The following is a 72,089-nucleotide window of genomic DNA, read 5'->3' on the forward strand; positions in this document are numbered from 1 at the left end:
AAGACCATCTTATCTTTTTCTTTCGTGGGTTTTATCAATATTTTCCCTTTCCTTTTGAAACAAATAAAGCTCGGTGACGACTCTATTATATTTCGAGCGTGCGATGCGCTCGAGTATTTTTCGCGCCGCAACATCAACAAGTGAAGATTAAGAACTAGATGCATAAATGTTTGTCGTAGTCATTAAATATACCTGAAAGGAAGTGGGAAGGTATATCTATGGACTTTATATTGAGTTTAGCTTGTATGCTTGGCGCGCATGATTCAATTTGGGTGATTGTGAATAGACTAACCAAATCATCTCACTTTCTACCCTTTAAGACCACGTACAAGGTCATCTCTCTTCATTGTAGGGATAGTTTGATTGCATGGTGTACCTACCATTATTGCATCTGACCGGCATTTGAAGTTAACTTCGAGATTTTGGAGAACTTTCACCATGAAATGGGAACTCACTTAAACCTTAGCACCTCGAACCCCCCTCATTCCAATGGTTAGACATAAATGACTATCCAAACATCGAGGATATGCTGCGAGCTTGTATTTTGGAGATGACCCCGTATGAGGCATTATACAGAGGGAAGTGTAGGACACCTTTGTGTTGGGAAGAGGTTGGAGATTGTGGGATGGAACAGAAATAATCCAAGAATCCACAGAGAAAATTTTGAAATAGTGTTGATAATTTTGAATTTAGTGAAACGTTAGAGGATATCAAGGAGATGAATCAAAACGAAGGAAATTTGTAATAGTATTATTTTAAATTAATATAACTGAATTCAAAATTACAATGCTATTATTGTATCTATTTCGTTAAATTTCGTTATAAAGTTTATATTTAAATGGTTAATATATTTTGATATTATCTTCAATTTTCCATGTATATTAAAAATATTTTACATATGATTATAAATATATTTAGTTTTATCCAATAAAAATTAATTTAATAAGATAATATAATATAATAAAATAATGAGACCACCAATTTTTTAATTAAGAATGTCCTTTTATGTCATTCTGTATTTATTAACTAGTTTAACAACTAATTTACCAAACATTCAAATTAATTTATCACCTACCAGCCATCAGCTAAAAGCTATCAAATATCAACTACCAACTATAAGCTATTAACTATCAGTCATCAGCTACTAACTATCAACTATTTTTACCAGATAGATCCTTAATTTGGGTTATTAATAATATTACTTTCCATCAATTCTATAAGACACCAATATTAATTTAGATTGATATGCTAAAAAAAAGGAAGTCGCTTGTAGAAAGTCGTTGTTTAAATTGAAGTCAAACAATTTAATTTTAAACAAATTGGCGCAAAGCCCAGACACAAATTCAAAGCCTCTTAATAATGCTTTGATGCTCCAAAAATTATTCCAAGACCCATCATCAATTAGAACAGTATCATCAGCAAACTGAAGAAGCTCAAAATTATGTTACCACATTGAGCTGAAAACCTTGGAATTCACCAACGACCATAACATTATGTATCAGTCCAACTAACCCTCTTGCCACCAATAAGAAAAGAAAAGAAGATAACGAATTACCTTGGTTCATATCTGTAAATACTTGAAAATCCTTTGTGGGATTGCCATTCATAAGAATAAACGTAGAACTAGTAAAAAAAGAGCTTTTATCCGTCCTAATTATTTTAAGCCAAACCTCATTCTCCTCATCAAATATTTGAGATAGTCCCATGACACACAGTCATAGGCCTTCTCAAAATTAAACTTCACCATCATGCAGCTCTTTCTTATATCTCTTAGCATAGTTCATAAGCTCATTGATGACCATAATGCCATCAAGCAGCTGCCTCTTAGAAAGAAAGTCGGTTTGAATTTGAATATCAATTTCTCCATCACCTTCTTCACCCTTGGTGTTATTAAGTTGGCTAAAATTCTGAAAAGACTCCCTACCAAACAAATGAGCCTATATTCTTTAAGATTATGGTGGTTGTCAAGTTTAGGAATCAAGACAGGGAAAAATGTAGTTAGAACTTTAGGTAAAATGGGCTTCACAAAGAATTTATTTATAAAACTAACCAAGTAACCCTTCACAATCTCCCAACATTCTTTGAAAAAACCAAGATTAAATCCATACGTACTAGGGCTTTTATCCCCATCACTAGACCAAATGACCTTCTTAATTTCATCATACAAGAAAAGGAGCTTCAAAGAACTGATTGAAATTCACTCCATCCAACCTAGGTTTACTATAATTAGATTCTTGAAATCTCCTCTCAAAATTATTCTTAACCTCTTTCTTGATCTCCTTCAATTGATCAACCGAATATTGTTCTGAACTAAACCTAAACAAGTTATTTTTCCCGAACCTTTGTTTAACTACTTTGTGAAAAAAATTTGGAGATGGAATCACCCCTGCACTCCATTTATGCCTTACCTTTTGACTAAGAATACTCTCCTTTAGTGTTCACGATTACCACACTTTACTTGAAGCCAAAGACCTACTCAAGGCCAAAGTCTCAATAACTTGACCCAAATCATTTGCAACCAACACATCCAAAGCATTGAGCGCCTTAACTACATAATCTACATCCAGATCAATGATGCCAAAAACGATTTTTTCCAAACATCTCAAATTTCCCTTAGGAATCTCAAGTTTTTCTTTGACGACGAAAGCAATAAAACCTGATACTTCAATAGAATTCTAAGTATTCTACACAAAGGCACAAAATAAATGTGTTGCAGTCAGTAATTAAAGAATTTGAAAGGTTTTGGCTCCCAGTTCTTATCCTTCCCTAGGATCCAAATTGGAAAGTGATCAGAGAGGTCCCTAGAGTTAACCCCTTTCTCATCGATCTTCCAAATAGCTAGCAACCTCTAAGATAGAAGAAACTTAATTAGACAACTAATAGCCTTACCATCCAACTTAAATCAAGTAAATTTACTATCCACGGTCGAAACATCTACACTTACAAACCTTCAATAAAATCATTAAATTTCATTTACTTTATTTTATAATTTTGTTTTAATAGAATAAATTTTGTTAAAATAATATGAAATGTTATTTTATATACTCCAAGTGTTTATACTTAACCATTCTAAATATATTTTTAATTAAAAAAATTAAAAGAATGTCTTTAAACTAAAACTTAACCAAATTTTACCTTAATTAGTGGCGGAGCCAGGTTTAATATTTTGTGGGGGCTGTGGATATAAATAAGATATATAGCATGATTTAAACTGCATCATGTAACTGCTATTACGGCCGCAATATGACTGATGCAGTAACTTCCACAATTACATCGAACTATGATTATGGTGTGAATTAAAATTATGCGACTCGACACCTTTAAAAATAACATCAGACGATTTCACTTAAGGTTCTTTAAATATTTTCATTGAAATACAAAATTTTAAAATATCAAAATTCAATTTATTTTCTAGTTAATCAAAAACCTTAACATCAAATATTTTTAAATAGTATATTTCAAAACATCCCAATTAAAATTTACGTCTCAACAACCGTAAAGAACACATATAATGATCGCAATCACAATATCCACAATCACATATGTGAGTGCAATAACAATATCAAACCGTGATAAATAATTTTTTTATAAAATAATATAAATTTTTCTGTATTAATACTAGAATTATATAATAATAGATAATATATATTTTTAATGTATTTCTACTAGAAAGGTTGTGGTGCTATATGTTGAACTTAAGAGCAAATTTTAATTTTTACCCTACTGCAAAAATAATAATAATAAAGTAGCCTAATTGAGAATAAAAGCATGGTCAATTAAGCTGCATAACAGTGCTTTAACCACTTGGCCATTTTAACTGACTAATTCCTAACGTGGCTCCGCCATTAACCTAACCTCGCTTCTTTTCTATTGCTTTATTGTTTTATGAAGTTTTTCTTATATTTTTATTATGTAATCCTCCAAACATTATTCATATATTATTTAAAAATAATATTATCTAAATAAATATGAAAATAATAACGCTTATTTTATGATTTATTATAATTATCTGATTGATTGACTTGCCAGATAACTTCTTTAATTATGTGTTTAATTATTTTTAAAGTTTATGTGTTTAAAATAATATGACTTTCCATTAATTCTAAACTACACTTTTATTAATTTTGAATTTTTCACGTTCTTTTGTAATATTATTGATGAATTGAAATCCAACATTTACATTAGCTATAATATCTCTACTATTATGAAAGGTTATTGATGAATTGATATGTTGAAGGACCAAACACAATTAAATGACATTTTTAAGAGGAAAACATATTCAGGAATAATAAATTCAAGAATACTTTTCTCACCACTATAAATAATTACAACTATTATAAAGTGATTAAAAATCACAGTTGATTTTATTTCTCAGTTGGAGATATGGTTGAAATTATTAAGTTTATTTATGTTGGAATTATCTTTCTTTTCCTATTTCTTTTTGTAATAAGTATTGAGGCTCAACCACGATATAATTGGCTCAAATATTGTGAAATACATTTTGATTGTTCACCTGACTTGTGCAAGCCTCCTTTTAAACCATATTGCTTTGAGAAGTTGTGTAAGTGTTATTTGTTTGAAAACCAAATCCCAGATAGAACACAAACTTTTGGCTAAAATATTGTATGTTGGCCCCTAGTAAATATTGTAGTTATGGATTTGTATTATCAGTTGATGGTAATGATTCAAATATTTAGTGTATTTTCTTAAATTTATAATATTTGTTTATGGCTTTGTGAAATAAACTTAGTTTTTATTGTGATATTGAGAAATGTGTGTTTAGTAAATTTTTCCATTTAATATCACACTTTTACAAATAAAATTGATAGTATTATGTAAACTAATAGTTTATTTTACATCTACATTTTTCATAAAAACTACATGTGTTATAAAATGAATATATATTAGTCTTTGTTGAAGATTAACTATTAAGAATTGTGGTTGGGCCTAACTCAACCCTACAAAACCGACTGGTAGGTGAGGATTGTCCCCACTTAGGGATCACAACGGGTAGGGTCGGGTGCGGGTTTCACACTACCCAAACCCACACCCGAAATTCCCACCCGAACCCGAATCCAAAGGCCATTCGGGTGGCAAAATGACACCTGCACCCGTTGGGTTCGGATTTTTTCACCCAAATCCAAACCTGCAACAAAAAAAAACACAAAAAAATCAACAACATTGAAATTTGAAACACAAGAATTCCATCAAGGTCTCTCAAAGAAATTACAATTAAAATTAAGGTTTTAACATAGCCTCCAAGAAAATTCAATCACAAACATATTAACATAGTCTTCAACATCTTAAAATTACAATTAAAAATAAAGTCAACAATCAAATTACAACATTCCAACAACAACAACAAAGTAACATAGTCTTCAAGGAAACTCAATCGCAAGCATTCCATAAGCAAACTCTCTCAAATAGACATGTCTGTTTTGTTCACATTAAGTAAATGGTTATTAATCATTGAGAATACGAATAATGTAGATATAAGAGTTAGGTAATACCAAAATCAATAACCTTCATTCCTATCTATGAATTCTACCATATCTATGATATAAAATTGTTGCTACCAAGTGCCAACAATGTTGAAGTCACATAAAGTGATAAAATTCATATAAATCTTCCATTTAAAAGAACATCCAACAATTGAAATATTATTTACAAGAACATCCAACAATTTGGAAGATAGAAACAACAACACTCACCATGTTAAAGCATAAAAACAACAACTTCTAATCTTCAAAATGGTAACCCAAAAAACTTTCCATCAATTCAGTTGTATTAAGAAGTAAATTGAAGTTAAATATAACACTAAAACTTAAAACTTTTACACCAAATTAAGTACAAAATACCTTCATTGTCAGACTCCATTTCATTCAACACAATAGCAACTTCTTCTGCGACTTTAGAAGTAATGCATGCAAAGGTATATAAGTAATGCATGAATCATTATGACACATACATGCATCAGAATCTTACAAATATTAAATCACATTGCGATACCTACAATGACAACATATTACAAATAGGTATACACTGGGAGCATAAGTAACCATGTCATTATAGCTTTGTCACAAATACTAAACAATATAGTATTATATAGTCATTTAATAATAAGCTACCATACAATGTAGGAACAAATAGGAACAAAATATAGGAAAAATAGGAACAAAATCTATAATTATATAGTCAACCTACTGCAGGAACAAATAGGAACAAAATAGGAACAAAATCTATAATTATATAGTTAACTTAGTGCAGGAACTGATGCATTCACCAGAGGCTGTAACTAAATTCACAACATATAGGAACAAATAACTTTAAGTTAATTGGAGTTATTAATCCATTACAACATGAACTTGGTGAATCATAAGATCTACAAAAGATTCAATTATTAAAGTTGCAACCAGTTATCTAGGACAAGCTCCAATTACTGAAGCTGCAACCAATCATCTAGGACAAGCTCCAACCAGTCATCTAATAAAGATGCTAGGACAAACTACAATTAATGATGCTAGGACAAGCTCCAATTACTGAAGTTGCACTAATTACTGAAGCTGCACCTCAGGAACAACAAGTCAACAACCTACATTTGTTAGGCTACCAAATATCCTAAACAACAAATCCAACAATTCTGAATCTGATTTTAGAAAAAGACAGGTTCTGCTAAGCGGACCCTTCCTATATTTTTCTTTGAAATTTATAAAAGAATTTTATACAACCAGAAAATGAAAACAAGAAAACAAGAAAACGAAAACAAGCGGACCCTTCCAACAACATTCGAAAACAAGAAAACGAAGACAACAATTTCGAAACAGAAAACGAAGCAGAAGATGAAGACAACAATTTCGACAAGGATCCGAGGAAGCTTACCGCAGTAAAGAGAGTTTCAAGGTGACTTGTTCTCAAACACAAAATCAACAAGGATCTCTCGCCGTTATGAATCTCTCGCCATTGCACACTGACTTCACGGTTTCAGAATTCAGAAAGTGGAAATTTAGAAACCCTAATTTTTACACTTATATATATTTAGGGGGCATTTATGTAATTGCATGTATAAACGAGTGTAGTTTCTGGTGCAGGTTTCACACTACCCAAACCCGCACCTGAAATTTTGGGTGACACCCGAACCCAAATCCAGTCAACTCGGGTTTTCACCCGTTGAGCCTGAAGGATAGAAAAACACTTAGAAAGGGGGGGTTTAAATAAGTGTAGTTTTAAAACTCTTAATCCAAAAACAATTTGCACAATGATTTTTATCCTGGTTCGTTGTTAACTAAACTACTCCAGTCCACCCCCTTGGAGTGATTTACCTCACCTGAGGATTTAATCCACTAATCACACAAGATTACAATGGTTTTCCACTTAGATAACCTCTAAGTCTTCTAGAGTGTTCTGATCACAACCTGATCACTTTAGGAACACAATGCTTAGATACCCTCTAAGACTTTCTAGAGAATCCGATCACAACTTGATCTCCTCTAGTTCTTTACAAATGAATGTAAACAAATTCTTACAAGAGTGTTACAATGCTTCTTAAAAGCTATAATCACAACTGTGATATTTATCTTAAAGTTTAAGCTTAATCTCACTAAGATATTACAACGGTAATGAAGTGAGGTTGAAGAAGAAGTTTGAGAGCTTTTTGAGTTTGACAACGTTTCTGTATGTTTGTGCAAAGTGCTGTATTAAGCTTCTCATCAGAACTTCTATTTATAGGCGTTTGAGAAGATGACCGTTGGGAGCATTTAATGCGTTGCGTGATCCGTACAGCATTGCATTTAATGTTTCACTCTTTTGTCAACTACCTCGAGCCTTGCTTTTCCTGCTTTAACTGACGTTGCCTTTAATAGCTTCTAACGTTCCTTTTGTCAGTCAGTGTAGCCTGCCATCTTGTACTTGCTTCTGATCTGATGTTTGTATAAACAACGTTTGAATATTATTAGAGTCAAACAGCTTGGTGCAGAGCATCTTCTTGTCTTCTGACCTTGAAGTGCTTCTAGCGTGATACCATGAGAACTTCAGTGCTTCTGATCTCAAGTTCTTCTGATGCTTCAATAGATCATGTTCAGATTCTGCTTGACCATCTTCTGATGTCTTGCGTGAGCATGTTCTGATGTTGCATACCTGAACCTTCTGAGTCAGTGCTTCTTGCGCTGATTTTGTGCATACTCTTTATATGTTTCCTGAAATGGAAATTGCATAGGATTAGAGTACCACATTATCTCAAGCAAAATTCATATACATTGTTATCATCAAAACTAAGAATATTGATCAGAACAAATCTTGTTCTAACAATCTCCCCCTTTTTGATGATGACAAAAACATATATAAATGGTATGAATTTGCAATCAGAATATCAAACTGTAGCAACCTGCCTAAAATTAAAACTTAGAGAGCCGCCACCTATTCTGAAGGGCGAATAGAAAACCCTACGCAGTTTAGAGATCGGGGTAAGTTATTATAATCAGGTTGAGGGAAGGTGTTAGGCACTGTCGCACGCTCGCGAAAATGATGAACAGAGTCGCCACCAATATATTTATCCCAAAGCGGGAAAGGAATATCAGAAAACCTGGAATAAGAAATGGATAAGAAAAGGTCTTTCGACCAGAGATAAGGTACGGGAGTCGGTTACGCGAGGGGAAGGTGCTAGCACCCCTCACGCCCATCGTACTCGATGGTATCCACCTATGTTTGTTGCTATCTAAAGGGTGTATAAATCTAAAGCTTAATTACTAAGGGAATGCATGCAAATGAATGAAAAAGAAACACGGGGAAAATAAGGTTTTTAAATAGTTGTGCTCGCTTAGGCCCCGCGACCCAATGCCTACGTATCCTTTTTCAGGAATCAGAGCGCCGTAGTTCGGCGCTTTAGTTTTTGTTTGTTTTTGTGTTTTTTAGTTGAACAGTTACATTCGCACTCCGCTGCTCGACCTCTGGAGTCTTAAGCTGGGAATGGAGCGGAAATAACATGTCCGATTAGGAGAAAGAATGCCCTGAAGGCAAGAGAAAGAATGCCTCGGAGGCAAGAGAGAAGAGAGAAGATTGGTTTGTGTCTTTTAGATGTAATTCCATGATGAACAAAACCCAATACAAGGCTTCGCACCACTTCCTTACTTTGTTTAGGTCTGAGCCTTTATTAAGTGTTTTAGATGTTTTTGGTTGAGTGTTTTTTAAGGGAATTTACTTTGCGATTCGAATCACATGAAAATGTATAATGATCGAGAAGCAGATTAGGGAATGAATCCCACTCACTTCTATCCCATTATGTAATGTTCGAGAAACAGATTAGGGAATGAATCCCACTCATTTCTATCCCATTAGTTAATGTTCGAGAAACAGATTAGGGAATGAATCCCACTCATTTCTCTCCCATTAAGTAGTGACAGAGAAACAGATTAGGGAATGAATCCCACTCATTTCTATGCCACTAAGTGATTGAGAAACAGATTAGGGAATGAATCCCACTCATTTCTCTATCACTTTCTTAATGTGATTCGCATCTCTATTTGTTAATGTTTTAATGTTGAAAGAGAAAAAGAAGAAGAAAACTAGCCTAAAATGAATAACTAGCTTAATGTTATGAAGGGAACTTCTAAGTCCTAATGTTGTCATGGTTTTTACCTAAAGTTAGGAATAAAGGAGACATGAAAATTAAAGTCACGATTATAAGCAAAGATTTAAGAGTGATACAATGGTACAAAGTTACACACAAGCATGAAGTTACAAGTCAAAATATAGTACAAAATGAAGTAAAATACTATTGTTTTTTTATATTGATTTTATGGGAGAAATTGAATTACAAGTCAAGTAAAGACTAAAACAAATAGCCTAAAACTACTATTTTTGTGATTATTCTTTTTATGTCAAAAATATTGTATTAAAGTCTAAAATGGTAGAAAAAAAATTAGTTCTTTATTGCCTAAAAAAATTGTGAGAAATTTCTAAGTAAAAACCAAATTTCACTAATTAGAACCTAGAGTCAGGGGGTGTAAAAATGTAAATGATGGGGCATATAGCAAAGGGCGCAGGGCCCAAAGAAATGGCCCCAAACAGATTTTTGTTATAGTTCTTTATAAGCAAAAAAGATGGTGACGGGCCCAGGGGTGTGCATTCAGTAATTTCGGCCCAAGAGTATTGGTTTGATCCATGCGATTATTAATATCTAATTAACCTCAATTTAATCATTATGTCAATCTCTAATTATATCTATTAATTCGATTAAGACTAATTAATACTAATTAAACCAATTAAGCACAATTAATCATAAAAATTAATTAACAAGAAAAGAAAAGAGGAATAGGGTTAAATGCGACGATTCAACTTCTCTCTTACTCAGACTCTCTCGTCTCACACTTCGCCGGAAATCGCTCCGCCGCGCCGGAGGCGGCGGAGTTTGCCCAAACCTCATAATGTATACCTCACCTTGCTCGTCTCTCTACTCTCCTTTCAACTCTCAGCCTTAAATTCATAGACCTAAATTTAATCTCTCTGAATCCATACGAAAACCCTAGGTCTAAGAAGAAGTGCAATTAAGCTTTCACGATTAACAATCAAGGAGCGAGATCATGGGGGAAGTGCTCAGGCAACTTAATACTACACCATAGCATCAAGAAACAGCAAGAGATGGATGGAGGAGTCGATTCGAAGACTTACCTGGGTGACGAAGATGGCAGAAATCGTTGAGGAAAATCGGAAGGGGAGAATCCGTGCTCTTTGTGTATGCGAAATAAACGCAGTACCGCGGTGAAGTTCTTCAGGTGAGTTCTGAGTTTTCTCTTTTCCCTGTTTGCGATCCTCTCACACTTCTTCTTCTTCTTCAGTTCTGATTTGGTTTTTTTGTACGAATCTTGAATGAGTCTTGGAGTATTGTGATGATGATGGGAGATTGATGCTTCTGCAGATGATTGAAGATATGGTTGATTGAAGATGTTGCGAGCTTGAAGAATGGTTGAATGTGAAGTGTGGATGAAGAAGGTGGAGGTCGAAGGAGGCTATGCTTCACCTCTTTCAGAGCTTGATCAATGCTCTAAAGAGGATGGTTCAAGAAGCTTTTTTGTGGATTTGGTTATGGAGGAGGTTCAGAGAGAGTGAAAGTGGTGAAGATTGAAATGAGAAGTGATGAAGAAAGTGAAGAATGGTGTGGAGAGGTTCTGAGATGATGATTGTTGATGAATGTGAAGGGAGAATGGAGGAGGGAATCGAAGAAATGGTGGAGAGAGCAAAAATGGTGGAGGACCTGAATGAAGAAGGGATTGAGGATTATATATAGAAGCTAAAGGTTTGTTCCTCTGAAAATTCTGTTAACTGTTAGTTAAATAATCAGTTAGAGGTTGTTAGGATGTGTAACTGTTTCTGTTATTGATATTAGAAGTTAGTTATTGACTGTTAGCCACTGTTGTAGGTTAGTTAGTAAGAGTATTTGACAGTTAGAGGTTAGTAACTGTTAGTTAGGTGTTAATGAAATAGGTTAGAATGTTAGTTACAGTTAGGGACCTGTTAGTTAGTTCTTTCAAACCTGGACTGTGTCGAGCTTGCCACTGATATTGCCCTGTTTGGTCTGAGTGTGTAGTCTTAATTTAACCCTTTTTCTGTTCTGAACTGAATATGGTGATTTTGGTTTGCTGCAGGTTTGATGCCTTCAAAAGTGATGGTTGCAGTAGGTCTTTGGTATGCTCTGCTCTGAATGAAACTGATTTTGCACTTGCTGAATTTGGCATGATAATGGTGGTCGCTGTATGACTCTATTTGTTTGAAATCTATGCTGGCATGATAACAATGTCTCGCTCGATAAAGCTATACATATGTAAAGATTAGAAGGACTCAAGATGATGATGAAATTTGCAGCAGCACCTGCCTTGTGGATAAGTCTTGATTCTGTGAGTGAATGAGTGAAGAAACAAAGTAAATGTGTGTTGAATGAATATGAAAACTGAAAATGTAACTGTGAGAAATTTGCTTGCTGACTGATGTAGTAAACTTGTATTGATGCAGGGCTGCAAGATGTAATTTCTGGATGCATTGAAGAATTGGTGAGTGAAGATATGGAAAGTGGCTGCAGGATTTCTAGAAGTTGTTTGCAGCATGTTCATAGAATCCGGATGCGACTTTGTTTCGGTTAGGAGGATGAGTCTGACTGCAGCTAACTCCGTGTCGGTTTTAAATTGCAGCAAGCTAGTGTACTTCTATTTTTCTGTTTGTAGAATTTCGGTTTGCAGGATGGGTCTTTATTGTAACTTGTAACATTTTTTTTTGTATGGAATGTAACATGATATATATGATACCTTGTTGGATGTGTAGTGGATCTGTATTGTAATAAACAATGTTTTGAAGTATATTTGTAAGGGACCTTCATCTAATGAATTGGATTGAAGTTGAAAATAGATTATGTGCACTTTAGATATCTTTTGCTCAAGATCTCAAAATGATGTCTTGGAATTTTATGTTGTTTTCTCATAGCGTAATGTTTCTGGATTTGGATTTTGTAAGGCTCTTGAATTCTCAAACATGTGATGGCATATGACTCTTGAGAGTCTAAATGGTCTTTTCTTTCAAATCAATTTGAATCCCTTCTCCTTTTAATGTGTATTAATTGAACTTAAAACTCCAATGATTTTCAAATCCATAACACCAATGAACATGACCAAAATTTATCTTAAGATGGACTCAAGTCTAAACGTGATTGCTCGAAACAGTGCCATATTTCTCATCCAACTCTTGCAAATAACCAAAGTAATTGACTTAAATATGAACGACTCTTGAATTGATGAAATAAAACCCAATGGGTCCACCTCTTTCTCTTGTGTAAGAACCGAAGCCAATGATCTGCAATCTACGTAATCAAATGACCCAATATCTCAAATAGTAAAACCAAACTTGAACCAAATTTCAAGAGACGATGAGGACCAACTCAATTAAGCCGCTGATGATGATAGAAACCTTATTCTGCTCCATGATCCTTGATCCCATGCCTCAATGTTATTTCATGAATGAATGTTATGCTATGTACATGACCTATTGAAGTGCATGCAGATGAATGAGAATTATAAGCCAATTAGAAATAGAATTAGATAGGCAAATTTTGGGGTGCAACAGCTGCCCCTATTTAATCGTCTTAAACTTGAAGGTGAGATTGGTGTTATCCTTTCGAACATTCAAGGTAGAAGGAGATTAAATATCAAGTAAACCTGAAAATTTGCCTTATGAGAGATAGGATCCACTGAGGAAGGAATGGTGTCAGATCCACTGAGGAAGATGCATCAATTATGGATTGATTGAATTAACTCTGAGTTAGAAATGAAATAACATCAACTCTGGGTTGAAAAAAGAAAAATGGGTCAACTCTGGGTTGAGGAAGAAAGAAAGAATATCAACTCTGGGTTGAGAGACAGTAATTGGACAATGGCTATGGGTTGAAAGTGGAAAGATGAATAATTAGGAATAAATGTCAACTCTGGGTTGAGTGGGGAGACATGAACAATTAGGAATGACCATCAACTCTAGGTTGAGTGGGAAAGACAGGAGATAACCGTCCACTCTGGGTTGAGAGGGAAATAAGAAAGGATAACCGTCAACTCTGGGTTGAGTGGGAAACAGAATCAATTCTGGATTGGATGAAAGATGATTGTCAACTCTGGGTTGAGAAGTAAAAGATCAAAAGATGACTGTCAACTCTGGATTGAGAAAGAAATAACCGTCAACTCTGGGTTGAGTGGGGAAGAAAGGAGATAACCGTCAACTCTGGGTTGAGTGGGAAAAGACAAAAGATAACCGTCAACTCTGGGTTGAAAAAAGAAATAACCGTCAACTCTGGGTTGAGTGGGAAAAAGGAAACAAGAGATACCGTCAACTCTGGGTTGAGTGGGAAAAGATGATCAATTCTGGATTGAACAAAGGAGGACCGTCAACTCTGGGTTGTGTGGGGAAAGAAGAATAAAAGATAACCGTCAACTCTGGGTTGAAAAAAGAAATAACCGTCAACTCTGGGTTGAGTGGGAAAGACAGGAAATTACCGTCAACTCTGGATTGAGTGGGGAAGGAAAATAAAAGATAACCGTCAACTCTGGGTTGAGTGGGAAAGAGAATCAATAAGAAATATCCGTCAACTCTGGGTTGAGCGGGAAAGGAAACAATAAGAAATATCCGTCAACTCTGGGTGAGAGGGATAAGATAATTAACTCGGGGTTAAAAGATGAAAGGAAAATCAACTCTGGGTTGAACACAATAACATCAACTTTGGGTTGAAGAAAGATGAACATGATTGAATTTGGGAGATGACACCACAATGGTAACTCTGAGTGATCCATTGGAATATCAACTTGAATACTTTGTAGGGACCTCATCTGATGAGTAACTTGGCTAATGCTTCACATGCAATGTTGGATTTATTTTACGCACTTCTGGAGATGCAGTGCTATGATTTCTATATGCAGTGTACTGATTGATTGGTCAGGGTTTCTGCTTTTGTGCGGGGAATAGATTAGGTGGAGTTCAGAAACTCTGTTTGAAAATCAAGGTGGGGTGGATGCCCCTGATTTGTTAATGATTGGATCATGCGGGAGAAATGATAATGAAAATGCAATGATATGTGTGATGCGTGTATGATTATGAATGGAATGATTGTTTCCAAGATACAAGGAGTGGATGGAGAATGCCTTTATGGAAAGGTCATAGCTTGAAGTACAGGACTCCTGAGGGTGAGGTGTTTGGCTTGACTCCTCGACACATATCTGACACTTGTTTGAAGATGAAGAAACGACTTGTTTCTATCTTGCCCCAGCTTGCGTGATCTTTTGAGATAGAACTTTTGATAGTGCTCGAATGATGGAGATTGCAATGGTCTGCCCCAGTGTTGATCATGGAGTGAGTGCCCCAGATTGAAAGGAACTATTCCACCAAATGGATGCTTCAGATATTTGCTTTGCAGATGACCAACCTTTGCCTTTGTAAGATTACTCGATGGAATTTCAATATTGAACTTTCCTTGGTATCAAGTACTTGCTTTTAGATTAGAGACAATTCTGTTTTGAAAAAGATAATGAGAATGCAATGCACATGTTAATCTCAAAGGGAAAGTTTTATTTGTCAAAATGTTGTACTGATACTAACACAAGTGACAAGCAACATTAGGAGTCAGTTTTGACATGATTTTATAGTTTGTATGCTTTCAGAACGAACCCTGCTTCAATTAGGACTTTTGAGGGTTGTAACGTGGCCGGGTTCACGGTTTGAGAAACAAAGGATAAAGGCTCAAGTTCTACTTAACCCACCCTTTCTTCGTGATGTTCTCCAGTTCTACGTTCAGCTAGTTTGACACGAGTGTTCACCTTTCAGGAAGGATTGTGATGGATGAGGATCCTTTATGACTTTGATGGAGGTGGCAGACACCCTTTGATGCTTTCGTTGATGGTCATAACAACTTGTCCCTCGGAGGATTTTTCTTTTACATTTGCCTTTTGCTTTCCCTAACTTTTGCCTGGACAAAAGTTTCTTTTGATTTTGGTTTTCGTTGTCCAGCGGGATATGCCCTAATTTTTGCCTAAGTCATTTGCTTCAAAGCTTTTCTTTTTGACTTAGCGGGCTATTGTTTCTTTCTCTTTTTTTTATCATAACTTTCTTTTCATTCTTTTTTGTCTCGTTCGGGAACAAGTTGTATGACTTTGGTGATTGACTTGATGAAAAGGTGGTGACTGCCTTCTTCTTAGTGAATGAGAGACTTCCATTGTGGATAGTGCTCTTCCTTTTTTTGTTGCGAGAGATAGAATATGATTGGTCCTCTGATGGAATACCTGAAAGTTGAGCGCTCGGTCGCACTAACTGAAGACTACCCTGCCCCTGGTTAAGATTGAGGTTTTTGTAATTTTTGAAAAGAAACTACTACTCCTTAGGCTCAAAGGGGTTTACGAAGGTTTCACTCCCTTATAACTCCGGTGTTTAGGAATTGAAACAATGCCTGTACATCGTCAGCAGGATTTTTGTTCTAAAAGCATACAGTTAGTAGCTCATGTGTTTTTGATTTTTCATCATTCTCCTTTTTTAGTTGCTTAAGACAAGTGAGTTGAATATCAATGAACATAATGACAAGAATGGAATGATTTGAGAAAAACATGTATATTACATTATTTTTATTTATTCAAACAGAATGAGTTTCTTACAATGAGAAGTACTTGATAACAACAAAAGTAATACAATTGAAAATACTGAAGGAATCTATACAATGGCAAGCTTGGCCTTATTCTGATGCAAATGAAATGTTCTCTGACAAACACAAAGTCTTTAGGCTCCTTTGGTGGAAGGTACCCTCATGAGGAGGCGTGGGGTCCTTAGATAGTAGCTTGATTTTTTTTTGTAATTCCCTATGATTCTTTGTCGGTGAGCTCTTGTCAGATATCGGTGTGGAGGAATTGTCTTGTCTGATCTGATGGAGAGGAAGAATGTAGGAGTCTTGGTAACCATGGATGCATATGCATGAATGCAAAAATGTTAATGATGATGCAAATGCAGTAGGAATCAGGATCAAGGATCAAGGCCTCTTGTGATAATAACTTCTCATGGTCAATAAGATATGGTCGAATCCTCTAGATTCAGAGGTTCGACGTTGCATTCTTGATAACTAGGCGGTGCATAAGTCAAAGATGGTCGAACCCTCCAGATTCAGAGGTTCGACATTGATTGATTCTGATAGATAACTGATGTAGAACTTCTGTATAAGTCAAAGATGGTCGAATCCTCCAGATTCAGAGGTTCGACGTTGATTCAGGATAGATAACCTTTGCATAAGTCAAATAAGGTCGAACCTTCCAGATTGAGAGGTTCGACGTTGATTATGATAGATAGTATGAATGGGCATAGGGTGGGATGGAGGTATGTTTTCCTGCAAAACAAAATTTCCCAACCCCTCTCACAGGTATGATCTAGTACAAGGTAGGTCAAAAGGTCTCCAGCGTTAACAGTTCTCCTGAGATACCATCATTGTTGCAAATACATGCCAACAATGGTATCCCATTTGAACCTCAACTGGTCGTGGGTCTCATGATCGCAATCAACAGAACCTGACATTCTGTTGGCGTCATGACTATCCACTCTATCCTAGGTAGCCTAAGTATCACTCTGGCCTGGGTATTGGGCCTTTTACCTCATAGAACATCCCACCCAACCTGCAAACAGTGAAAATATGTGGTCCCCACGGGGACCCATAATATAGTCCAGAATGCGAGAAAGTAAACATGATATGCAGACAGTGAATAGTCATGATATGCAAGCATAAAATAAATGAAGCGAAGCATAGACAATATATAAGCACACCCAATAAACAAACAAACGAAGGCTAGGATCGACTCGCTAAGAATGGACCAGCACAGGTCTATCACATCCCCAGCAGAGTCGCCAACTGTCGCACGCTCGCGAAAATGATGAACAGAGTCGCCACCAATATATTTATCCCAAAGCGGGAAAGGAATATCAGAAAACCTGGAATAAGAAATGGATAAGAAAAGGTCTTTCGACCAGAGATAAGGTACGGGAGTCGGTTACGCGAGGGGAAGGTGCTAGCACCCCTCACGCCCATCGTACTCGATGGTATCCACCTATGTTTGTTGCTATCTAAAGGGTGTATAAATCTAAAGCTTAATTACTAAGGGAATGCATGCAAATGAATGAAAAAGAAACATGGGGAAAATAAGGTTTTTAAATAGTTGTGCTCGCTTAGGCCCCGCGACCCAATGCCTACGTATCCTTTTTCAGGAATCAGAGCGCCGTAGTTCGGCGCTTTAGTTTTTGTTTGTTTTTGTGTTTTTTAGTTGAACAGTTACATTCGCACTCCGCTGCTCGACCTCTGGAGTCTTAAGCTGGGAATGGAGCGGAAATAACATGTCCGATTAGGAGAAAGAATGCCCTGAAGGCAAGAGAAAGAATGCCTCGGAGGCAAGAGAGAAGAGAGAAGATTGGTTTGTGTCTTTTAGATGTAATTCCATGATGAACAAAACCCAATACAAGGCTTCGCACCACTTCCTTACTTTGTTTAGGTCTGAGCCTTTATTAAGTGTTTTAGATGTTTTTGGTTGAGTGTTTTTTAAGGGAATTTACTTTGCGATTCGAATCACATGAAAATGTATAATGATCGAGAAGCAGATTAGGGAATGAATCCCACTCACTTCTATCCCATTATGTAATGTTCGAGAAACAGATTAGGGAATGAATCCCACTCATTTCTATCCCATTAGTTAATGTTCGAGAAACAGATTAGGGAATGAATCCCACTCATTTCTCTCCCATTAAGTAGTGACAGAGAAACAGATTAGGGAATGAATCCCACTCATTTCTATGCCACTAAGTGATTGAGAAACAGATTAGGGAATGAATCCCACTCATTTCTCTATCACTTTCTTAATGTGATTCGCATCTCTATTTGTTAATGTTTTAATGTTGAAAGAGAAAAAGAAGAAGAAAACTAGCCTAAAATGAATAACTAGCTTAATGTTATGAAGGGAACTTCTAAGTCCTAATGTTGTCATGGTTTTTACCTAAAGTTAGGAATAAAGGAGACATGAAAATTAAAGTCACGATTATAAGCAAAGATTTAAGAGTGATACAATGGTACAAAGTTACACACAAGCATGAAGTAACAAGCCAAAATATAGTACAAAATGAAGTAAAATACTATTGTTTTTTTATATTGATTTTATGGGAGAAATTGAATTACAAGTCAAGTAAAGACTAAAACAAATAGCCTAAAACTACTATTTTTGTGATTATTCTTTTTATGTCAAAAATATTGTATTAAAGTCTAAAATGGTAGAAAAAAAATTAGTTCTTTATTGCCTAAAAAAATTGTGAGAAATTTCTAAGTAAAAACCAAATTTCACTAATTAGAACCTAGAGTCAGGGGGTGTAAAAATGTAAATGATGGGGCATATAGCAAAGGGCGCAGGGCCCAAAGAAATGGCCCCAAACAGATTTTTGTTATAGTTCTTTATAAGCAAAAAAGATGGTGACGGGCCCAGGGGTGTGCATTCAGTAATTTCGGCCCAAGAGTATTGGTTTGATCCATACGATTATTAATATCTAATTAACCTCAATTTAATCATTATGTCAATCTCTAATTATATCTATTAATTCGATTAAGACTAATTAATACTAATTAAACCAATTAAGCACAATTAATCATAAAAATTAATTAACAAGAAAAGAAAAGAGGAATAGGGTTAAATGCGACGATTCAACTTCTCTCTTACTCAGACTCTCTCGTCTCACACTTCGCCGGAAATCGCTCCGCCGCGCCGGAGGCGGCGGAGTTTGCCCAAACCTCATAATGTATACCTCACCTTGCTCGTCTCTCTACTCTCCTTTCAACTCTCAGCCTTAAATTCATAGACCTAAATTTAATCTCTCTGAATCCATACGAAAACCCTAGGTCTAAGAAGAAGTGCAATTAAGCTTTCACGATTAACAATCAAGGAGCGAGATCATGGGGGAAGTGCTCAGGCAACTTAATACTACACCATAGCATCAAGAAACAGCAAGAGATGGATGGAGGAGTCGATTCGAAGACTTACCTGGGTGACGAAGATGGCAGAAATCGTTGAGGAAAATCGGAAGGGGAGAATCCGTGCTCTTTGTGTATGCGAAATAAACGCAGTACCGCGGTGAAGTTCTTCAGGTGAGTTCTGAGTTTTCTCTTTTCCCTGTTTGCGATCCTCTCACACTTCTTCTTCTTCTTCAGTTCTGATTTGGTTTTTTTGTACGAATCTTGAATGAGTCTTGGAGTATTGTGATGATGATGGGAGATTGATGCTTCTGCAGATGATTGAAGATATGGTTGATTGAAGATGTTGCGAGCTTGAAGAATGGTTGAATGTGAAGTGTGGATGAAGAAGGTGGAGGTCGAAGGAGGCTATGCTTCACCTCTTTCAGAGCTTGATCAATGCTCTAAAGAGGATGGTTCAAGAAGCTTTTTTGTGGATTTGGTTATGGAGGAGGTTCAGAGAGAGTGAAAGTGGTGAAGATTGAAATGAGAAGTGATGAAGAAAGTGAAGAATGGTGTGGAGAGGTTCTGAGATGATGATTGTTGATGAATGTGAAGGGAGAATGGAGGAGGGAATCGAAGAAATGGTGGAGAGAGCAAAAATGGTGGAGGACCTGAATGAAGAAGGGATTGAGGATTATATATAGAAGCTAAAGGTTTGTTCCTCTGAAAATTCTGTTAACTGTTAGTTAAATAATCAGTTAGAGGTTGTTAGGATGTGTAACTGTTTCTGTTATTGATATTAGAAGTTAGTTATTGACTGTTAGCCACTGTTGTAGGTTAGTTAGTAAGAGTATTTGACAGTTAGAGGTTAGTAAATGTTAGTTAGGTGTTAATGAAATAGGTTAGAATGTTAGTTACAGTTAGGGACCTGTTAGTTAGTTCTTTCAAACCTGGACTGTGTCGAGCTTGCCACTGATATTGCCCTGTTTGGTCTGAGTGTGTAGTCTTAATTTAACCCTTTTTCTGTTCTGAACTGAATATGGTGATTTTGGTTTGCTGCAGGTTTGATGCCTTCAAAAGTGATGGTTGCAGTAGGTCTTTGGTATGCTCTGCTCTGAATGAAACTGATTTTGCACTTGCTGAATTTGGCATGATAATGGTGGTCGCTGTATGACTCTATTTGTTTGAAATCTATGCTGGCACGATAACAATGTCTCGCTCGATAAAGCTATACATATGTAAAGATTAGAAGGACTCAAGATGATGATGAAATTTGCAGCAGCACCTGCCTTGTGGATAAGTCTTGATTCTGTGAGTGAATGAGTGAAGAAACAAAGTAAATGTGTGTTGAATGAATATGAAAACTGAAAATGTAACTGTGAGAAATTTGCTTGCTGACTGATGTAGTAAACTTGTATTGATGCAGGGCTGCAAGATGTAATTTCTGGATGCATTGAAGAATTGGTGAGTGAAGATATGGAAAGTGGCTGCAGGATTTCTAGAAGTTGTTTGCAGCATGTTCATAGAATCCGGATGCGACTTTGTTTCGGTTAGGAGGATGAGTCTGACTGCAGCTAACTCCGTGTCGGTTTTAAATTGCAGCAAGCTAGTGTACTTCTATTTTTCTGTTTGTAGAATTTCGGTTTGCAGGATGGGTCTTTATTGTAACTTGTAACATTTTTTTTTGTATGGAATGTAACATGATATATATGATATCTTGTTGGATGTGTAGTGGATCTGTATTGTAATAAACAATGTTTTGAAGTATATTTGTAAGGGACCTTCATCTAATGAATTGGATTGAAGTTGAAAATAGATTATGTGCACTTTAGATATCTTTTGCTCAAGATCTCAAAATGATGTCTTGGAATTTTATGTTGTTTTCTCATAGCGTAATGTTTCTGGATTTGGATTTTGTAAGGCTCTTGAATTCTCAAACATGTGATGGCATATGACTCTTGAGAGTCTAAATGGTCTTTTCTTTCAAATCAATTTGAATCCCTTCTCCTTTTAATGTGTATTAATTGAACTTAAAACTCCAATGATTTTCAAATCCATAACACCAATGAACATGACCAAAATTTATCTTAAGATGGACTCAAGTCTAAACGTGATTGCTCGAAACAGTGCCATATTTCTCATCCAACTCTTGCAAATAACAAAAGTAATTGACTTAAATATGAACGACTCTTGAATTGATGAAATAAAACCCAATGGGTCCACCTCTTTCTCTTGTGTAAGAACCGAAGCCAATGATCTGCAATCTACGTAATCAAATGACCCAATATCTCAAATAGTAAAACCAAACTTGAACCAAATTTCAAGAGACGATGAGGACCAACTCAATTAAGCCGCTGATGATGATAGAAACCTTATTCTGCTCCATGATCCTTGATCCCATGCCTCAATGTTATTTCATGAATGAATGTTATGCTATGTACATGACCTATTGAAGTGCATGCAGATGAATGAGAATTATAAGCCAATTAGAAATAGAATTAGATAGGCAAATTTTGGGGTGCAACAGGCACCCTCAACCCTTTCCTATTGGCTTTGAATCTAAGGGTCAAATTTTATGGCTTAAGGTTAATAGCTAAGGAAATGAATAGGGGAAAAATTGAGATTCTAGGGAGGGGGACTCGCCTTGGTTATCCAAGTGCCTACGTATCTCCTTATGGAGAATCAGAGTCAACGTAGTTCGGGCACAGGATTGTACGCCTTAGAATGGATTTGATTTGATATGGTTGAAAGTTGTTTGAAGGCTTTCTGAGTGGCCTATCGTAGTTTTGAAATGCGAAGTTCGAAGGTATTTTGAATTACCTTATCGCAGTTATGAACATCGCAGTGTTGAAGGGATGAAAATCCGTAGTGTCGTGGTTTAGTGTTTTAGATGTGGTTTTGGGCGTACAACCCTGCTTTAATATGGCACTGTTAGATGCGGTGATCAATAGATTTGATCAGTATAGCTAACAGATTAATGGGCATTGCTGGTTACTCAGATCGATAGATTGATCGTCGCGGGCAGCAAATTGAATGTGTTTTAGATTTATAATTAATTTTTATCTCTCGTCTAATGCGACTAATAGATTTAGTCGGGTCGAGGAGAGAATTAAAATAAAGGATTAATTAAATTATTATTAATAAATTAAATTAATCAAAATTATTTCTCGCCTAGTGCGACTAATAGGTATAGTCGGTTCGGGGAGAAAGTTAATATTAAGATTAATGTTTTGCCAAACGGTAATGGGATCGGGCAAACCCTAATACACATAACTTTCTAGGATTTTTTGTGATTTTTTAAAGTGATTAAATCAATTAAAACAATTAAATCGAATAGTCGAGATAATTGAATAAATCGGGAGGAATCCTGAATAATCATAGTAATCCTAATTATATTGTACTATTGATTCAATTTAAAAATTAAATCACATATATATATATATATAACATAATTATATAAAATAAAATGATTAAATAAAACCTGGAATAAATCCTGTGTTATGCGTCTGGGGGTCCCATGATGGAGTTTCATGTTGTGGAGCGTTGGATCTGAGCTGATGGAGATCTTATGGTCCATACCTGAGGTGCACCGTAAGCCTTCTGGGAGCGTGCGTACAGGATCTGTAAACAAAGAAATACAAAGTAAAAGAATGCCCAGCCATGGTTCGAACTCATGTCCATGGCATAACCAACAAAATTGCTTGCCATTCGCGCTGCGCGATCATGTTGTCATATATCGTAAATGGAACGCATATGAACCAAACAATTAACCTTTAAATTTTGAACAGCGCGCTTCACCCGCACATCTTCTTCTCCGTTTTTTCCTGAAAGATATACAAACTTATACCGACAGTTCCGCTTGCCGTAGCCAGAAATCCTGCGAGCTAAATATCATGATATCGCCAATAAAAATCTGATACAAGACCATAGGTAGACTAAAATCAATGCTCCGAATTCAATAGTGCCCTTGGTTTGTCCTAATTTTGCTTAATCACAGAAACCCCAATTCGATACCTCTGCGACCTAACAATGGTATTCGGTTAAACCTGCATCCATTCTCCAATCAAACTATTCAGATAGCTTTGAAACATCCATAAGATCATAAATATGTAATCGAATTGGATTAAACATGCATAATAACACGAAATCGATTTTGAAAGGAAAGCTTTAAACCGTGAACCTGCGAACACGATTCTGTACGTGTTGAACCAGGAAATCGACTCGAACAGCTTCCCCGCCACTCACAGCCTGCGTTTTGACGACCAAAGTCCTTGGATCTTCCTAATTTTGCAAAACGGTTTTCGGAACTTTCGGAGAAATATGAAGCTTCGGCTGAATTCTTATGCTTGCAGAATTCGTCCTCCTCCTCTATTTTCCTGTATCCAAAACACAACAACAAACAGTATTATCGTAAATCAGATTCTGATCTCTTGATAATTTGTGTAAACCTCCTGAATTCTTGTCACAGTTCCATGACTTTGTAAAATTTGATTCAATTGAAAAAAATATTTGCAGGTTGTATTGTTACGATGATCACAAGTTTATAGTTTAAAATAAGGGAAAAGATATATGTACACTAGTTTTGACATTTACACCGTATAAGTATGCAGAAAATATACTAGTTTTAATTTTTTATTAAATTATCATGCTTTGATTTATGTGCCACCAACAGTCTGCTTGTTTTGTTGTCTACGGTGTACATACGGTGTTTGAAAAAGGCAGTGTAAGAATAGCAAATCTGTTAAAATAAATAAAAAGAGGTGTGCTATTTTGACACCATTATGTCCACACACCGTAGCTACACCGTATACTGCTACAAACTAAATTTGTCTGGCACGGAAATCAAAGAATAAAATAAATTATTAAAAAAATAAACTAGTATGTTTTGTGTATGAAAGTACGGTGTAGTGTTGCTAAAAAGTGTACAGATAGTGTTTCTCAAATAAAAAACACCCTGAGTCTGATCTTTGTTTGGTAGCATATAAGCAGTTTTTTTTTTTATGTAACAATACAAGTACCGCAACAGTAATAGAAGTTGCATACATAAAAATTATGTACAAATTGTTAACAGAAAATATAAATAATCAAAAAAATTGGCTTTTGGGTGAGAATAAGCTTTGAAGAAATACAGTTAATTGTTCTCTGAAAATATGTACGTGTATGTGTAATCTCTGTGGGAGAGGAGATAAGGGTTAGTAATAAGGGTTTGGCTTTTTTTTTCCGATCCTCCTCCCTTTCCCTATGCACAAAAATCTTCCCTTTTTTATATTAGTCTATTTAGGTTTTCTACATTTAATGGGCCTATTGCCCAACTAAATTAATGATTAAAAAATAATCATAATAATAATAATACTAATAATATATAATTAATAAAACCTAAAAAAAAATAAAAAAACCCAATTAATCATAATTCTACCTAATAATAAACATAATATTAATAAAAGTTAATAATGAAATTTAAATAATAATAAAACAAATGTTAGTAAAACACAAATGATTTCTCCAAAAATCATAGAAGTTTTGTAACAATTGGGCCCACTGTTTAGATCACAAGATATTTGCTATTTCAAACCTTTATTTTTATTTCAACCAATTTATAAGGGAATTTTATAAGAGATCGAGTTTAATAATAGATATATTAAACCCTATGGCTCTTAATTTTTAACACCCTTAATAGATTAGAAGATGTAGATTATATCGGGTAAATTTTGGGGTATGACACAAACGGCTAAAGAAAATTACACAGTTATAGCATAAGCATATAAACATAGTGTGTGAATATGTCCCCCCCTGAGATTAACAATCTCCCCCTGAAATAAATGCTGGAAGAAATTTATAAATAAAAGACTTCCCTGAGTATTTTCCATTTCAGTTGAGACGATCACATATGCTTAGAACTTCAGAACATTCATAGCTTCTGCTTCTTGCTTCCATAGGACAGCTTCAGAGCTTTGAATTTCTTCTTGAATCATTGCATGCTAGATTGTATCAGAACATTGTTGAATGTACCAGAGCCTCATCAGAGCATCTCTACATCCTGAAATGTTTCAGAACAAACTAAACGACAAAAGTCAAGGCATGAATGAATCAGAACATAAAACATGTATCAGAACATATAGTATGTATCAGAGCACAAAGCAAAAAACAATGTATCAGAACATATAAGGGATAAGAATGTGTTGGAGCATATTCTATCACAAGAATATCAGAACATTCTTCCTTCTTGCTTCTGATCTTGAAGCTTCACAGCACTAAGCTTGCTTCAAATCCCATGTGCATGTTTCTATATAGAATTGCTTTTCCCCGTGTCTTTGCTTCTCATGTTGAGCTTTTTAGAATGTCTTCAATCTTGCAAAAAAAAAACTCAAAGACATAGAACTTGCAAATTCTGTTAGAAATGTGGAGACTTACTCCCAGCAACTGATAATATAAATCAGATCATTTATCACATTTCTCCCCCATTTTGTCATAACATCAAAAAACATAAAAGATTCAAATGAAAAACAAACAATATGAGAGAAGAAGATAATTTTCATTGATTTCATCAGAAGAATTGTCAGAAGATACAAGAACCAATGCAAGAAAAAAAACAGATGCAAGAACAAGAGACAACTAAGACACATAAGATTACGACTAGCCTAGCTTAGACATGATCTTGGCCAGCATGTCGTGAATCCCAACAGTGCTTTCATTCTGTTTCTTCATGAAGGCTCTGAATTCTTCATGTGCTTCATCATGCTTATCGAGGCGAGAAGCAAGAACATCTTGACTCTGTTGAAGAGCCTTGATAGCATTCACCAGAACGGAGGGTTCAGCAGAAGAAGATGCACGACTGTCATTCAAAAGGATAGCATTTCCAGCAGCAGCATCCAAAGTGAGACTATCATCTTCAGCAGGATGATTCTCAGCATCTTCCATCTCAACATCTGAGTCTGACTCAGAAACAACTTCAGCATATTCTGGATCAGGGATCTCAGAATCTTCATTCTCCAAAGCTTGAAGAATCTCAGCAAGATTCTTTGGAGGAATGGGAGCAGCAACTTCTGAAGGGTAGACAACTTCAGGAATAACCATATCTGGTGCTTCCTCAGAAGGATTCACCCTTAGCCAGTTGAATAGCCATTGAAAATCTCCAGTCAGAACCGGATACAGAGGCTTCCATACAACCATAGTCAGACAAGGTTCATCTTCCAATTCATCCACAAACTTCTTCTCCTCATGAGCTCTCCAGTTTCTGATGGGATGATAGTACTTGCCATCATCAAGATCCAAGCAATAACCAGAAGATCCAGAAGCTTCAGCAACGCATCTTCTTTGGATGTTCATAGCATCCAACTGAAAATCCCTTCTAAAGAGTCTCCATAATCTCTTAGTAGCAGTTTGATCCAGCTTGGAGTCATATGCTGCTTTCAAGATAGCCATCCTCTTGTTGAAGCTAAGCTTAAACAACTCAAAATTTATATCAATAGGTGGTTCAGGAGGATTGAAGGTGAATTTGTAGTCAGGGTACAAAAGGCAATAGGGTTTGGATTTTCTGGAGGGTAAGAGATGAGATAGAGAAGGTGTAGAATCAGTGGTGAAGGTTGAGGAAGATGGAATATCAGAAGGTGTTGGGGGACAAACATTTAGTGGTTGGGGATTAAGGATAAGAGTAGAAGGAGGTGGTTGGATACTGTTTGGGATGGTGAGGGGATTTTGAGGTTCAGAAGGAGGAGGCTGATTCTGAGAGGAACTAGCAGCTCTTAAGGCACGGAAAGAATCCCTGATGCGCTTCTGTTGGAATTCTTTGGAGTTTACTTTGTAAGGATCATAAGAGATCTTTTTCTTCTTAGCTTGCTTAGCTTCTTCTTCTGAAGCTTTTCTCTTCAATCTTGCTTCTTTCTTCTTCTGTTCCTTCTTCTGCAACTCAGCCAGAGAAGGAAGAACTCTTCCTCGAATCCACGCAGGATCAACAAAAGATTGAGCTTTGACATAAGCCTTTAAGAAACGCTTAACAGCCTTGTTAAGCTCTTCTTTGAACAAGGAAGCAAAGCCTTCAACCGGAATTCTTCTGGTCAGAATATCTGGAAATATTCTTGGGACAGAAGTTACCTTCTCAATCAGACGCAACATTTGAAGGTCAAAAGCATTCAGAACATGTCCTTGAATGACACTAAAGAACTTTGGCGTTCCAACAGTTCTCAGAGGTTCCAACATGTCACTTTCTATCAGAATGTCTGAAATCATTCTGGCGAAAGGAACAACATTCTTCTTGAAGTCTGGAAACTTCTTGCGCTCTTCATCTCGTGATTCTTCAATATTTGTTTTCAAATGTTGAAAAAGAATGCTTGAGATGTTGACTTCAAGCCCTTTACCAATGCAGTAGAGAGCATACTTCTGATCCTGATTGATGTATGTTGAGGTGAAGGATCGCTTTCTATGATAGAGAGATCCTAGAATAATCTCAGCCCAAACTTTGTAGAATGGTTTCAACCGACCAGTTTGATGAGATGCAATACCAGAAGTAGTGGATATTTCTTTATCAACTGTTTGCCAATCAACTCTACCAGGAAGAGCACCTGTGCTTCCGTTTTCATCCTCTAGGTTGTACAACTTTCTGATAAGCTTCTCAGTTATCACAACCTCATGCCCTAATATGAAAGAGATGATAGCTGTTGGAGTAACCGTTGCATAGACCCAGAAATCCTTTACTAAATCAGAATAAATTGGTCCAACCAGTCTACCAAGGTAGTTTGACGAACCCTGTTCCATTGTATCAGCATTAGTATTGAAACCATGTAACCTTAGATTTTCAAAGTGTACTGATGATTCACACAGAACTTCCAGTTCTGTTGTCAGAATAGAGCATGTCTTCAATGGAGTGTAACCGTATTTGAGACGAACAAGATGAGCAGATGACATTTCTTTTCTTGAAGAACTTGATGAAGAAAGCATGAAGATTCACTGAGGTTCGGTTACGAACTAGGGTTTATGCAATCAATAAGAAAAATAGAAAGAGAGACATGAATGAAGAGAGAGAGAGAGAGTAAAAAGATGAAATGAATGAGGAGATGAGTATATAAAGGGACGGATTTGAAATGAAATGCAATATGTGTTTGAATGAAAATGATTACAGAAAACATGGAATCAAAAGCATTTAATGAGAGATGACGTTAGGAGAGATAATGTGAAATTTGAAATGATTTTCACAGTTACCTAGGGCGGCGTCTCCTCAACTGTACGCATGCTTGTCCAAAAAGAGTGAACACGTGTTCATCTTCTGGAACAACTGGTGACAACTGTGTTACTTTAAAAGACTTTCTGAATCAACTTAGATAATGAAACGTCAGTGATAACAGAACCAGAACTTCTAATTGATCATCATCAGAACTTCTTATAAGAAGATAAAACAAGATCATTTCAGAACTAATCCATATATCAGAACTTCTCATCTTCTCATTTTGGGCATAAATCCATACTGATATTCTTCAGAATGAACTTAAACCTATCTTCAGCAAGGGGTTTTGTAAAGATATCAGCCCATTGATGGTTTGTATCCACAAAGTTTAAAGAAAGAACACCCTTCTGAACATAGTCCCTAATGAAATGATGTTTAATTTCAATATGTTTAGCTTTGGAATGTAAGATTGAATTCTTAGATAAACAAATAGCAGAAGTATTATCACAGAAGATAGGAATGTTACTCTCATATATCTAATAATATTCTAACCGACTCCTCATCCAGAGCATATGTGTGCTACAACCAGCAACAGCAACATATTCTGCTTCTGTTGTTGAGAGGGCAATGGTAGCTTGCTTCTTGCTGTACCAGGAGATCAGGTGACTTCCAAGAAATTGACAACTTCCAGAAGTGCTTTTCCTTTCAACTCTATCTCCAGCATAGTCAGCATCACAAAATCCTACTAAGTTGTACTCTTTAGATCTTCTGTAGACTAAACCAACATTAGTAGTACCTTTCAGATACCTCAGAATTCTCTTAACAGCTGTTAAGTGAGATTCTCTAGGATCTGATTTAAATCTTGCACACAAACAAACACTGAATAAAATGTCAGGCCTAGAAGCAGTCAAGTATAGAAGAGATCCAATCATACCTCTGTACAACTTCTGATCAACCTTCTTACTTACCTCATCCTTACCTAGGACACATGTTGGATGCATAGGATTTTTGGCTTCTTTGCTTTCAGAAAGATTGAACTTCTTCAGAAGTTCTTTCACATACTTCGTTTGATGAACATATGTTCCATCAGAAGTTTGATTGATTTGAATCCCAAGGAAGTACTTGAGTTCTCCCATCATACTCATCTCGAACTCAGCCTGCATAGACTTAGCAAACTCCTTTCCAAGTGTAGCATTAGATGTTCCAAAGATAATATCATCAACATAAATTTGACAAATTAAAATATCTTTCTTAAATGTTTTACAGAAGAGAGTAGTATCCACTTGTCCTCTAGTGAAACCATTGTTCAGAAGGAAAGAATTTAATCTTTCATACCAAGCTCTAGAAGCTTGCTTCAATCCATACAATGATTTCTTTAATTTGAAAACATGTTCTGGGGACTTAGAGTCTTCAAAACCAGGAGGATGGTGGACATAAACTTCTTCATCTATATACCCATTTAAGAAGGCACTCTTAACATCCATCTGATATAGAGTGATGTTATGTTGAGTGGCAAAAGAAATTAATAAGCGAATAGATTCTAACCTGGCCACTGGTGCAAAGGTTTCTGTATAGTCAGTCCCTTCTTGCTGACTATAGCCCTGAGCAACTAGTCTGGCTTTGTTTCTTACAACTTCTCCTTTTTCGCTTAACTTGTTTCTGAAAACCCACTTGGTTCCAATGATGTTGAATCCTTTTGGTCTAGGAACCATATCCCATACATCATTCCTTGTAAACTGATTTAGCTCTTCTTGCATGGCAATTATCCAGTCTGGATCTTCTAGAGCTTGATCAACAGAAGTTGGCTCAATCAGAGAAACGAGACCTAATTGACCTTCTGCATTGTTCTTCAGGAATGATCTGGTTCTGATAGGATCATCCTTCTTTCCAAGAATGACATCTTCTAAATGAGCAGAGGTGAGTCTAGAAGATCTTCTGACCGTTGGCTCTTCAGAAATTCTGAGATTCTCTAAAGATGCAGCAACTTGATCTTTTGATCCTTTGCTTCTGAGATTTCCAGCTTCTGATACTTTGCTTCTTGGTTCTTCAGATTCTGATATATCAATATCTAAATCTGAAAAATTCTCAAACTACTTTGGCTTTTCAAGACCAAGCTTATCATCAAATCTGATATTGATTGATTCTTCTACAACCAATGTTTCAGTATTGTATACTCTGTAGCCTTTTGAGCGTTCAGAATATCCAAGAAGGAAACACTTTTGTGCCTTAGAATCAAACTTACCAAGATGATCTTTAGTATTCAGAATGAAACAAACACATCCAAAAGGATGAAAATATGAAATGTTGGGCTTTCTGTTCTTCCACAATTCATAAGGAGTCTTATTTAGAATAGGTCTTATAGAGATTCTATTCTGAATATAACATGCAGTATTTATTGCTTCTGCCCAGAAGTGCTTAGCCATATTGGTTTCATTGATCATGGTTCTGGCCATTTCTTGTAGAGTCCTATTCTTTCGCTCTACAACTCCATTTTGCTGTGGAGTTCTAGGGCAAGAGAAATCATGGGCAATACCATTTTCTTTGAAGAACTCCTCAAAGAATCTGTTCTCAAATTCGCCACCATGATCACTTCTGACCTTTATGATTTTGCACTCCTTCTCAGATTGAATCTGAGTGCAGAATTCAAAGAACACTGAATGAGACTCATCCTTGTGTTTTAATAACTTTACCCATGTCCAGCGGCTATAATCATCTACGATGACTAATCCATATTTCTTCCCTCTGACAGATGCTGTTTTGACTGGTCCAAACAGATTAATGTGCAGAAGTTCTAGCGGCCTAGAGGAAGAGACAACATTCTTAGATTTGAATGCAGGTTTGGAGAACTTGCCCTTCTGACATGCTTCGCAAAGAGCATCTGATTTGTATTTCAGATTTGGGAGTCCTCTGACCAGATTTAGTTTGTTAATCTGAGAAATCTTTCTCAAACTAGCATGTCCTAATCTTCTGTGCCACACCCATTGCTCTTCAGAAACAGACATAAGGCAAGTCACCTTCTGCTTCTTAAGATCAGAAAGATCATTCTTATAAATGTTGTTCTTTCTCTTTCCTGTAAATAGGATTGAGTCATCCTTCTGACTTACAGCCTTGCAAGACTTTTGATTGAAGATTATGTCATAACCATTGTCACTTAATTGACTTATGGACAATAAGTTATGCGCTAATCCTTCTACAAGAAGTACATTAGATATGGAAGGAGAGTTACCAGTACTTATGGTTCCAGAGCCAATTATTTTACCCTTCTGATCTCCTCCAAACTTGACTTCTCCACCAGACTTAAGCACCAGGTCTTGGAACATAGACCTTCTTCCCGTCATGTGTCGCGAGCACCCATAGTGCAGGTACCATGACATGTTGTGCTTTGTCTTCTTTGCTGCCAAGGATATCTGCAACAGAAATTATCTTCTCCTTAGGTACCCATAACTTCTTGGGTCCTTTCTTGTTAGTTTTCCTTAAGTTCTGATTGAACTTGGGTTTAGCATAATAAACAACAGGAGGTACAGCATGATATTCCTTAGGTTTAGCAGCATGATATTTTCTAGGTTGTGTCACATGCTTCTTAGTGTGTGTAGCATGAAAGCTTTTGGCATGTGAAGTGAGCCTAATATCATGTGAGTGACCATATTTGAACTGATCATACAATGGCTTGTATGTGATTTTCATATCATCTACAGGTTCAAATTTGTGTGGGTTATCACCCTCATAGCCAACGCCAATCCTTTTGTTTCCAGAAACACCATATATCATAGAAGCAAGATGACTTCTGCCAATACTTCTAGATAAGAACTTTCTAAAACTCGAGTCATATTCTTTCGGAATATGATTGAGACTGGGAATGGATTTTTCTGAGTCAGAAGGAGATCCAATATCTTTGGATAATTTTAAAACTTTTTCCTTCAGTTCAGAATTTTCCACTTCCAGCTTCTTAGTTTCAGAATCAAATAGCTTTTTCAGCTTTTTGTATTTGATACTAAGATGAGCCTTGAGTTCCAGAAGTTCTGTTAAACTGGAAACTAACTCTTCCCTAGATAGTTCAGAAAATACCTCTTCAGAATCTGATTCTGATGTAGATTCTGATCCATCATCAACTGTGTCCATTAGTGCAATGTTTGCCTGCTCGCCTTCAGAGTCTAATTCTGATTCTGAATCTGAATCATCCCATGTTGCCATAAGACCTTTCTTCTTATGAAACTACTTCTTGGGATTTTCCTTCTGAAGTTTTGGACACTCATTCTTGTAGTGACCAGGCTCATTGCATTCATAGCATGTGACCTTCTTCTTGTCAGATCTTCTGCTTCCAGAAGATTCTCCTTTTTCAAGCTTCTTAGAACTTCTGAAGTTCTTGAACTTCCTATGCTTGCTTTTCCAGAGTTGGTTTACCCTTCTGGAGATCATGGACAGTTCATCTTCTTCTTCTGATTCTGATTCTTCAGAATCTTGTTCTTCTGCCTGAAAAGCGTTAGTGCATTTTTTAAAAATAGATTTTAATGCAATAGACTTACCTTTCTTCTGAGGTTCATTAGCATCCAGCTCTATTTCATGACTCCTCAGAGAACTGATCAATTCTTCAAGAGAGACTTCATTCAGATTCTTGGCAATTTTGAAAGCAGTCACCATAGGACCCCATCTTCTTGGCAAGCTTCTGATGATCTTCTTGACATGATCAGCCTTGGTGTATCCCTTGTCAAGAACTCTTAATCTAGCAGTTAGCATTTGAAATCTTGAGAACATTTTCTCAATGTTTTCATCATCCTCCATCTTGAAGGCTTCATATTTCTGGATCAAGGCAAGAGCTTTGGTCTCCTTGACTTGGGCGTTTCCTTCATGAGTCATTTTCAATGACTCATATATATCATAGGCAGTTTCCCTGTTAGATATCTTCTCATATTCAACATTAGAGATAGCATTCAGCAAAACAGTCCTACACTTGTGATGATTTTTGAATAACTTCTTTTGATCATCACTCATCTCTTGTCTTGATAGCTTTACACCACTAGCTTTCACTGGATGTTTGTAACCATCCACCAGAAGATCCCATAAGTCACCATCTAAACCAAGAAAGTAACTTTCGAGTTTATCTTTCCAATATTCAAAGTTTTCACCATCGAATACTGGTGGTCTAGTGTAGCCATTGTTACCATTTCCATTGTATTGCTCAGCAGAGCCAGATGTAGATGTAGGTGTTGGAGTTTCACCATCCATCTTGACTTAAGCGTTTTTCTCTTCCTGAATCTTTTCTAAACACGGTTAAGTGCTTGCACCTTAGAACCGACGCTCTGATGCCAATTAAAGGATAGAGAAACACTTAGAAAGGGGGGGGGGGTTTGAATAAGTGTAGTTTTAAAACTCTTAATCCAGAAACAATTTGCACAATGATTTTTATCCTGGTTCGTTGTTAACTAAACTACTCCAGTCCACCCCCTTGGAGTGATTTACCTCACTTGAGGATTTAATCCACTAATCACACAAGATTACAATGGTTTTCCACTTAGATAACCTCTAAGTCTTCTAGAGTATTCTGATCACAACCTGATCACTCTAGGAACACAATGCTTAGATACCCTCTAAGACTTTCTAGAGAATCCGATCACAACTTGATCTCCTCTAGTTCTTTACAAATGAATGTAAACAAATTCTTACAAGAGTGTTACAATGCTTCTTAAAAGCTATAATCACAACTGTGATATTTCTCTTAAAGTTTAAGCTTAATCTCACTAAGATATTACAACAGTAATGAAGTGAGGTTGAAGATGAAGTTTGAGAGCTTTTTGAGTTTGACAGCGTTTTTGTATGTTTGCGCAAAGTGTTGTATTCAGCTTCTCATCAGAACTTCTATTTATAGGCGTTTGAGAAGATGACCGTTGGGAGCATTTCATGCGTTGCGTGATCCGTACAGCATTGCATTTAATGTTTCACTCTTTTGTCAACTACCTCGAGCCTTGCTTTTCCTGCTTTAACTGACGTTGCCTTTAATAGCTTCTAACGTTCCTTTTGTCAGTCAGCGTAGCCTGCCATCTTGTACTTGCTTCTGATCTGATGTTTGTATAAACAACGTTTGAATATTATCATAGTCAAACAGCTTGGTGCAGAGCATCTTCTTGTCTTCTGACCTTGAAGTGCTTCTAGCGTGATACCATGAGAACTTCAGTGCTTCTGCTTCTGATCTCAAGTTCTTCTGATGCTTCAATAGATCATGTTCTGATTCTGCTTGACCATCTTCTGATGTCTTGCGAGAGCATGTTCTGATGTTGCATACTTAAGCCTTCTGAGTCAGTGCTTCTTGCGCTTATTTTGTGCATACTCTTTATATGTTTCCTGAAATGGAAATTGCACAGGATTAGAGTACCACATTATCTCAAGCAAAATTCATATACATTATTATCATCAAAACTAAGAATATTAATCAGAACAAATCTTGTTCTAACAGAGCCGGGTTCGGGTGCGGGTGGGCCCCGTGGGTTTGGGTCTGCCTGCCATTCCTATCCCCACTTATAAGCATATGTTCAGACAATATATTGTTCAATGTGGGACTCTTCCGCCAATCCTCACCTACAAGCCGATTTGGTCGATTTTGTAAGGTTGAGTTAGGTCAAATCACATTTCTTTTACCCTTAAAATTCCACCACTTGACCTGTGACGCTACCATATGACTTCTTCTCTTTTCTCTTCCTTTAATTCTTGCATCCATAACCAAAACTCTATGTTGGGTAGTTGTGCTCTCTCCCAGAATATCTTTATAATCCAAGCAAATTGTTCTATCTGACTTCCTGATAAGAAAAAAAAACTATATTAGAACATGTCACTCCACTTTTATATGTGAAAAGATGGTCATCTCTTTTTCCAGACCATGTATTTTCTATAGTAAGATCCAAAGTAGACGGAAACTCCAAGATGAATTTATCCTGCGCATTCACCTCACCTAGGTCAAACCCCCGTGCATACTCTCAAAACCTCTTGCAATGCTACCTACATGTTCATTGTGATCCCCTCCTAGGAAAATCTTCTCTCATTGAGGTATATCCAAAAGTAAACCTTCTAAATCCTCCTAAAATTTACCTTAAGGTGTTTTGCTAACCCAACTTGAGGAGTGTACGCACTAATAACATTAAGGCTTTGTTTGCGAGTTTAGAGGAAAATGGAGGGGAGGGCTTTGGAAAATATGAAGGATTGGGTGAAAAGAATAGAAAGATTTTGGGTAGGTAGATTTTTTAGGGTTTGATTTTATTCATAACACCAAAAACCTCATAATATGGAGAAACTCAAAAATTATATTGAATTAAGGTTTTGGAGGGCTTACGTAAATTTTCCAAATATCTTTTAAATTTTGTTATAGTATTTTGAAAATTTAAAATATAGTAATGATAATAATTATTTTATTCATTGTAAACAAAATTAATTTTTCAAAAAATGTCAAATATTTTTTAAATTTTCGTTTTCGGAAGCCTTCCCCTCATCTCCACTCCAAACTCGCAAACCAAGCTTAAAAGTGTCTTGTTCCACTAGAAATTTTAAGACTATGATTCAATCTCCTACTTTTTTCACATCCACAACATCCTTCTTCCACTCCTTATCCATAATAATTCTCATCCCCATTTCTTGATCTTACTTTTCCAATTTACCAAAGCTTTTAAATCCTGGGTTGTCTAATTTTTTTCTCTTTTTCACATGTCCACTTATTTTTTTGTAGGCACATAAAATTAATATCCCTCCTAACCATAATATCCACTATTTTCATATATTTTCCAATCAGTGTGTAGGGATGACAACAGGTCGGATCGGATCGGGTGCAGGTTTTACACTACCCAAACCCGCACCCGAAATCGGCACCCAAATCCAAACCCAAATGCTGTTCGGGTGACAAAATAACACCCACGCCCACACCCGCTGGATTCGTGTTTTTTCACCCAAACTCGAACCCGCAGCAAAATACATAAAATACATTTTTCTACAATTTTTCACAATGTTATATATATATATATATATATATATATATATATATATATATATATATATATATATATATATATATATATATATATATATATATATATATATATATATATATATATATATATATATATATATATATATATATATATATATATATATATATATATATATATATATATATATATATATATATATATATATATATATATGGGGGTGTGATTTCGGGTGCGGGTTTCATACTATCCAAACCCGCACCCGATATCTCGGGTGGCACCCAAACCTTGTCAACTTGGGTTTTCATCCGTTGACTCGGGTTCGGGTGCAGATGGGCTCTGCGGGTGTGAGTTTGCTTGCCATCGCTATTAGCGTGCCTATAATCCATGATCCAAAGTGAATCCTTCTTTCATGAACTAACTTTTTACCCACACATATTCATGAAAATGTGAAAAACTTTACTTATTTTTACTACATCCAAACGACGAAGCAGCGGTCATTGATTTTTTACAATGTACTCGAATCATACAACAATTTAACAATTTGTTTACGAGCAACGACTCAAATAGCCTAGTAACAATGACGACAATAAATTCAATTAGCTTTCTCACAATGATATGGCAACGCTTTTCACTCAAAGTGTGTAGTACGTCGCCGAAACCATTTCCACAATTGGATAGCTTAACTTGAAACATAATATAATAGTAAATTATTTTATTTTAAGCATTTAAAATTGCATTAGAGCGCTAAAAATATGAACGAAGCAGTCATCATGCTCACAGTTTTTTTTTAGTGTTTCAAAATAATGCTAACAAAATTGTATATATATCATCTCAATTAAATAACATGATAAAAAAAAGTCCAAACCTGAAATGCTAACACATAATTTTAGTATACACGTATTTATAAGCATAATTAGTGTTAAAGTTTAAAAAAAGTTATTTTATATTTAGGTATTTTTCAATTAGCTTCTAAATATTTAAACAATCTTATAAAAAGAAATAAAAGAATTTATATTAAGATCACAAACTTGCGTCATAAAAATACATGATAAAAAAAATTTAAAAAAATATATTTCTATACTCAAAATCTGTTTACATGGGTTGGGCTAAGTTTATTAGGCCCAATACAAAAGGAGGTAAAATGGCCGTTCTTTTCAAAAAGATTATAAAACACAACGGGTTTTCGTTTTCCACACTCAGTCACGCATTTTGTCTTCTCTTCTTGGCGCAAATTTTCATCTCCATCAAGACTCTGGTATTTAAGTTAATAAGTTTCATACTGTTGTATAAGCAATTTTCATCTCTTGTTTCACTAATGCAAACTATTTCTCAGGAATGGATTTTCGAGGACTCATGCTGCTTGCTTCTGTCATTTTGATTCTCTTACTGGCTGTGTTGTGGATCTAGTAAGTTGAACTACGATCGATGAACTGTTTAAAATAAAATATATAGAATATACTGATTTACTGATTAATTTCATTGATTACAGCGGTTATGAAAATTCGAAGTTGTTCAAAGTGCTCGTGTTTACGCTAATGATAGTGCTCGTTCTAATTTCTGGACCTCGAGGATTGGAAATTATTTTCCTTGCAATTTGGATGAGAATGATGTAAAGGAAAAAGAAAACTACACGGTTTGCAGGTTTTGAACCAATTGCAATTTCTCTTGAGATTTGCACTTTCTGCTTTCGTTTTGTTGTTGTTGCTGTTATTGTAAATAAGTGCAAATCAATCGTGGAGTGAAGATTGTTTCCTGCAATGAATAAAATTCGAACAAATTTACATTCAAGTTACTTAGAGATCAAACGCTGCGTTTATTAGCTAATTCGTTACATAGTTCCTTGGTGAAATTTGCGTGCGTGAACTATAGTGCTTGATTGTGTCTAGCTGTTAGTTAGTTTCTATATGCCACATCATCGAACTCTTCAATTGGTATTAACAATTAATTTTTTGACTCTGACATTTTTTTCTTTATAATGTTGAATTATCAAATATATATAGAAACGTGGAGCAGTGAAAAATTCATTATTCCTTTCCGTCGGTAATGTCGCGTACGCGGCGCTTTGGGTTTTACGGTTTCGCGATATTCTTCAAATATTGCGAGAATCTACTAGTTATGGTGGATCTTTAGGATTCTGAAAATAGTTGGAAACTCGTTTTCAGAATTTCTGCAGCATTTTCTTAGCTTTTTCTCCCTCCTTTGTTCATGTAGTGAGTAGATTGCTTTATAGGTGAGAATTGAGAGGGCAAAAGAGAGAATTGTTTGAGGGAATTGGATAAGAACAAAGGACAATTGAGCTGTTTTTTTTTTTTACAAACATGGTAGTGGAGCAGAATTTTTGAATTGTTGTAAGGTAGTGGAGTAGTGGAATGGAGGACAATGGAGGTGGTGAAATCGTGTAGAGAGGAAGAGAAATTTTGCATTTTTTTTGTCTTTTGTGAAGAATGGAACTGTGAAATGGTCTTGGCTCATAAACTTAGTCAAAAAAACTTGGACCAAATAAAAACTAAAAGGGTCCAACATGAAATTGATAATGGGCCTTGAACAGCATGAATCAACTTTGGACCAACATGAATCAACTTTGGACCAACATGAATCTTTCTTTACTTAATTATTTCTACAAAACAAAAAGAAAAAGAACAAAACAAAATACAAAAATAAAATATATGTGCAAATGATTTAATAATTTCAATTCCAAAATTCAAATTAAACTGAATTCTAAAATTAAAATCATAAATCAAAGGTTTATAAAATGTTCAAAGAATCTATGAATGCAAAATGAACGTATGCATATATAGTAATGATAATAATTATTTTATTCATTGTAGACAAAATTATTTTTTTTTTAAATTTCAAATATTTTTCTATAGTTTTTAAATTTTCGTTTTCGGGAGCCTTCCCCTCCTCTCCACTCCAAACTCGCAGACCAAACTTAAAAGTGTCTTGTTCCGCTACAAATTTCAAGACTATGATTCGATCTCCTACTTTTTTTTTAACATGCATTCAAATAAAATATATTTGATTATAATTGTCACACAATATATATTTCTATAAGCATAATAGGTGTTCAATAAATCACTAATCTAAAATAAATTCTAATACTCAATCTAAATTCATCACAAATATTAATTAAACTTTTAAGCTAAACTTATTTTATTTGAGTATGTAAATTTTGAATGAGTTATAATTAAATCCTTTTAAATATTTAAACAATCTTATAAAAAGAAATAAAACAATTTATATTTAGATCACAAACTTGCTTCATAAAAATACATGATAAAAAAATGAAAATTTCTTTGTAGACCCTCTTATGGGGAGAACCCGTAGCGAAAACATAAAAATACTCCTATTTCAGAAATGCATTTCCGAAGTAATTTGTTTCTTCAGATTTTCTCAGAATTCGGAAATGCATCTCCGAAAACATCAAATGAGGGGGGGGGGGGGTGTTTTCAGAGATGCATTTCCGAAAACACCTTTTTCACATTTTTGGGTGTTTTCGGAGATACATCTCCGAAATATGCAGGAATTATATTTTTTTTTGTTTTTCTAAACAACGCTTAGTCCCGTATTTTTAATTAAATGACAGCGCTTGAAATAAACAGTATTTGATATAACTAAAATATAACCCGAATAAAATAAGCGACATATTAGCATAAAATATTAATATTATATATACAACTAATAGTGTACGAAAGTGTACGTAAATGTCAAGAAATACAAGCCGAATACAATAAAGTCAAAGAAAAATAAACCGGAACCCCCTACTGAGTATGCCTAACCCTAACTCCCTGGGACCTCCTCTGCCTCGTATATGCCGCCGCGCCGCCCGCGTCATCGACCATCTTCTCCACGACGGCGACTGCCTCTGGACCGCCGTGCACAATGATACATCGGTCCAATGCGTCCCGCCCAAGCATCTCTATCCGCTGGCATATCGGCCATGTGAGTTCATACCCAGATAGTCGACCATCCACTCGATCCTCTATATCCGAGAATGGTGCAACAGTCTCCCTCTGATCGGCAGGTGGAGCAGACAGTGAACATCGTGTAAGGTGGTCGTCAACTCCCCAACCGGTAAGTGGAAAGAAGACGTCTTCCTATGCCACCGCTCCACGAAAGCCCCTGCATGCCGTGACTGATAGTGGTATACCCGGTGATGCACAACCCACCGAGCCCGGAAGCAGTCACCACATTATTAAACCATTGCGCCTCTAGTTTAAATAGATCAAAAATCTTCCGCGCGTGGTTCACCATTTTTAGCGTCACCCTTTCCTGTTACAACAAAAACAAAAACAAAAAAGATTGATAATTAGACCGTGAAGAAAATGTGAAATAAAAAGATAAATAAAAAACGGTTAAATAATAAAGTCGGTTAAATTAAAAAAAATTTCCTCTCCCTCCCATACACGTCGAGCGACGTGCTCGTGGTAGGAAATCAGCACGGAAGTGTCCCTAGGATCCCCCGGGAAGCCATCCTCCTCCTCCTCCTCCTCCTCCTCGTGCAGAGGGTCAGCATCAGGTATCTCCTCATCATCCTGGTATCTCACCTCCTCCTCCTCCTCCTCCTCCTCCCGTACCTCCTCCTGCCGGGAAGAAGACACCCGAGCCAGCCGACTCCTCGATCCAGATGAGGAACCAGCCACATCCATCTAGACAGGTACTCGTACTCTACCCCGTTCCTGTGTCGCTGCCAGCTGTGACGCCCGCTCGCGCCTAGCCGACGCTGTCTGGGTCTCTTTGCCCCGTCTGAGTTGTGCGGGGTTGCTTGTCATTTTCCTGAAAAAATTGAATTCCATAAGAATACGAAACAATCAAGAAAATAAAAAAAACATTTTTGGGTATATTTCGGAAGTACATTTCCGAAACTGGTCAGGTATGTGTTTTCGGAAATGCACTTCCGAAACCCCCCATGCGACACCATTTTTGCAGAACTTTAAAACCATGCCCTAAGTGCATCAAAATTCCATTTTTCCTATCTAAATATATCCAGTGACATATAATAACTTAAATGTACTACATTATACTAATTTCTAACACCCCTAATATCAATTTCACCTAAATTGAAAGTTTGGAAAACTTACAAATTTGAGGTGTTGTTGGAGGTGCTTTAGAAGTGGTCTATGAGCCTTTGGAGTAGCCTTTGATGGTTTTTGAATTTGCCTTTGGTGTTTATGCAAATGCTTGAGAAGTAATTTGGAGTGTTTGAAAGATTTAGGGTAAATGGAAATGGGGGCCGAGGCTGTTTTGTTTACACAGCAAAATGCGCATTATTTCAAAAATGCATTTCCGACATGTTGTTTTCGGAAATGTATTTCCGAAATATTTTATTTTACGTAAAAAAAAAGGTGATTTCGGAAATGCATTTCCGAAATCACTCCTTTTTAAACTTCGAAGATGCATTTTCAAAGTAAATGAACATTTAGGGAATTTCAGCGAGGGTGACCAAAAAAAGGTGGGAGGTCAATAAAGAAATTCTAAAAAAAAATTTAAAAATATATTTTTATACTCAAAATCTTTTTACATGGGCTGGGCTAAATTTATTAGGCCCAATACCCAAGGAGGTAAAATGGCCGTTCTTTTTAAAAAGATTATAAAACAACACAACGGATTTTCCTTTTCCACATTCAGTCACGCATTTTTATTCCCTCTCATTTTGTCTTCTCTTCTTGGCGCAAATTTTCATCTCCATCAAGACTCTGGTATTTAAGTTTCATACTTTTGTTTAAGCAACTTTCATCTCTTTGTTTCACTAATGCAAACTCTGTCTCAGGAATGCAGTGGCGGCGGCGGTGGTGAACATGAAGCAGCCAAGATAGACAATGAGGATGAAAAGATAGCAAAACAAAACTTGTTGAAAAAAAGTACAATTAAATTATCAAAACACTAAAACCAAATTAATCTAACACCAATCCTAATAGCTATCTAATATCATGGCTAACATCTAAAAACTAAAAATAAATTAATTAAATTTGTCTTACCCCAATGATTAAAAAACTACAAAAAAAATTAAGAAACATTAGGACATGCATAATTATGGGGTTCGCATAATCAATGAATAGAAACTTAAAATATCAATTGATAATAAATAAGACAAAAAATCATTTTCAATCTAACTCTTTTCAATTTAAATATAGCAGATTTAAGGATTTAACAAATTTATTTCCGTAAAATTTATTGTTAAGAAATATTTTAAAAATTAATTTTATCAAAAAAATAAGTAATTTAATATAGTTTAAAAACTTTTTGAATTAATATATTATTGCTGATTAAACTTATTATTAGACCATTAGAAGATAATAATATTAATATTAATGAGTAATGAAGAAGATTTTTAAACCAATAATATATTAAAAAAATCTGTTATTCTGAGTGGTGCAGTGGCACCCTCCCACTCCTCTCTTCCTCCGCCACTGTAACAATGGATGCCAATCTTCTTAATCTCGTAGTGGGTAGCTATGAATGATTGCCATTGGAGATTATGGAGATGGGTTGATTGTGGAAGTTTTGCACCGATATACTTTCTTTTTCCATTTTTAAAAAAACTATCACACTTTTCTTGATAAATACAAATTTGAACCTTTCCAATAAAAATATTGGAGAGGAGGATCTTGTCAGTGATCTTATTGACAAAGAGTTGGGTGTTTGGAAAAGAGAGGTTATTTATGATTCGTTCTCCCATGAAGATGCCAAGAAGATAGTTAGCATACCCCTCTCAAGGCTCCCAAACGGTGACAAGTTGGTGTGGCATTTTGAAAAGAGTGGAGAATTCTCGGTAAAAACTGCGTATCACGCTACGCGCTCGCACAGGGCCTCTCTTCTCCCTGGCCCTTCTGTTTTACCTAACCATAGGCTCTGGAAGCTGATTTGGAAAGCGCCCATTTACGCGAGGCAACGGAACTTTTTGTGGCGGGTGGCTAAAGATATCCTTCCCACGAGGGGGAATCTCGTCAAAAGAGGTATGCCCATTGATCCTTCATGCCTCTTCTGTCAATCTGGAATTGAGACTCTGCAGCATATTTTTATGGATTGTCACTTTGCGAAACAAGTTCTTTTCGCGTCTCCCATAGGCTACCGTATCCCCATCTGTCTTGACGTGAACTTTTGGATTCAATCTGTTCTAGAGGGCATTGATGTCCATAGTGTTCAGTTGTTCTGTGCCTGCCTCTACAAAATCTGGGCAGCTAGAAATGTAGTGGTGTTCCAAGGAAAAGCTGTTTGCCCTATTGCAGTTGCAGGTGGTGCTTTTGATTGTGCGCAGGACTTTGTTAGATGGCCTCCAGACCCTGATGGGAAAAATCTGTCTTCATCTGCGAGGAGTGCTTTTTCTTTCCCCCAGGATGTCTATGTCGCTCAAGTGGACGCTGGTCTCACGGAGGCAGGCGATACGGTGTTTGGTTGTACCTTTAAGGATCCTTTCGGCAAGATGCTGATGGCTGCCAGCAAGAAGGAACATATCCTGGTCGATCCTAGCATTGCAGAACTCTTGGCTATTAGGTGGTGCATTCTCTTAGCTGCTGATCTTAAGATGAATAAGATTGTGTTCCAATCTGACGCGTTGGTGGTGGTAGATTGTATCAATTCCATCTCTTGTAATGCCTCCCTCGATCCTATAGCGGCGGAGTGTAGGTTACTTTTGAGTTCCTTCTCTTTTAGTTCTGTTATGTTTATTCCTAGGGTCTGTAATTCTGATGCACACAATGTTGTGTTGCTTGGTAAGGCTTATGGCTCCCGGACCTGGTTAGATGGGTTCCCGGGAGCGAATTCTGTATCTCCGGCTGCTTTAGGCCCTTTGATCTAATATAAGTATCCTTTCAGTCAAAAAAAAATAAAATAAAAATAATAGAAAACTCTTCATAGTAGTATCCGAATATGCATTGGACAAGAGCATTCATATATAAAAAGGACCCGCCAAAGTATTGGCCGAATTTTCTTTACACTGTCAATCAATCACCACCCATGTATCTAATTAAATTATTTTTTATTTTAAAAAAAACTTAATGACATGGCACATTTATGATTTTCTATTGGATGACAGTGTAAAACTATTTTACACTGTCAGTGCACTACTTTTTAACTCTTACTTCAATATTATTAATAAATATATATTATTTATTTAACTAATTAATGAATAAACTATTTCTCATATTAATAAAATTAAAAAAATTAAAATTAATGATAAAAAATATATTTATATTAATTTATTTAAGGTTAATTAGAAAAAAAGCCACCGCACTTTATTATTTCTAAAGGAAATAGAAAAAAAGCGAAATAAAACCCAAAGAAGTTTTTAAAATCAAAACTAATAAAACAAACAGAGATCTTAGATACAGGGGTTGGTTATGATATTAACATCCTTCACATCTGTAGTACTGGAACCTTTTTTAAAATAAATATTATTGTTTTATTGTTATTGTTTTGTGAAATTGGTAATTTCATGACTTTGGTAGGGAACTCTATCAAAGATAAGGGAAGTACATCTATAAAGGATTTTTCTCTTCTCATAAGGCTCAACATCAGCATCAATCCTTCGACCACAAAGCATCTGGTGGATTTCCTTTGGAGTCCTCATATGTCTGGGCGGGTAAAAGCAAATACAAATGGTGCAGCTATTGGTAATCCGAAATCTTGTACTTGTGGATCCATTTTCAGAAACTCTTTAGGAGACCATGTTGGATCATTCTCCTACTTTATTGGTAGCGGTAATGCTCTGTTGGCAGAATTCTTGGGTGTGATCATGGCTATAGAGATAGCCATTAATAAGAAGTGGCAGAATCTCTGGATTGAAACAGACTCGATCTTTGTTGCTAGAGCGGTCCATAATGTTTGTTTAGTTCCTTGGAGTCTTAGAAACCGTTGGAATAATTGTCTCTTTAATTTTAGGCATAAAGGATTTCTGTTAACTCACATCTATAGGGAACGAAACCTTTTGCGGATGCCATCACTAACTTAGGGTATAAATTTATATTCTTTAAGTGGTACAACTTTGTTGTCATAGAAGTTAGGGAGGAATTTTTGTTCAACAAGTTTAGTTTTTCCAAACTTAGGTTGATTTCCTCTTAGGGGTTTTTTCCCTCTTTTGTTTGTATTCTCTTTCCCTTTTAATGATATTTTCAGTTAAAAAAAAGAGTGGGATTGTGAGAAAAAAATTTATTATGCTCGACAAGACAACGCATCTTGTGCCTACATATCCCTTGAGTGCAATAGGGAAGTCAGAGCATTTGTAGTTCCCCTTAAAGGAAACTAAAGAGTCAAAGTGGAAAAAATATTTTTGGGTGTTGTGCTTTAACAATACATAACAAGTTTTTAATAATGTTGAGCTTTAACAATACAACAACAAGTTTTTTTAAAAGGAGTCAAGCTTTGAAAATACAAGACAAGGGTGACATGCTAAGCTTTAACAATACGAAGTATGGTTGATTTTAAAAATGGCTGATCTTTAAAAATACAAAACCATGTTTAAAATAGGGGAAGTGCTCAGCTTTAACAATACAAAGCACAAAGTAAATAAGAGGGAAAAGAGGTGAGTACCTTGACAATTTTAGTCAATACTATCCCATTTTTTTGGAGTGTTAAGATACAATAAATAACAAATGAGGAATTAAGAAATCAAGCAAGCCTCTCAAAGAATCTCATATGAGACATGACACATGTATTATGTTCAAAGTCAAAACATGTTAGGTATATACAAGGGCATTGATATGTATAAATAATCTCAAGTGTCAGGGTTATGAATGAGGGAGAACATATCTTGATGTCAATCATATCATGTGTATAAGTATGATGTATATGATCACATGGATAAATATATGTATAGACAAATATCACATCAATGTATCTCATGTATGTATGGTTAATCACAATATATTAAGATAAAAGTATATGGTAAATGTGTATGATACAAGTAAATGGATAAATCAAACATGTACACAAGTAAACAAACAAGGTAAGATCAATCAATAAAAAAGGATCACAAACATCCATGTATGTCAAGTATTAACATGGTAAAAGAAAAACATTTTGTTCTTACGAATAATTTAGTCACACACGTTTAAAGTTCAAAAGTATGGTAGATTTTATCATGGTATAAACATGAATATCAAGTATTGATCATGACATTGATGAGCAAGTGAACATTAATAAATATTTGCATAAAAATCCAAGAGAAATAATCATGGATAAAAATTAGGGTTTTAGTGTATAAACAACGTTCATTCATTTAGTAACAAACTAAACCCTAGGGTGAAAGGCATTGGGATCATTTTATCATCCTCAAAAGAAGCTAAGCTCAGTCATATTATGATCACATAATCACAAACAATCATTTGGTAAAGGAAACAATTGATTTTTTTTTTTTTGAGAAAAAGGTCCTTTAAAAGTATTTAAAAAATATTAGTTTTGATTTAATTAAAAAGTGGTAAAATAGATAATATTTTTGGGATTTTAAAATATATTCTAAAAATAAGTAGTATAAATAAGAAGTGTACAAAAATCAAGCAAAAATAAATTGATTTGATAAGTGAAATAATTAATTAAAGTTGTAAAGAAAAAATAAATAAAACAAGTGAAAAAATAATAGGGATGGTGCCAAGGAGACTTGAACCCAGGTCCTAAGGATTGCAATTCAAAAGGACAACCACCAGGCTAGGCGCTTGTGGTGTTAATAAAACACATCCAATTTAAAATAAATATTAAAACAAGCCAAGAATGCATAAAAATAAAGTAATTCAAAAGGTCTGGGGCAAGAGGATTCGAACCCCAGACCCTAGGGCACAAGGTAACAATAAGGCGCGCGCTCTACTAATTTAAATCTTGAATATTAACGGGAACATGACATTATTGATCAAACTATTGAATATTAACGGGAGTATGAAGTTACTAATCAAAATATTCAATATTAACGGGAATATGAAGTTTTTGATCAAATATTCAATATTAACGACAACATAAAGTTACTGATCAAAATATTGAATATTAATACGAACATGAAATTATTGATAAAAAATATTATATATTATGGGGAACATGAAATTACTAATTAAAATATTGAATATTAACGGGAATATGAAGTTATTGACCAAATTATTGAATATTAACGGAAACATAAAGTTACTGAGTAAAATATTGAATAATAATAGAACAATTTTACTACTGGTTTAAATGTTTTCGACAATAATTTCAAAAAAATCGAAAAATAATGTAGGCACCATTAATGATCTCTTTTGGTCAGAAAAGTTGCGGATTCGGTTAACACTTATACTAACAGTATTGCTTGCAGGTTGAAAGATGGATACAAATTAACTTTTTCGAGCTGCTACTGGTTGGGCAACCATCCGTTAAAGGAAGCTTTCCTGGAGTTATTCGATAAGACCGTGGATAAATTCATGAGCGTGGCTGAAGCGGGCTACAGGGAGGAGGGTCTATGGAGATGGAATTTCGAGTCAATTATAGGAGAATTGGGTGATGAGGATAATCATATTTTGGAGCAGCTAGCATACCAAATTTCCGACGTTGAGAACGATGAGGTTTTTTCAGTCAAGTCGTGCTTCAAAGCTTTTGCAAATAGGGACTCTATTCAGTGGATTACCTTGGATATGAAGGCGGCGTTAACTCAATTATGGAAAGTGGGAGTTCTGTCTAATATTCTTATGTTCGGGTGGAGGTTTATTCTTATTAGGCTTCCGACAAGAGATAATTTATTTGTAAGAGGAATGGAGTTTGCAGAAACAAAGAAGGTATGCGTGCTTTGTGGAAGCTTTCATGAGACTAGGAATCATCTCTTTCTTGACTGTATTTTTAGTTTAAGGATCTGGTTTGCCTATTAAAAAAAATTAATTATCTCTTTTAAAAAAAATTTATTTTATTTTTATTATATTTTAGAAACAAATGCGCGTACCATATCAGTACCCGTGCGAACGCACGGGTATCCCATTAGTTAATAAACAAATCTTTGAAAAATTCTTCATAATAAGCTATCATATACTCTCTTGTAGAGTTTGTTACAATTTAATTATGATTAATTTAATATTGATTAGTTTTTAGTTACTTATTTTTTTCGTTTTCGTTGAAGGTATTTTTTTCTTGACCTCCATTATTGTAATTACATTGATCTTCTTCATCCTAGTATCTTCGACATTAACCTTGAGCACTCTCTTCATCCTAGTATCTTCGACATTAACCTTGAGCACTCTCTTCTTCTACCACACTATGCGAGTTTTAATCGTCAACGCTACTTAAATTTTCAAAAATAGTCAATTGTGCAATTAGTACAATCGCTTTGGACATATTGTGCATCCTTATTTTTATAAACCAATCATATGTATAAAATGCTTCTTCAAGTGAGCACTCCCACTGATAACACTCAACTGGTTTCATCTAACTCCAATGTTGGAATTACTCAAGAGAAGGACGATTATCTTGACTCATTGCTACAACAACCTAACTTAACGGTCTCAACATCATAATCGATTTAAGCTCAAATCAAGTAAACATTCCATTAGTAGTTTAATTTCAAGTATATATAACTAGTTGAGTACTCATACGTCCGCACGGGTTAAAATATACGTCAAAATTATACTCAAAGACACATTAAGAAAATAATCTTGCACAATAGACTCAAATGTACATTAAGAATAATATTTATGCATATTTTTTGTCTGAATTTAACTGATAGTATCTCGTGCCTTTTATGAAGTATTTCAGTCACATTTTCAAAATTATAATGAAAAGATTGGAATACATAATAACAATAAAAAGATTTTAGATTTTTCACCATTAAGAACAATATTCATACATGCTTTCTTTCCGAAATCTAACTGACTGTGTCCCGTACCATTTCATGAACTTTTCCATATAACAATGAAAAATGGAATATATAATAAAGGTTTCAGATTGTTCTTACTTAAAAGTAATATATATCGCATGTTTTTTTTATTGAATCTAACTCGTTGTGTCCCGTATTACTTCCCGAAGTATTTCAATTACATTTGTAAAATATAGAAAAAATTAATTTAATATTATATATAAATAATTGAAAATAAATTTAAATATGATTAATAAATTCAACAGTATTTTAGATTTCATATTTAAAAAAAATGAAGAAATATTGATGCTCTCTATAAAAATGAGAATAAAAATGAAGAGATTGAAAAATTAAGAAGAAAAGTGAAAATAGAAAATATAAATATTGTATTCTTTAAATAGATGATAAAAACTTTATTATTTTAAAAGTAAGAGTTAAAAATATATTTCAACATAATTAATATAAATATATATAATCACAACTTTTTTTATTGATTTAAAAATAAACAATTTTCCATAAAACTTAATATGATACAGACTTGATAAACTTCATTAATAATTTTTTTTCATTCATCTTTTTTAAATGAATCAAACTACGAACCAATCCGAGAAGGTAGAAACTTTGATATATGATTTATTGAGTGTTTAAGTGAAGCAATAAGTGATTCATTAAGCTTATATTTTTTTTCTTCTTATTTATGAATATCAAAGGTCTAGAGAAGAAGATGCTTCATTTTTTCCACTGCTATTTTACAAATCTTTTATTCGAGCAAGCTTGCTGTGATTTTTATTTGAATTGGATCTAGTTACATTCATTTCCTGTTTCTAGTTTAGGTCCCGAGAAATGCATAAGTCATTTTAATGCTATGGCCAGAACTGTCTCACTCTTGATTGTGACATGTACTTTATGCAAGGTAGATACAAAAATTGCATAACCTATCCCACTGTTAAAATAATAACTCACATGCTTAAATGTACTTTAAAATAAGAAAGAAAAAACTTTAAAATAAGGTAAAACAATAGTATATTAGAAAAAATTATCTATATGATAAATTGTAACAAAAGCAATACATACACAGGGCCGGTCCTTTGAATTTGGGTGCCCTGGCCGAATCAAAAGAGTGGTGTCCCAAAAATTATTTTTAACAATAAATACATAAGGATAAAAGAAATAATTGGATAAAAACACATTTTCATTTGACATTGTGCAAAAAGAATACAAGTATGGATCTTTGAATCAATATTTATATTACATCAAAACATAAATCACTATAAAGAGACTTATTTTTCATCTTCTTCTTGATCCGATTTTTTTTCTATAAAATTTTTTACCAAACCATTAAAATTATTTAAATATCGTCCTCTTAGTATTTTTTATTGCAAAATAATTAATAATTTGCCTATACTCAAGGTTCTTCAAAAAATTATTTTCAATTGAAATCAACGCAAGACTATTTAATATATCTTGTGACATAGTAGATCTCAAATAAGATTTTAATAATTTTAATTCAGAAAAACTTCTTTCAGCAGATGCAACACTGATACGAATAGTCAATATTATTCTATAAGTTATGCGTGCATTAGAAAAACAATTAAAAGTATTTAAAGAACTCAATATCATATAGCTTGATTTTGATTTAATTGTTAAAACTTTTCTAATGACTTTAAATTCTCCAAACAAAATTCCACTATCAAGATCAAGAGAATCGTCATGTTTTAAACAAGTTTCAAGATGTTTACAACATGCTTTTAAGTCCCTATCAGATAATGATCTAAGCCTCTCAATACTAAACAAAAATTTAAAAATATTTTCATATGTGCTATACTGTTCAAATCTTCTATCAAGTGAGCCAATTGTTTGATCTGTCATATATAAAAAAATAGTTATTTCGAAAATACTCTTCAGCAGACTTAAGATTCAGTTGTGTGAGTTGAGACGGATTTTTATTATAGTGTTGTTTTTAGGGGATTTTCATCATAATATTAATTGATTTTATTCTGCTCTATATTTTATTTATGGAAAATTACATTTTTTATTAATTAATTATGACTTTGTAGTGCCCCTATAATTTTGTTATCAGTATTTTTCAAAATAAAATTCTAGCAAGTATTTTTATATTAGAAAATTTTCTTTTAATATATATAGGGGTAAAAAAAATTTTTGGTGCCCCTAAAATTATGGGCCCTGGGCTCACGCCCCGCGAGCCCGTGCTCAGGGCCACCCCGGTACATACACACATACACACACATATATAATTGAAAAATAAAACTTATTTCATATAGTACTGAAAACAATTATCAAAACCAAAAAATGAATAACAATGTTCACGGTAAAATATAGGATAAAGTTAACATGTGCTTCAAGGACATGAGTTAAGAAATTTAAAAATAGATACACCCTCCGGTCACTATTACCCTCCGGTCACTATTATAAGCAAAAAAAATGGTCTAATTCTTGGTCACTATTATAAGCAAAAATCAATTATTACTAAAGCATTTAATGCTGTAATTCCTAAGATACCCCTATATTTCATTTTCCAATATTTCATTAAATTTAATAAAGAGGATATTATAGTAAATTTAATCAATGTTTTCTCCAAAATCTAAAAAGTTAACTACACTTAATTGAATTTCTTAATAATCGTGAAAACCATTTTTTTTGCTTATAAATGTGACCGGAGGGTGTATTTTGTATTGGAAAACTTAATAAACACATTAATTATCAACTTTTAATTAAAATAATGCATAATTTCTAAGATTGTTTTTTTTTTCATATTTAGCTCTTAACATGTGTCCTTGCCCTAAGGGCACATGTTAGCATTAATAAATAGACACATTTGGTTTTACTCACCATTTTTTCAATGCTTGCTTTCTTGTTTCCTTGGTGAATACAAGTGATGAATTTCTATCACTCAGACATATTGTGTACCTAAATATAGGTAAATCATACAAACATTTTCTTATTCTAGTTCCCCTGCAAAATTGTTTGAATTTAAATTGAGTGACTTTGCTCATTTGCTTGCCAAATGCCCTTGTCGTTCCTACAGGAAAATGACCATTTGCCTCCTACAATAGCTCATAACCCCACAAAATCCACACATGTTAGTAATTCAAAGATATGCAGAAAGTTTGTAGCTTTCACATATAAAATTCAAAACCATAAACAGAATTAGAACATTTAGAAACTTATGAAGTAACACACACTTTTTTACTTCAAAAAGAATAACAGAAAGCAAGAAACTAAAAATAGAACATATAGAAATCTATGGAAAAACATAAAAGAAAATTTACTCCGAAAAAATTAATAGAAAGCAACATCCCTTCAAAATTTTCATCTTTAACATGAAAAGATATATTTTGTGGTACTCAAAAACATGGAAATGGTGAAAAGATATATTTTGTGATAGTGAAAAAATGTTCACAGAAATGAAAACAGATGACAATAGAGAAATGAGAAAGGTGAAATATTATAGTTAAATTAGCTATTTACTAAAATAGACATTTGTTAGTCTAAAAATTAAACTATGAAAGGGTATTAATGGGTTAATGGTGGTAGTTAAAGGGTTAATGGTGGTTGTTAATTTTCTTAGGTAAGATAGTTGAGTTGATGTCATAACATGGTCATTAACGCCCTTTTACCAACACTTGTTTTTATTAGTGTTGTCTAATGTCAAAAATATTAACATTCATCTACCGGTGCTTATTTTTTAAAGCACTTTTTAATATCAAAAATATTTTATTACCTCTTTACTAGCGCTTACTTTAGAAAGCATTGTCTAATGTCAAAAATATTAATGCCCTTTTATTCGAACTTATTTTTGAATGTTGTCTGATGTCAACAATATTTTAATGTCTCTTTACCATCCCTTATTTTAGAAAGCGTTGTCTAATGTCAAAAATATATTCTCCAATTTTTCCGAAACTTTAAAATTTTATTTAACTATTATAATTTTAACACAATTTGACATTAAAAACTTTAAAAATTAAACTAATTATAAAATAAAACAAAATTGCATTAAAAACTTCAAAATATCACTAATTATATTTTAAAAGTTATATTCTGATAGTGTTAATATTATTTTTGTTAGTTTAATATTTTAATAAACTTATAAATATAGTATTTTTGTTTTTTGGAAATAATGAACTTTATTAGCCAAAAAACAGATAATACAATGCGATCACATGGATCCAGCAACAAAAAGGACAAGATTAACCTAGTGGTAAGCCCTACATAATCATAAGACTAGCAATATGTGGTTTTAAAGCTCTACATGTCCAGCCCCGATATACAATTTTATCAATAATCCCTTGTATAGTGTGTTTACTATCATTAGGAGTCCTAAAGATCAGTCTGTTCCGATGCAGCCATATGCCATAGACACCTTCAGCAATTGCTAGTTTGAGTAATTTAGCCCTCCAGCCTTGGCCCTTAGTTCTATTCACAAGCCAACTTATCTCATCATCCCATTGCTTAGGACTATGATCAATTTGAAGCCATTGAAGGATAGCTATCCATATCTCACGATATTCACTACATTCAAAAAAGATATGACTATCGGTTTCGATCAAACCACAGTAAGAACAAGTAGAAATGTTGATGAAGCCAAGCTTACAAAGTCTGCTTTTAGTGGCAAGTCTCCTATGACAAAGTAGCCAAAGGATCACAATAGCACACGGTCGAGCAGGGTTTTGAAGACAAAGATTACTCCAAGCCATAGTAGGATTTGTATTGAAGATGCTATAGATTTCACCACAGCAGAACTTACTTTTCTGAATCATCCCATCCCATTGTGTCTGACATGATTGGATTAAAGATCTAGTGCTCAAGACTTCTTTTATGATCCAAGTGCTAGCTGAATTAGGAATGAATGTCATTACAGTGTGATGCTTCAGATAGTAAGAGTGGATCCACTTAACCCATAGGTTATCCGGCTTGTTACAGATGTTCCACAATAACTTCAGCATAGTGCATTTGTTCTAGATGTTAATGTTGATCACCCCAAGGCCTCCTTTTTTCACAGGCTGACAAACTGTTGTCCAAGCAACAAGACTTTTACGACTAAGTTGATCTTTACCTGTCCAGAGAAAGGATCGACAAATAGCATCAATCTTGGCAAGAACAGCTTTGGGAAGAGGAAAACAAAGCATCCAATAATTGGCTATGGCAAAAGATATGCTTTTGATTAGTTGCAATCTCCCCGCATAGGTCAACAGCTTTGAGGTCCATATACGAGTTCTGTAAATAATTTTATCAATCAATCCTATATAGTGATGAATGGAGAGCTTCTTACTGGTAATAGGTATACCTAGGTACTTGAATGGCATAATTCCTTCTTGGAAACCAGAAAGGGTAAGTAGACTAGTCTTCATCTCCTGTGTAACAGCCCCAAAAAACATTTTGCTTTTGCCTTTATTTACCTGCATCCCTGTGGTGTTAAGGAATTTGTAAAAGGTAGTCAATAAGAGATCAACTGAAGTGATATCCCCTCTAGCCAGGAGCAGAACATCATCTGCAAACATCAGGTTGGTGAGATGCAACTTCTTACACTTTGCATGATGTTTAAAGCTGGGATTTAATTGCATCTGATGTAGGCTTCTTTGTAGATATTCCATAAGCATAGAAAAAAGGTAAGGGGAGATGAGATCCCCTTGCCTTATACCTCTTCTAGCAATAAGCCTCTTGGAATGGCTTCCATTAATGTTAAATCTATAAGACACACTAGTCAAACTTTGCATTATCCACTTGAGAAATTTAGGAGGTATACCCAGTTCAGCCATAATGCATTCCAATGCCTGCCAATCAATCATGTCATAGGCTTTTTGTAGGTCAACCTGAAACATACACTTAGGAGGGCCTTGCTTCCACTCATATCCTTTAAGAAGTTCAAATGCCAAAAGGATGTGACTCTGAATCTGCTGACCAGGGATGAATGCTGCTTGGTTATTACTCACAATACTGCCTATGACTTTGCTGAGCCTATTAGTCAAAATCCTGGAGATGATTTTATAGAAAGTAGAACAGACAGATATAGGTCTAAATTCTCTAATGGACTTAGCAGAGGCACTTTTAGGAACAAGAGAGACTAACGAACAATTGAAAGCCTTGTACATTTTATCTTTATCAAAGTATTCATGTATGGCAGCAACCACCCCAGATTTGATTGTATTCCAACTAGTTTTGAAAAATTTGGCAGTATAACCATCTAACCCTGGAGCTGAATCATCATCAATCCCCTTGAGGGCAGCAATAATCTCATCTTCAGTAATGCCTCTTTCCAGGAAAATTTTATAATCACTATTGAGTTGAGAACCTTGCCTTAGGACACCAATGTCAACACAATCTAGAGAGTTAACTTTATGGCCCATAAGTTTGCCATAAAATCCCAAAATTTCTTTTTCAATGTCTATAGGATTAGTGAGTGTCTGACCATCATCAGATTCCAGCATTGTTATGGCTTTAGAAGATTGTTTCAATCTAACAGATGCATGAAAGTATGCATTGTTTCCATCACCATTCCTTAGCCATTTGATTTTTGCCCTTTGCATCAGCACACTCTCCTCAATTTCATGCCACTTAATCAGATCTTCACTACATCTCTTCACATTAATAATTTTCTCAGTATTCCACTTATCCATACAGAGACTTTCTTGAGCTTTATTAAGCTTTTCCCTAGCTTGGATAATCTTTTGATTAGCAGACTGCAAAGGTTTGTTCAGCTTGTACAGGACCACTTGAAGTCTCTTAAGTTTGTGTCAGAGAATAAAGCTAGGGCTTCCCTCAATAGGATTACTCCAGTTATCCTGCACAGTTTGGTGGTAAGCCTCAGTTTCAGTTAAACAATTAAGGAATCGGAATCTCCTATGCCTTTGAACAGGTTGAGCATGATGATGCAGCAAGAGAAGAGAATGGTCAGATACATTGGGAGGAAGAATATTGAGAGTGTAGTCTAAATGAGCCTGGAACCATTCAGGATTACCCAAAATCTTGTCAATTCGAGAATATATAGTCCCTATACTGTGTTTATTGGACCATGTATAGAACTCTCCATTATTGGTCATCTCTGACAGGTCATGGTTCCTCATCATATCTTCCAAGTCTTTGAATTCAGTTTCAACAACATGTTTACCTCCAATCCTGTCCTGATAGTTCAGTACATTGTTAAAGTCACCAGCTAAGCACCAAGGTCCCATAACATTAAGAGTATCTAATTCTTTCCAAAGAATCCTCCTTTGCTCTAATTTATTCATCCCATAGATTGCAGTCAACCAAAACATGAAAGATTTCTGGTTGTTATAGACAGCCATATGTATCATCTGATTACTCATCTTAGACACCTGTATATCTATATGAGCAGGATCCCAATGTACCCAAATACGACTATTAGGGTGATAATTGTAGTTATCAATGAAGTTCCCATCAAGAGTTATAAATATAGTATTATTTAAATATAATTTCGTTAATAAATAATATTTTATTTATAAATGAATAATATAAATGAAAATGTGTAATTTAATTGGAGTAAGTGTTAGAAATAAATGGGTGTTAGTTACTAAATAAATGAATTAGAATTAGAGCATAATAAGCGTAAGTTTTAAGAATTTAATTAGAGAAAGTGGAAGGAGCTGTACAGGGTAGTTAAGAAATGAAGGAACTTTTGATTTCAGAATCAAATCAATTATCGAAAAAAACAATCTCTATTTTGTTAGAAATTTCAGTATGTAATTCCAATCAATTAACTAGTTAATTTTTTGTACTCAATTTAGTTTTCATCTTTTTTTACCTCATTTAAAATATCATTTTCTCGATTCAATTAACACCATTGTTTTATTCTTATCTTCATCATGATAATTCCGATTTGCACGAAACCAACGCCAAAGTGACTGGATGAACATAACTAATATATTAATTTAGTTTAGATTGTGATTTTGTGTACTTTTAATTTAATCTAAATTTTAAATTTACATTTCTTGTTAATATTCCATTTTTAATTAATTCATAAATGATCGAAAACAAATTAATTCGAGGACGACGAGTCAAGGGAGCTAAAATTATGCACGTGGACATGAGTGAATGCATGAAAAAGATATGATCTTGCTCATGGTAATCTTTAAATGCGGTTGAGAATCCATATTTTGGAAAAGTAAAACGTGTATATTCATGTTTTTAATATTTTTAATTTCTTGTTTAGTATTTTCTTGTTTGATTGTGGATTATGGAAGTTGACCCCTTACAACCAACACTTTAGGTGCATATGAGGAGTTTCAAGTTTGATTGATATTTTGCTTGTTGCACGGCCACGAGAAAGAAGATTTTTCTTATGAAATAAAAAGAGAAGGGAAATATTTTTGTAGTAATAAATCAATCATATTTTTTTGACAATTTATTTATTTATTTATTATCATTCGACTACTTTAGAAATGCAGGTATTTTCCTCTTAGGAATTTGATATGTCACTGAGTTTCGTTAATTAATTTTTTTTATTACAATTTAAACAAGTTTATTTTAATTTTTTCGAAGTAATGTCTTGGTTTAAAGATTATTTAAATGTTTTATGTGCAAGGTATAGAAAAATGAAATATTTGGAAAAAAACATAGTCTGAACAAGCATACATCCAATATTAAAGTAATTTTAAAGAAAAATGCTTAATAGTAAGAAAAAGTGAAAACAAGAAAAATAAGAATAAATTTCAACCATCAACTATCTAGCTATTAATGGAAGATGCCACCATTACACCCAAAATGTCCTTCACTCTTTTAAAATTTACAAAGCAAAAAGGGTATAAGAGTATTTACATAAAGATCAATATAATCACACTCTCTATTCAATAAAGTGTTGACACTTAGCATTACAAAACCACTTTCTCATTTCAGATTATATTTTCCCACCTTTTTCAAATTAAATTAATTATATCTTTCACTTTCTCTATTAAACACTCTACACACTTCATAATTTTCATTTTAATTTTTTTCTCCCTCAATTTTCTTTTTCTTTTTTATTTTTTTAAACATAAATAAATTAATAAATTAAATCTTTTTAATAGAACGAAGAGGAACAAATTTACTCAACCGAAAGCATAATTATTTTATGATTATTAAAAAAATATTTATAATTATTAAAAAAAGCTATTTTCAAATGTCTTTTTACCGACGGGCCACTATCAACAAAATACCTTTTTTATTTTAATTAACAATTGTCTTTATTTGAGACACAATTATTATTTTCAAATGTCAAAATTTTATTTTTTTACGGGACATTATCAACTAAATACCTATTTTATTTTAATTAACAATTATCTTTATTTGAGACACAATTCTTATTTTCAAATGTCAAAATTTTTAATTTTATTACGGGACACTATAAACATGTTACCTATTTTATTTTAATTAACGATTCTACACAAAATAAATACACAAATGAATGACAGTTTTATATATATATATATATATATATATATATATATATATATATATATATATATATATATATATATATATATATATATATATATTCATTGCTGCATAAGATTATTATTTAGCTTTGTTATAATTTTTACAATATGTATCTCAAAATTATATTACAACTTACTCATTATAACTTTGCACGTGTCTTTAAACTTATGAGACACAACAAGTTAGATCTATGCAATAAAACTTGTATAAATGTTAATTTGCACTTGATAAAGTGACACTAGACACAATCGGTTAGATCTAGATAAAGAAATATTCATAAATTGACCCTTTTAATGATGAAATATTTTAAATATTAATATGTATTCTAATATTTTCATTCTGATATGATTGAAGAACCGAGTCATTATTACTCTCAAGATAATTTGTTATTTAATAGGTGTTGAGTTATCACTCATTCGCAATTGTCTTTAATGTTGAAAATGTGAATTAAATACTTAATGAGTGTCATAGAACACAACCAATTAAATTTAAACAGCTAAACATACATAAACATAACTCTAAAATTGCAAAACATACATAAACATAACTCTAAAATTGTAGTATAATTTTACACTATTAAATAATTTTTACCCGTGCGGACGCACGGGTATATTACTAGTTCTTTATCATAACCATCCCATGATCCCTATTAAAAAAGAAATTTAATTTGTAATAAATTAAAAATTATCCACTAAATTAATGACACATATATGTTCTTGTGTTTCTTATTCAATTTCTTTCGTACTAAATAACATTACTCAATTTTAAAAAGATATAGATTATCATTGTTTTGCGTATATGTACTTTTGAATTTATATAAGATGGATTATGAAGTTTATGCAAATTTAAATTACTTTAAAAAAGTTTTTTATTATATTTCGGTGTAATATAATTCTTAATGATCATAATTTTTTTTTTTTGCTTTATAGCTCTCTTGTTCCTAAGGGAAATGAGCCATATTAATCCAGAATTGTGAACTAAGGTATAAACTACTTGCCAAACATTGTTCCCACTAAAAATTGAACTCAATATTTTCCAAATGTCGTCCTTTACTGCACATGGCAACGGGGCGGGTCGGGGACGATTTTTACATCCCCCAAACCCAAACCCGAATCCCCAATCAATCCCCGTTACCTGCCCCAAACCCAAACGGGGATGGGGAATTAAAACCCAAACCCGTCCTTAACGGGTTCGGGTATCCCCGCCCCGCCACCATGTATTTCGTAAAATCAATTTTTTAATAAAAATATTTACTTTTTCAAAAATCAAATTACATTATAAATAACAAAATAAAACAATCTCAAAAAATTTCATATATATATTTCAAATATTTAAAAATATAACACTTAACCATTCAAAATATATTTTTAATTGAAACGATTAAGAGAATGTCTTTTAGCTAAAGCTTAACCAAATCTTGCATTAATCTCGCTTATTTTTTACTTCCTCTGATCCTATTTATATGATACAACTTATTTTTAGATTCATTTAACATTCAATGTATTTTTAGACCGAATATATTAATTATAATAAATAATTTGTCTCTTATAAATAGTATCACAGGAAATATTTCTTTACTGATTTATGAAGTTTTTCTTATAATTTTGTAATGTAATCTTTCAAATATTATTCATATAATATTTAAAAATAATATTATGTAAATAAATATGAAAATAATAAAGCTTCTTTTATGATTTATGAAAATTATTGCTAGATAACTTCTCTGATTATGTGATTAATTTTTCAAAAAAGCTTTTGTTTAAAATAATATGATTTTCCATTAATTCTAATCTACATTTTTATTATTTTTGAATTTTTCATGTTCTTTTGTGAGATCATTGATGAATTGGAATCCAACATTTACATTAGCTATAATTTCTCTACTATTATGAAAAATTATAAATAATAATAAAATGTTTATTAAAAAAATGATTTTTTATTGGACCGGTTGAAGGACCAAACACATTAAGAGGAAAATATATTCAAGAATAATAAATTCAAGAATACATTTCATAACACCATAAGTCCTTAAAACTATTATAAAGTGATAAGAAAGCACATCTGGTTTTATTTTTGTAGTTGGAGAAGAAAATATGGTTGCAATTATTAAGTTTATTTATGTTAAAATTATCTTTCTTTTCCTACTTCTTTTTGTAATAAGTATTGAGGCTCAGCTACCATATAATTGGCTTAAGCATTGTGAAATACACTCTCATTGTTCATCTACCATGTGCAAGCCTCCTTTTAAATCTTATTGTTCTGATAATACATGTAAGTGTTTGCTCTCCCAATAATATATCATCCACCATTTTATGAGTGTCATCCATGTTATTTGTTTGGAAACCAAAAATCTTAGAGAGAACACAAAGTTTGGGTTAAAATATTTTATCTAAAGTTTGTGGTTTTGGATGAAAAACACGAGCGTTTATCCAAAGTTGATCGATTTTGAGTTGCTTATGTTCATAATCAAATCAACAAACTCCAACATAATTCAAGAAGTGTTCTTGATTTACTTAATCGAAATGAAGATATCATGGGAACAATTGATTATTATTATTATAGACATATTCTCAATTGTACCTGCCTCCATCCTTTCTGATGCGATTCTATGTGTTTATCTCCCCGCTACTATCTTACAGATCAAGTGATTCAATTATTACTTGGTTTGAATGATAATTTTCCAAATTTTAGAACTTGAATTCTAATGATTGAAATTATTCTTTTTCATCTATAAAGTGTATTATCCGGTTGTTCAAGAAGAAAGTAAAAATACTTCTATCGTCTCCATTGAAGAACCGATCACACTCATTAAATTTGATATCAGTTTCAAAAACTTCGTCAGACATCAAGTTTTCTGATAAAATAAATGTTTTTTTACAAGACAATGCATTTTCATGAGAATAAAAAAAATCAACTATAGCGAACTATTTTTACATTATATTAAGACATATTTTTATATTTTACAAATTATAAAGTAAATAAAAATTCAAAAAAATTCTTAAAAGACTTGAAAAGGGAAGTTCCTTAATATAGGGGGAGGCTTACGCTTGAAAAGGGAAATTCTTAAAATTCTTAAAATTCTTACGCTTGAAAAGGGAAATTCTTATAATTCTTATAGAAGAAAATTCCATAAGAGCAAACTTATAGGCATCAACATTAGCAACAATTTTATTGATATGGCAACTAATTTCTTAGCTTGTAGGAGGGAAGACTAGGAGTTTACATTTTTGGGCATCTGAGTAGGAAGTAACCCAAGAAGAATCACAACTTGGGAACCGTTGAAAGTCGGTGTTAGGAAGCTTGGCGATTTTCACTCTATCATTCTACAAGGCACCTAAGAAAGTGATCAAGGAGATAGTAAGGATTTAAAGCAATTTCTTGTGGGGTGGGGAGGAAGGTAAAAGGTGCATTTATTGGGCGAGATGGGATGAGGTTTGTCTTCCGATAGAGAAAGGTGGGTTGGGAGTTAGAAGGATGGAGGATTTCAACTTGGCGCTATTAAGCAAGTGGAAATGGAGAGTCTTGGTTGAATCCGATTCGTTGTGGTATGGAGTGTTAAGGGCTAGATATGGGGACGCTAATTTACGGGTGGTTCACGGGGGAGGGAAACGTAAGGGTGAAGTTTCTTCCTCTTCTTGGTGGGTTAATGAAGTTGGAAAAGAAAAAAACAGTGGATTCTTTTAATTCGGCTTGAAAGGTTTCGGTGGGAAACGGCTATCGCACTTCCTTTTGGCACTCAAATTAGATGCCATCTGGGGTTTTAAAAGATTCTTTTCCTTTGCTTTATTCTGCTTCTATTTTATAGGATGTATTATTCGCGATGATGGGCGGATGGCGAGACGACTTATGGATATGGTCCGATCTAGGCGTTCCCCAGACCGACCAGCCTCACTAATCAGGCCGCTGCTGAAGGCATGGTGCAGATACAACAGCTTCTGCAGGCGGTTTCGCCTCATCAAGACAATCATGATTCTATCCTTTGGTGCGCGGAGAATGACGGCAGCTTCTCTGTGAGAAGTTGCTTTGATGCTTACAACATGGAATACTCTCCCTATGGCCCCGTGGGCAGATATGATCTGGCATATACGAACATTTGGAAGATGGCAGTTCCTACAAAAATCAAAGTATTCGAATGGGGATGCTTCAACAACATTCCAATGTCGAAAGAAGCGCTAGCTAAAAGAGGTATTTTGACTCTTTCGAATACTGCTTGTGTTTATTGTGGCATGGCTGCTGAAACTCTTCTCCATTGTATTCTTCATTGTCACGTATCGGAATTGGTTTGGAGGGATGTAGCCGAATGGTTAGATTTTGTGGACTTTAAGGCAAGGAATTTTAAGGAGAGCTTCTTGATATGGAGTTTGGAAGAAAAGAAAAATAAGGTTAGAAAGGGTAAGGAAGGAGTGGTATGGTTGGCGGTTTGTTGGTCTTTATGATATGACACTTGGAATGTTTCCGATATCGTGTGGGGAATTAAATCGTTAGTTTGGCGTTGGGCTTTCATTGGGAATATTATTCAACCCAATTGCAACTTTTATGAATTTAGTAGAAATCCGTACTTTTATTTGTCGTAATTCGCAACTGACGTGTAATTTTCTCACCGAGCTCTTGCTTGTGTAGTTGTTGTATCTTTTCTTGAGAACTTTTGTTCTCTTACCAATACATCTCTTGCTTATAAAAAAAAAACTTACCAGACAAATTAATAGGAATAAAATTTATGATATTAACCTTTTTAAAAATGACATTATCAAATTTATAATTGTAATCCGTGAAACAAAAACCTTCATACTTTTCTTTGCCCAACTATTCATCTTTTCATTTAATTTGATTTATAATTTTGTTTTATTTACTTTTATCTACCTCCTATTCAATAATTTTCTTTTAAGAAAATAATTTTTGTTAAAATGATATAAAATGTTATTTTATAGGGTTAAATACATTTTTAGTCCCTATAAATATGCGACCCTGTATTTTTAGTCCCTATAAGATTTTCCTTCAATGAATGGTCCTTATAAAATTATTATGCACCTAGTTTCAGTCCCTACTGTCAAATCAATGTGTATTTTATAATGATTATTTTGCAGACTTATTCATAATGTTTTAAAAAGTTCCTGGAAAAAAAAGAAACTCAAAATTTAATTTCTAAGTTGAGATTTTCATTACTTTTATCATTATTTTTTGAAATTTGAAAAATTCATATTTAATTTTTCTCGTTTTAAAAAATTCTAAAACTTGGTAAATAAATATTTTACAGTATTTTAAACATATATAAAAAAAAATTAGTCAAAAATTTAAAAATGAAAGGGTAATTAAACAGTTTTTAAAATTTTAGAAAATAGAAGGGACTGAAATTGCATGCATAAAATTTTTAGAAGGACTATTTATTGAAGGAAAATTTTATAGGGACTAAAAATGCAGGATCGCAAATTTATAGGGACTAAAAACATATTTAACCCTATTTTATAATTATATACTCCAAGTGTTTACACTTAACCATTCAAAATACATTTTTAATAGAAAAACTTAAGAGAATACCTTTAAACTAAAACTTAACCAAATCTTGCAATAATCTCACGTATTTTCTCCAGTTTTAAATTTTCCTTATATTTTCATAATGTAAGCCTTAAAATATTATTTAAAAATAATATTATTTAAATAAATATAAAATTATAAGTATAACAAAAACGATGTGAGACTTGTGTCCATTACACACAGTTTACAATATGGCAATTACACACACAGATGGTGTTGTTTTGATACCCAAACGTGATGAGTTAAAGGACATGTACAACCTAGCAATGGTAATACTGATTGAAATTTCATGTAATAAGCTGTCTGGAGCTAAATTTCAAGGTAATCGTCTGTGAACATTTTGATCTTTTCAAGCATAAAATTCTTAGAATCCTTTAAAAGTAAGCATACATTTCCAAGTCATGAAATCCATTTTCAACCATCTCAACTCCTTTAAAATGGGAGAAAAACCCTTGCAAAAAACAACTTTGTGTGTGTCAGGAAATGTTGTATTGTATTTAGAAATTTAAACGATTAAGTAAAATATCGGTAAATCAAAGACCGATGTGAATATTTAGTATATTATTAAATACTTAAATGATTTCAAATTAAATTATGTGATTGTCATTGATGTGATATATAATGATGAAACTGATGTTAATGTATCTTATAGTTTTATTGATGTTAAATTGAAATATTTTTTAAAGTGTTTAATTCCGATTATTTTTTTATATGACATTATTTATCAAGTTTTATAAGAAGGGTTTTATTATCCATACAATATGCTAAAATGTTATGAATTATTGTGAATGTGATTATTTAATTATAGAGTGTTTTCTCCTATTTTTTACTATATAGGAGTGTTTGTTTGATAGATTTAATTTAAATTGCATATCAGAGAATGTTATGCATGAAATCCTACCTTCTCATATTTTATTCGATTTTTAAATATTTATATCCCGATACATTTTATTCTTATGGATATAATTTATTTAAAAAATTTAAAATATTTATTTTTATGTTAAAGGATGGAAATAGTATATTTCTATGAGAATAAAAAATAACCAACAATAACGATCTACTGTGATGAGACCATGCTTTTATTTTAAATAACCTCTGCTTTTATTTTAAATAATCACATTTTTACACTATGATAAGACCATGATCATGAATAATCTTAGTTTCCTTGGCTTTCACTTTGAACGATCTTCAATGGTTAAGTTATAAAACATTGTATTCGTATAAATTATTTCTCCGTATGATTTTTTTACATATACAACATTTCATTTCAGGACTATATCGTGTCATGAACACCAATTCTAATTGGTGATGAAAAATGGGTCAAAATATTTGGAAGATTGTTATTCATGTAGTGGATATATGAATATTCAACAAACACATTGGACAACAACATGCCAAGGTTGTGATGTTCTACTCGCTAGATTTGAATGTATTCGTTATTATGCTTAGAATTGAATATTAGTATTTATATAGTTTTTCCTTTCCATTGAGGAAGTAGACCAAAGAGTTTAAGAATACGAGCAAGGTACTAACAGTTTTCTCAAATGACCTAAGCATTATGAAACTTACAAATGCCTTATTTATGATATTACTAGGTAAGGTTGAGTTTGATGCCAAGGAATATGATCATGTTATTGGTGATTGTGTTAAGGTATCCATCCATGTTAGTTTTTATAATAGTTTAGTTTATTGTTTACAACTTTATTTCTATGAGATGTAAAAACCCTATCTATTAAATGACTTTCCACATGGTCAACTTTTAGCATGATGAGAAAGAACAATGAGAATTTTATTCGGATAACTAACTTCTCGGAGGAAAAAAGTGAGCTTAATTTGCTTGAGTTTTTCATGAAAATATGACTTAATTTGTGATGTATGTTCTAAAATAGAAAATTTCTTTACCCACCTCCCTATGGGGTCACCCCCAGCGAAAACCCAAAACTGCCCCTACTTCGGAGATGAATCTCCGAAGTTATATTTTTTTTGATTTTTTTTTTACTTCGGAAATGCATCTCCGAAAACACCAAATTTTTGATGTTTTCGGAGATGCATTTCCGAACTCAAAAAAATTCAAAATCCGTGCATATTTTCGGAAGTTCATTTCCGAAACTGTTGCTGCATATACAAATTTCCCTCCTTCACTATTTCATCATTTTTCTCCAAAACTTCTCAAACCCCCTCTCTAAAACCCAATCAATCTCCATCATTTTTTCGCCCTAAAATCAAGTTTCAAACCGTTGATCACGTTAAAGGGAGCATAGAAAGCTACAATTTCAGGTAAACATCTCTCATTTCATCCCCTATTTCACTACATTGATTCAACAAATTTATGCTGAAAACTGATATGGTTCGGAAGTTCATTTCCGAAATATATCCCCTAATAAATTTCGGAAATGAACTTCCGAAATATGCCCTGGCAGTTAAAAAAAAACAGTTTTGACCAATTTTGCTAATTTATTCATTTGTTAGGTATGGTGCATCCGGACAACATTGTGCAAGACGATGGAGTATTAAATCCGGAAATTGTCAACGTTAATAACGATCCGGTTATTGACGTTACTCCTATGATCAATGCGGTTGATGTTCGGCAAGAATTTACAAATGATCGGAGCTTCGGCAGTCACGAACAATTGATTGAGTGGGTTCGGAACGAAGCTAGTAAACTTGGATTTGGAATTGTTATTTTAAGGTCGGACAACGGAAATAGTAGGCGAAAAGCTTTCGTTGTTTTGAATTGCGAACGGGGTGGTAGTTATGTATAATCAAACCGTGTGCTAAAACACGAGGACACGGGATCGAGAAAGTGCGGTTGTCCGTTTAAGTTGCGTGCCACTCGGAGGGTTGATGATATGTGGCGGTTAACCGTAATTTGTGGAATTCATAATCATGCCTTGGATGTCAAGTTACACGGACATCCAATGGCGTGTCGTTTGTCCCGCGAAGAGAGGAAAGTGATATCGAACCTAACGATAGTCAAAGTGGCGCCTCGCAACATACTTGCCGATTTGAAGCGTAAGAAATCGGATAGCGTTTCAAATATCAAGCAAGTTTACAATGAACGACACAATCTCAAGGTTTTAAATATGGGCCCTCGGTCGGAAATGCAACAACTTTTGAAACTTCTAGGCGATAACAATTATGTTTCAAGCTTCCGAACCTCCGAGGACAAAGTTACCGTGCGTGATATTTTTTGGACTCATCCCGAAAGTATCAAATTGTTCAACACATTTCCAACCGTTCTAGTCATGGATTCGACGTACAAGACAAACAAGTATAGGCTTCCTCTTCTAGAGATCGTCGGTGTGACCTCGACGAACAAGACTTATTCGGTGGGGTTTGCTTTTTTGGAGTGTGAAAAAGAAGAAAACTTTATGTGGGCCTTGGGAATTTGCAAGTCTTTGTTAGTTGATCAAGAGGTTATGCCAAACGTCATTGTCACCGATCGAGACAATGCTTTGATGAATGCGGTCGATACCGTCTTCCCGACATCTACCGCTTTACTTTGCCGGTATCACATAACTTGCAACGTGAGAAGCAAGTTGAAACCCGCGGTTGGGACAAAAGATAGGCCGGATGAAAATGGTAAAGTTGTCAAAGCCGGTGTTGTGGTTGATAGGATAATGGCGGCATGGAGGGAAATTTTGGATGCATACTCCGAAGAGGTGTATACCGAGAAATTGGTACACTTTAGGTCTTTGTGTGGTTCCATTAAGACTTTTTGTCATTACGTCGAATCCACCATTCTTGACAAGGTTAGAGAAAAAGTCGTGTGCGCTTGGACAAATCGGGTTAGACATCTTGGTTGCACCACGACTAACCGTGTTGAATCCGCACATGCGGTCTTCAAGAGGTGGTTGGGTGATAGCAAGGGAGATTTGTGTCGGGGATGGGACACCGTGAACCAAATGCTTGAAAATCAACACAATGAAATTCAAACATCGTTCGGTCGGAGCAAGACGGTTATGGAACACCGGTATAAGGGCCAAATTCTATTCTCCCAATTGATTTACAACATATCTCGAACGGGTTTGAATTTTTTGTTTCATGAAGCTAATCGGTCGGAGACCACGGGGACGGATAGTTCATTATGTGGGTGCACCATTAGAACTACATACGGCCTTCCGTGTGCTTGTATACTTCCAAAAAAAGAAAAAGTTAAGTTCACCCATACGCATGGATGAGGTAGCCGATCATTGGAAGAAACTTCGTTTTGATGATTTTGACCCGCCGAAAGAAAATGACTCCAAAATCACCATCTCCGACGAGTTGGAAGTGATAATGGAGAAGTTTGCTAAAGCGGACGACACAACAAAAATGCACATAAAAGAACAATTGCAAAAGATCGCGTTTCCGGAGACCACCGATTTGAAACCGCCATCTCAACCGGTTAAAACGAAAGGTGCACCGAAAAAGTCCAAAATTACACAAGATGACACGTCAACAAAACGATCTCCTTCCTACTTTGAACATGTTGATGCATCGTTTTCGGAAATTCATGAGACACCGAAGTCCACGTGTAGTGGTAACAAAGGAGCCCGTATTTCGAAGCCACCTCGCACACCGCCGATCAAAAAATCACCGATTGTCTACATTGATGAGATGCCACTTTTTATGCACAAATATATCGATAACATCGTTGATGTTGGAGGCGACGGCAATTGTGGATATCGGGTCGTTGCGGGTTTGCTCGGTAAAGGGGAAAATAATCACACTTTAGTCCGACGGGAGCTCATTGCGGAGTTGACTTCGTATCGGGACATCTACGGCCGACTATATGAAAATCAAGAAAAGTTTGCAAAAATTCATGATGCACTTGTTCCATCACTTACCGGTATCGCTCCGGTTTCGAAGTGGATGTCATTCCCCGATATGGGTCATCTAATAGCAAGTGCGTATGATATGGTGTGCGTCGATTTGACGTGGTTTGGACTAAGTGAGACTTTCTTTCCACTTCATAGTCGACCGCCGTTGGACGCGTCGGGCCGCATCATATGCATCGGGTATCTACGATCGCGGCACTTCGTTCAAGTGTTTTTGAAACCGGGTTGTCCTATACCGGCTACTTCTTGTCAATGGACGGCACATCGTTCAAATGAGGCGGAGACTTGGCCGGATCCGTTCGTTTCGAGAATGGCGGAGTTTGAAGAAATGATGAGCAAAGAGCGCGAGCAAAATAGAGAGCGGTCGAAGAACGTGCCTATTTTGGACTTAGGATCCACCGATTGGTTCGGTGAATTTTAGTTCGTTCCGGATCGTTTTTTGTTTGTAACGATCATTTTTTGTATGTATTGTTGTTTATCATGTAAAATCGGACCGATTCAATACATATATAATATAACTATGTTTTATGTTGTCATTGCCTATTTTATGTCTATTTTGTATGCTTTTGGTATTGTTTACACAAAACAGAATGCAATGCAACAAAATGTAAAATTTAAGTCTGTTTCTGCATAATTCGGAAATGAACTTCCGAAATATACATGTCTGGAGCCTATTTTCGGAAGTTCATTTCCGAAATGTCCCCTGAGGCAGGATAAGTTTTGTTGGGCCATCAATGCTCCAATAAGTCTATAAATACCACACACTCTTCTTCATCCTCTTCACACCACAAAACACAAATGACACAAACCTACCCCCACCTAGCATTCGTCTACTTTGAAACCGGCTACCCGATGCCGTTTCAATTTCGCTTCTCGCGCGACACGCCGTTTGCGGAATTGATACCGTCGCTCAACACGCTTTTGCGCTATCCCGAGAATCGAAAGGTTGTCAAGCTCGAGTACCGCTCGCCATCGCTTAACAACGAGGGAGGCATTAAGTTCACACCTTTTGAGATCAAGAACGACGAAGATTTAGCGGTTATGTGGACAACGTTCGACCGATTTTCTTCGAAAGGCCCGATCGAGTTGGACGCCAAACTTCAAAGATCAGCGGACGACGTTATCAAAATATTGACTCATCCCCACCTACCTGTGTTCAACAATATGTAACTTTAATTTTCAGTAATATTATCGTTGTAATCTTCACCCGATTAAATAAAGCGAATCGTTGTTGTTTTTCATTTTTCTTCTGTCCAGTCATAAATTCGGAGGTTCATTTCTGAATTCCATCATGGGGGGTGAGTTCGGAGATGAACTTCCGAAACACCACATTTTCTGAAAATGTAACTTTATTTCGGAGATGCATCTCCGAAATCAATATTTTATATTAAAAAAAACACATTTTCGGAAGTTCATTTCCGAAAACACCTTTTTTTCAAAAAAAAATACCGTTTCAGAAATGAACTTCCGAAACAAGGGTTAATGTTGTAAATTCACCAGGGATGAGCAAGAAGGTTAGGAGGTGGGTGAAGAAATTCTCCTAAAATATGCATCTTTTCCTCTAATTAGCAATTTGCGATGTTATATTGTGAGCATCACTAAGGAATAAAAATTCCCATTGTTTGTAGAAGTTATGCTTGCAGCCCATTTTCAAAATCAGTTCACATGTTCTAGAATTCAATGTATGATTAATTCTTCATTATTGGAATTTTTAGCGTTTGTTAAAGATAATTGATCCGTTCTACACGTTATATTGATAACAATTTGAATTAGATATTGATGTGAGAATTCAATCTTCATTATTGGTCAGGTTGTTCATAAGGCACATTTGGGAGAAAACACAATATGTGTTAATGTCACTTATGGATATTGTAGTTCCTTCATTATTGAACATCTTTTACACTGACTTTCTTGTAGAATGGAATTTGTGTTGACTCACTACACCAAAATTGATATTTTGTATCGCTTAATTTAATAGCACTTTTAAAGAAAGTGTTATTAAAAACGAAAAAACACATATATAATAGCACTTTAATGTCAGACGCTATTTTAGAATACAAATAATGTGGTTTATAGCACTTTATGAAAAAAAATGCTATTATTAAACTTTAGTAAGATAACGCTTTTTACAAAATGCTATTTATATCATACACTAAGATAGCACTTTCATCCAATTTCTATTAATATTATTCATTAAAATAGCACTTTTGATAACCGCTATTATTGTACTATCCTATATTAGCGCTTATACAAAAGCGCTATTGTTTTCCTAATATATAATTAAATGTCTATTTTATAATTCTTTATATCATTTTTTAACTTTTCTTAGACGAACACAAAGTGTAGTTGTTTGTTGAACTTGTTAAAACTTTTTAAATTAAAAAATATTGTAAACAAAATATACAAGTTAAAAAACGAATCACCATAACATAATTGATGTCATTTATTTGATTGATGAAATATTTTCTTAATATCAACTGTACAAGATCAAAGTTATTCTTTTAGATTTTTTGTGGATTGTTTTTTGTAGATATGTTTTCACGTTTTCCCTGTTGAGAAATGGTTTTTGTGTACACATTATGGTATATGGTTCCATAGAATAATTCAGGTTATGTTGATGAAGATGTTGTTGGGAATTATTCATTTATGTAATTTATGGATGCAAGTCCTTCTTAGAGGTCCAAAGATTGCTCGTGAACTAAAACAATTATATTGTAAATTTAAACACTATGGTTTTGGTATGTGTACACAGGATGGACCAGTTACAAATGTATCACAATGATGGAATATTTGAGTGTCAAAACACCTAACTTTCCTTATAGAGAGGTAAATTACTGTCCAGGTTTAGATTGTAGATTATTTATAAACAGTTTTGGCCTTGAACCTTCAGTCC

At 34.4% G+C, this 72,089-nt stretch overlaps 2 protein-coding genes and 1 long non-coding RNA gene across 3 annotated transcripts; 2 read left to right on the forward strand and 1 right to left on the reverse strand.

Annotated features, from left to right (window-relative positions):
- The first annotated feature begins 37,798 nt into the window (after positions 1 to 37,798).
- LOC131633163 (uncharacterized) lies at positions 37,799 to 38,362 on the forward strand. The gene is made up of 3 exons (XR_009293245.1): positions 37,799 to 37,850; positions 37,929 to 38,001; positions 38,085 to 38,362. It is a non-coding gene; the product is annotated as an uncharacterized LOC131633163 (long non-coding RNA).
- A 5,191-nt stretch (positions 38,363 to 43,553) lies between these two features.
- LOC131633172 (uncharacterized) lies at positions 43,554 to 44,393 on the forward strand. Its single transcript, XM_058903889.1, has one exon. The coding sequence runs from the start codon at positions 43,554 to 43,556 to the stop codon at positions 44,391 to 44,393; it is 840 nt and encodes a 279-aa protein (XP_058759872.1).
- Positions 44,394 to 53,620: 9,227 nt separating this feature from the next.
- LOC131633173 (uncharacterized) lies at positions 53,621 to 54,109 on the reverse strand. Its single transcript, XM_058903890.1, has one exon. The coding sequence runs from the start codon at positions 54,107 to 54,109 to the stop codon at positions 53,621 to 53,623; it is 489 nt and encodes a 162-aa protein (XP_058759873.1).
- Between the last annotated feature and the right edge of the window lie 17,980 nt (positions 54,110 to 72,089).

The sequence above is a fragment of the Vicia villosa genome, unplaced genomic scaffold (genome assembly GCF_029867415.1).
Source record: "Vicia villosa cultivar HV-30 ecotype Madison, WI unplaced genomic scaffold, Vvil1.0 ctg.001083F_1_1, whole genome shotgun sequence".
Lineage (NCBI taxonomy): Eukaryota > Viridiplantae > Streptophyta > Magnoliopsida > Fabales > Fabaceae > Vicia > Vicia villosa.

Excerpts from the sequence above, each read along its gene's own strand:
- LOC131633173 (XM_058903890.1), bottom strand. The coding sequence starts at position 54,109 with ATGGCTTGGAGTAATCTTTGTCTTCAAAACCCTGCTCGACCGTGTGCT.
- LOC131633172 (XM_058903889.1), top strand. The coding sequence starts at position 43,554 with ATGCCCATTGATCCTTCATGCCTCTTCTGTCAATCTGGAATTGAGACT.